Below are 72,089 nucleotides of genomic sequence, written 5' to 3'. Positions count from 1 at the left end.
GCAGTGTCTGTTTCTTCATGCCCAGCAGATTCTGGCAACCTCTGAAGTTAAAGAGTGAACTTTCCCGAGAAAATGTGGGACCCAAATGTCCTCTGGAGTAGCCTGCCTCTATCTCAGGGAACTGAGGCAGGAAATATGTAAATTGCTAAGCACCTGGACACTGTGGTTGGAGTCTAGACTCTAAGAACATTTCAGTTCCTACAAAGTTGCATCTAATAAATAATTGTGGAATAGGGAATCCTGTTTGCCCCAAACTGACATGTGATCTTTTCAACGATTCTGGTCTTTATTTGGAATGGCTGAGTTTGGCCGGGGCTCCCAACACTTTAGTAACCTGAGAACTCTCTGTCTCATGAACTGTCCAAAAACGAATGAATGAATGAATATGGAATACTCTGAAAAGTGTAACACTGCAGAGTATCCTTTGGAAATTCATATAATTGTCCCAAAATTAAATCTGGAGTAGAGAGCAGGGGGTTCATATTCTCCCCCTTTCCCCATTGACACGGTCACGCCTGTAGCAATGCATTGGCAACAAGGTGTTGGAGGATGGAACATTGGTTTATGCTCTCAGGGATCCTGAGCCCAAATTAGGGAGCCGGAACATACATAGATCCAAGAGAAAAAAGTCTCAAGTAGTCTAAGGGTAGAATAACATAGTGTGAGACATGCTTCTTAATCTGGTGGGACATGTCAGAGGGAATGATCGGACTTGAGCGCAGTTGCTTAAGGAAGGCTACTGGGAGGAAGGTGAATTTTGAGCAGCATTTCAGGTATGGAGAGGTGATATTCTAGGTGTGAAGAAGAGTCCCAGGTTGGCTGGGTGGGAGGTAAAAGGCAGGAAAACCAGCAAAGGGGAGCATCAAATCGAAGTAGGGGCTTGTAGGGCAGGGTCTTAATGTATAGGAACATGCAAGCTGGGTATGTGGGTGCTGTCAGCTAAGAATCAGGAAGGCTTCTTTTCCTCTGGGCCTCTTCATTCAATAAACACTTATTGAGCATCTACTTGATTCCAGACCCTAAGCTAGATGCAGAGGATACAAGGGCTATAAAACACCATCCTCACTTCAGTGGAGCTCATAGATGAGTGAGGGAGACACAGGAACAAAATATTACACTACAGTCGGCGCCCAGTGGCCACTCAGGGGAGCAGGGACTCAGAAACACTCCACAGAGGTGGTGAAGTGGCTGAAGGATGCATAGTCATCACAGGCAGAGAAAGACATCTCGGGCGAAAACTAAAGGTACCCCGGTGGCTTAGAATTCGCAATGAGCCTAATATGTTCAATGAAAACAGCAAGACATGCAGGGTGGCTGGTGACTTCAGGACAAAAGGGGAATTATTTGGGCATGAGGCTGGAGAAGTTTAAAGCCAGATGGAGACACTCAGCCTGTATTTTGCAGGCAGAGGGGCTGGCAGGAGATCTCAACAAGGAGGCCACAGGATCACATTTATTTCCAGGGTAAGAGCTCTGAAAATGCTGTGAAGGAGGGAGTAGAATCAGACCAAACCCAGGGCAGGGACTACAGTTATTATTTGGTAAGTGTTTTGTGACAATCCTGGTGACTGAGTGACCATGGGCTTGGAATGGGCCAGAGCAGCAGGAACGGAGAAAGGGTTATTTCCAAAGACCTGTTTGGGGTGGTTTCTACTTTTTCCAGAAGAAGCTCTTCAACGCCATTAATGTCCCAGTGAATGGAAATTCAGGTTCCTTTCCTTCAGCCTCCACCCCTCTTTCCCCTACAGAATTCGAAAGCAGCTTAATATAGCAATGCATGCAATGACTGCCACTCCGTCGGGGAGCAGAGCTGGTGTGGGCTCTTAGCCCTGCTGGCTCAAGAGACCAACATTGCATTTAGTGCACGTTCGACTTGCTAGGAGGGGCTCTCAGAGGCCGATCTTTTCTTGTTTCCCTGTTGACTCAGTGCAAGGTGAAGCTGGCCTCCGTTTCCTCTACTTGGACATCCATCCATGCACAGGGTCATTGTGCTCGGGTGTCGGACAATTGTTCTGCTTCCAGCCCATCAGGAAGCCCCTTCTGGAAAGGCCTGGAATATTCTGTGTCACCAGAGAAAGAGGAGACCCATCAGCCTTTGGCTGCCTGGACAAGGCCAGAGCTTTTCCTCCCTGGCGAAGATGGGTGGCTCAAGATGACAGGACTTAAGTGCTGTAGAAATGGGGTGGGAGAGAGAGAATTGACTCTCAAGGGCATCTGAAAAGCAACTTGCTTTAAGTTGGATCTTAAAGGGTGGCAGCAGGTTTTGCCTTTGATTTTGGGTTGGAGAGGGGAGTGTTTTCTAGAGAGGGTGGGGCTGGCTCCGACAGGACCTCGCCCTCTGTCCCTCCGCTTTGCAGGGTTTTCAGCTGGACCGGCTAATCCCAGGTGAAGCAAAGGATCCTGGAAACACTGTCCCCAAAGCACAATGGAATGAGGGCCAAAGTAGAATGGGTCTTGTTGTAGGGCATGGTCCAAAGCTGCACCCTTTGAGGAGCTTCCTTCTCACCCACCCCGATGTCCGCCTCCCAGCCTAGTGGTGATTAGGTATTGAAGGCAGCTGCTAAAATGCTACTTTTATCTGGAACTAAATGCATCTGTTATCTGGCAAGGAGACCCATTAGTCTATCAGCAGCCATCACTGCCTCTACATCAAGTAGATGATTAGTCTGGCAGAAGCCAGGGGCCTGAAGGAAGGCTTTAATTGGGCACCGAGTCAGGAAGGAGGACTTGCCTGGGAAGAAGGTGGCTCCAGGAGACACTCAGAGCTGGAGGGACAGGTGACCGTTACGTGCATGGAGAAGGTACAGGGAAGGAAAACAAACAGACAAACAGAAGTGAAACTTCATCTGCATCTGAATTTTGCCTAGACCCAAGAAGGTACAGGGGAGGAAAACGAACAGACAAACAGAAGTGAAACTTCATCTGCATCTGAATTTTGCCTAGACCCAGCCCAGGTGGCTGAAGGCATGGCTTCCTACTTGTGCTGCCTGCGCCAGGGCCCATCTGCTGTTTTCTCCTGCACAATGGCTGTCCGTTTGGGGTTGTGACCCAGGAGTCGCCGTGGTTATCAACTGGGAGAGCTCAGACTGACACATGAAAAGCAGCTTTGTATAGTGTCCTTGACATAACTAACCACATATTAACAACAGAGCCTGGTGCTAGGGAGGCTCTCTGTTTGTTCAGAATCTTAATAGGTGGGCTTTGTGCACAGAGATTTTTTAATACCGCTTACCCTGTATTTTAAGTCAAAGTGGGTCTTTGTGTGAAGGATTCTCCACCTCCTTTTCCCTTTCTACAAAGGAGATAAGTGTTTTCGCTCACCTTTCGTGACTTACAAGGATCTGAATAGCACTTGTGGCGCTTGAATGTCATATAATAGGCATTGTCACCGATAGAGAAATGTCCTTTTCCGTGTTTCTCAAGCGCTCCTGTGCTTGCTATCTCTCTTACATGCACACTCTCTCTTTCTCTTTATAAACTGGCTGTGAACAATTCTGTCCCATTTTTTTAAAAAGCATATATGTCCTTGGAATGCAGTGTGGGAACTGCTTTTTCCCTGGGAGACCACTTCGTGTCCAGCCCCTTCTGCAGACCCGAGCCAGGTCTCAGCTGGGTCTGTGAGGGTTAGGTAAAGGGCTGTTCTGAGCTGGCTGATGGAATGTAGGAGTAGAGCCACATTCTAGAAGAGTCAGGTGGTGAGGGCACTGATGGAGTTAGTGGTGATGGTGCTTGTGGTGATGTCAGGGTCTAAAAATGCAAGAGAAGACATCATTGTAGTCCTGGTCACACCCTGTGTATAATAGGAGAGCCTGGTTCCATAGAACATCTCACCTGCTTTTTCATAAAGGCTTGTATCTAAGTATCTTCAGCAATGAAATTAGTGGCAGTTTGCTCATAGATACAGGCATCTTCAATTGTGTGAGGTTTCTGACTTTGGATTCTTTATTAATGTTATGGAGTCAGAAATAGGGTAGATATAAAATTAAGAAGTCAGGGTCCTGGGCTTTTTATTTTGGTCAAGTTGTACAAAAAAGACTTTCGGTTCAAAATGGCGCCTCTGTTCAAAATGGTGAACTAAGAGTTCAAAATGGTGCCTGGTCAATGGGCTCTGATATTGCTCTCACTCAAAACCGACTGAAATATTTATGAACATTGAAAATAGAGTGGTAGACAACCAAGTGCCAAAATTTAAAATGAAGCTACACTAACCGTAAAAAGAACTGCACGGGGAAAGATGGACGCTATCTTGGCCACACGAAACAGAGATAACCTGGAGAATGGTAGGAAGGCAGTTCATGCTCTCCCCTTGCTCACGTCAACTGTATGTATGTACCAGCCTAAAATGTAGACACTGGTGAAGCCCTGCAGGGAAATGCAGCAAGTAAGTGTGTTCCAGAGAGAAGTGTGTGCTAGAAATCATTGTATTTTGTGTCATTTGGGTCACATTGTTTCAGAGGCTTAGGAAACCAGGCAGGGATAGATGAATGGTTTTCACTGTGTGGTCCTGGACCAGCAGAATCACCTTGGAACTGATCAGAAATGCAAAATCAGAAATCTGGGAGTAGGGGCCATCTATCTATGGTGGCCTTCCAGAGGTTTCTGTTGCATGCTAAAATTTGAGAACCACTGTAGTAGATCTCAGAGAGCAGAGGTGAACTAGTGGAGCTGAACTTAACGTATTTAGGAATTAAATAGGAAGATAGCCTATTAGCCTGCCCCCCCTCCCCCACTACAGAAATGGTTGGGACCAGATTGTCACACATGTGTAGAATGGGACTAATGCAATCAGTTCACTGTGTCTTTTGACAAACTGCAAGGGTGGAAATGGCTCACTTTGTTCAAGGATAAGTCAGTCCTATTAAACTGTAGTGAAAGAAAAACTCAACAAAATGCTCACTGCTAAGAATTAGCAATCTCAGGATCCAGATTTAAAATTAAGAAAATTCTTTGACATCTTCAATGGAGACCGATCAACATGGCTAAAAAGGAAAAGACTGCAAGATGAGGTGAAAAGAAAAATGTAGAGATGCGGAAGGATAGAAAAACTCTAAAATGTTAATAGCAGTGTTAAGATACAAAAGGAGGGAATGGACAACACTAAATGATGCCTTGGAAAATCATATAGTTTTGAGCAACAAATGTTAAAGTCTCTATAAGAATGCAGGTGGGCCGGGTGTGGTGGCTCACGCCCGTAATCCTAGCACTCTGGGAGGCCAAGGCGGGAGGATCAATCAAGGTCAGGAGTTCAAAACCAGCCTGAGCGAGACCCTGTCTCTACTAAAAATAGAAAGAAATCAATTGATCAACTAAAAATATATATATAAAAAATTATCCGGGCATGGTGATGCATGCCTGTAGTCCCAGCTACTTGGGAGGCTGAGGCAGCAGGATTGCTTGAGCCCTGGAGTTTGAGGTTTCTGTGAGCTAGGCTGATGCCATGGCACTCACTCTAGCCCAGGCAATGGAGTGAGACTCTGTTTCAAAAAAAAAGAATGCAGGTGGATAAAAGGATGAGAAAGGGGAGGTAATCAAAGTGGATAACAGAATGGAGAACAAGAACACTAATAATTGGTACCTATGAAGTAGGGGACAGAATAAATGAAAAGGAATAAAATCCAAATATATAAATATGTGATAAAAATTTTTTGGACTGAACTAAATATATATAAAGAGAGATTTGAATTATATAAAGAATTAGGATGATTTAATAAATATGTGTTGATGGAACAAATGTGTACTGTAGTATAGGTTAGCTCTTTCCCAGTATTCATGCAACCTCTGTCTCAACCAAAAATCTCAACACACTCCCCAAAGCATCCATGGTACAGGGTGTATTTTCTGACCATAAAGCAATAAAAATAGAAATTAATAGCAAAAGTTTAACTCAAGAAAAATATACCTAACTACTTAAAAATTTACCCCAAACAACAGATAACAACAATTAAATTTCAATCTAACCAAAATTTAAGAAAACAGCAATACAGTCTTTCCTGATAGCTTCTCAATAATATGAGGATATTAAAATTTTAATTACATATAATTTAGAAAATAACAAGAGCACCACATATCAAAACTTACTGGATGTAACCAAAGTAATAATAGAATTAAAGTTTATTGTCTTAAATGCTTTTAATATTAGAATTAGTGAAAATAAATAAATTGTATTTTAGCTCAAGAAATTAGAAGTAGAGTTAACAAAATTGTTCCAAAGAAAGCAGGTTGAGGGAATTAATAAAAATCAAAGCAGAAATTAATAAATTCTCTAACAGTATAATATAGTATAGTTAGTAAGTAGATCTAAGATCTGAGAAAGTGAAATAATTACTAAAAGTTGGAAAATATAGTAAAGAAAAAGACTCATAGGAGTTAGAATGGAATATAACTAAATATATGTAGGAAAATTTCAAAAAAATTTATGTTGATTATTTTCATTCTGTTAAAGAAGAGATCATTCCTATGCTTTTAAATTACTTTTAACTGGGCTGGGCGTGGTGGCTCACACCTGTAATCCTAGCACTCTGGGAGGCTGAGGCAGGAGGATCACTTGAGGTCAGGAGTTCAAGACAAACCTGAGTGAGAGTAAGGCCCTGCTTCTACTAAAAATAGAAAAAAATAGTGAGGATTAGTGGTGTGCATCTGTAATCCCAGCTCTTCGGGAGGCTGAGGCAGGAGGATCACTTGAGCCTGGGAGTTTGAGGTTGCTGTAAGCTAGGCTGATGCCATGGCACTCTAGCCTGGGCAACAGAGTGAGACTCTGCCTAAAAAAAAAAAAAAAAAAAAATTATTTGTAACCATGAAAACATTTGGAAAGTTTGTAATTTCATTTCCTAAGTGAGCATTACTCTATATCATAATCTGACAAACATAACAATCAAAATTAAAAGTCAGTTTCTTTAAAGATACATCCATTATGAACATATATGATGGCTATATCCTAAAAGAAACATAAGAAATATATTAGCAAATAAAATCCACCAGTAAGTTAAAAATTACATTATGATCAAGAGTTTTCATTGCAGTTATACAGGGTTTTTCCATATTAGGGAATCTCTTACTCTAATTAATCGAAATAGGTCAGAAAATAAAAAGGACCATCTTCATTGATACCAAGAAAGGCTTTATACAATTAAGCATGCAGCATCATAAGCAGTGTTGGGATATTTGAGGAAGGCCCATTAAAGATCATGATGCCTGTTCCAACCTCTATTTTGTAATTGTTTTCTAGTTGTAGAATAAGCATAACATTAGATAAAGCATAACATTAGATAAAGACCTAGAGGTATAGAACCGAAGTAAACTTGACAATCATCGTCATGCATCACTTAACGAGGGGGCTACGTTCTGAGAATGCATTGTTAGGTGATTTCGTCATTGTGTAAACATCACAGAGTGTATTTGCACAAGCCTAGATGGCGTAGCCTATTGCCACTAGGCTACAAACCTGTACGACATGTCACAGTACTGAATCCTGTAGGCAGTTGTAACACAATGGTAAATATTTGGGTATCGAGACAGAAAAGGTACAGTAAAAGTACTGTGTAAAAGATAAAAATGATACACCTGTTTAGGGCACTTACCACAAAGGGAGCTTGCAGGACTGGAAGTTGCTCTGGGTGAGTTAGTGAGTGAGTGATGAGTGAGTGTGAAGGCCTAGGACACAATGCTACACTACGGTAGACTTCATAAACACTATAGACTTAGGCTACACTAAATTTAGAACAAAGTATTTTTCTGTCTTCAACAAAAAATTAAGCTTAGCTCACTGGATAACCACCATTATATACATAGTTCCTTGTTGACGGAAACATTGTTATGTGGTACATGATTCCATTGTCAGGAGATATGATTGTACATCTAAAGATATAGATAATAAAATAAAAATATTTTAGAATCAATTGTGGGGTTCAGAAGGGTGCTACATAGAAAGTAAACAAAAATCGTTTGCTTGCAGACCTACCACAAAATCTATTAGGAAATAGAAAAAGTCCTATTAATGATAGCAACAAAATCTATAAAGTACCTAGGAATAAGCTTCTTGAAAGAAAACTATAAAGTGTTGCTGAAAGACATAAGAGAAAATCTGAGCGAATGGATGAAAAGAATCAATATTTTAAAGTATCAATAGTCTTATCTATGTAGATTTAATTCAATTTCAAGTAAAATTTCCAAGGGATTATATTTAGAATGTAACAAAATGATTCTAAAGTTAACTTGATGGTTAAATATAAAATAATTGTTTGGAATTTGGGGGAAAAAGAGTAACACTAGGTTTGTCCTACAAGGTATAAACATATTATAAAGCTTAAATAATTAAAATGGTAAGGTGACATCTTGTCATTTCGAGAAAAACAAAAGATTACCCAATAAATTGTGTTTTAAAAATTGCATTGCCATTTAGAGAAAAAATATAAGATTCTCCCAATTCACTCCATAAAACAAATTCCCAGATGGGTTGATGGTTTAAAAGTAAAACATATGCAAGTATTAGAAGCAAATACATATGAATGTTGACATAATTTTTGATGTGAGGAAAGTTTTTCTTCAAAAGTCAAAAGGCATAAACCATTCATTCATTTGTTTTTGTGGTACTTGTTTGGTAGTTAATAGTTTGTAAAGAAAAAAATTAGATTATAGTTACATTAAAAATTATGTTTGCAAAATTACCATAAATTTATTACTTAGGCATATCCATGGTTGGTAACAGCAGAAAACATTGATGTAAAACTGTCTTAAATAGGTAACGATTTATTAATATTTATCTCAAGCAGTAGGCACTCTGGAAGTTGGCAGTCCAGCTAATAGTATGGCTCAGGAAACCTGGGCAGTCTCCATTCTTCCATTTGTCCTCCTACAAGTTACTTCCTGGTTGCATGATTGTTGTAGGCTCATAATTCATTTTCCAGAAGGAAAGAAAGCAAATAGGCAAAATCCCTATGAGACATGTCAGCTGAGTCGATCCTTTCTTAAAAAAAAAAAATTCTGACCTAATGTGGTGGCTCACGCTTGTAATCCCAGCACTTTAGGAGGCTGAGGCAGGAGGATTGCTTTGAGTCCAGGAGTTCCAAACCAGCCCGGCAATAGTGAGACCTGGTCTCTACAAAAATTGAAAAAATTAGCTGGGTGTGGTAGCATGCACCTGTAGTCCCGGCCACTTAGGAGCCTGAGGCAGGAGGATCGCTTGAGGCCAGGAATTGGAGGCTGCAGTAGGCTATGATGATGCCACTGAACTCTAGCCCCAGCGACAGAGGGAGATGTGTCTCAAAAACAAAAACAAAAACACCCAGATTCTCACCCAGTAACTTCCATTAATATGTTATTGGTTGTAATGGGTCACATGGCCATGCCCATCCTCAAAGGAGTCTGGGAAAATATGCTTTCCAGCCCCTATCTTAAAGGGAGCCTGGGGAAACAGAGATTGCAGATGGCTTTTGGATATATCATCCACAATAAGCAAAATTGAAAGACAAATAAATTGGGGAAAATATTTGCACCCTGTAAGATGAGAGTTCATATCCTTAATAAATAAAGAGCTTCTAGAAAGCATTGAAAACAAATACAGTAAAACATGATATAAAGGGGACATTAACAAAAGAAGATAAAATATGGCCAATCAATATATTAAATGTTTAGCTTCTCCAGTAATCCACTTAATACAAATTAAAACAAGATACCACTTTTTATGTATCAAATTTATAAAGATTATAGAAAAAGATACAAGGTACAAGGATGTTTGTTCTCCTATGCAGTGACAATTAAACTACTTTAAATGTCCAAAGTGAGAGAATTGGTTAAACAAATTATAATTCATCTATAGATGAGATAATCATGTAGTCATTAAAAAAACATTTTCCATGACTACATGGAAAATGTGTATAATATATTGTTAATATTATTAATATTTCCAGGTTGCTAAATATTCTGAAAATTTTTTTTACAAAATAATATAAACCATAAGACCCCATTAAAAATTAATAGAAGAAAAGAATGAAGAATATTCAGTGGTTATCTTTTGGATGATAGAATTATGGATAGATCTTTAGGTTGATCTGTTCTACTTATTTTCATTTTTTAAGTATTCTAAAACAAATTTGAATTCCTTTTGTAATAAGAAGAAGCAGCCAATAAGATTGCTATAATAAAAAAATATGGATTGAAACTGGAACAGAAGCAGGGAACCAGGGAAGAGTTAGGAATTAAGGCTGATCAAGGAGGTGGCTGCTCTCTTTCTTTCCTCATGCTTGGGTAGCCAGACGCTTATGGTGGCTCTGCTTTCCTTTTTGCATACGCCCTAATTTCCTCTTCTAGCAAGTGCCTTATTTTTTCCTTTGTATTCTCTCTATGTTTTCTTATCTCACACCTTTTTCCTTTAGGGCTGCTCAATCTCTACTACTTTAGCATGGCAGCCCCCTTGTAATGTTGACTCGCCCTGATCCTTACTTAACTCTGCCTCTTGGCCAGAGAGTTTCATTGCCACCTCGATCCACATGATTCTTTTCACGTTTCCTCAATTTGGATTCCTGAGAGTGAAAATCTGGTTAGCCTCACCAGTCTTTTCACACCAAGCCCTGGTACAGGCAGTTGATAATTTGCGGGTCTGTTGTCCTTGGGTCAGGTTCCTTCACCGGTTTCATCAACTGAGACTGGGTGGGCAGAAGAGATCGTGTGATCAAGCAGGGTGACATGGCATTCCTTGTCCTCAGGGGCTCTGGATGCGGTGCCTGTAGCAGTCACCGCTGTCACTATGATTGACATATGTAGTACACTTCACCCCTTGCCTGCTCTCTTTCTCCCGTCATTGTTCTGAAAACGATGTTCTTGCCTATCAACAGTTACTTATCACACACAAAACCAAAAACATCCTTGTTCTGTGCTTGTATCTAGAGCTTGGGATATTTTAAAATCTTCTTGCGAAAATTAAATCAGATAATTTAATGTAACAGAATTAAATAGATTCTGTCTTCATGCAAGATTGACAAAACAAACAAATAAATACAAATTGATAACATTCAGAGCTAGTGAGGATTTATAAAATCTGTCATTCTTGTACAGTGGTAGTTGTAAGTGTGAGCTGCTAAAACCTTCTGGGAAAATTATCTTAAAGTGTCTGCTAAAATTATAAAAGCATACATTTTTATTCTAGTCACCCCACTATTCAAATCTATTCTGTAGAAATAAATGTATCAGTACATAAAAATATGTGCAAGGATATTTATATAGTATTGTTTGTAATAACAAAAAATCTGGAAACAATCCAAATATGTGTGGACTCTTACGAACTTATTAAACAGGATGAATTAGAACTATACTTATATCTAGAAAGTTTGTAAAATATTATGTAAAAAAAAGCCAGGTACATACATATATTTGGTGTGATAATTTCTTTAAATTTATGTTTTTGAACAAACACTGAAAATATAAAGGGATATAGGTGTGTTAGGATTCACTGCACATAACAGAAACAATTTATCATAGCCAAGTAGTTAACTGTGATTATATTTTCTTTCTTAAATAGATTTTTGTTTTTCTTTCAGTTTATAATTGCATTTTTTGGTATTGTCTCCTTTAAGCTTATCCTTAAAATTTTTCTAAATTCTTAAGCATGACATCAAATTTATGGAATCTCTTTTTTATTGATTCCTCCCTTTTGGCGTTCTGTGTCCTGCTCTTCCACCCAGACTGATTGCTCTCTAAATCTGTTGACATAGCTGTTATTTTGGGTTTTTTTTTTTTTTTAAACTTGTACCACCTTGAATATTTTGGGTTTTACTTCACTCCAATCCCAGAGCCAATGTTTTCTGAATTCCAGACCTTTCCCTTTCTTGTGTTACCCTTTTGTTTTGTCGGAGCACATCCTCAAGTAATTGCCTAATACAGGGTGTGGGATATAAACTTTCTCCTACGTTTTTGCATCTCTAAAAATGTCATACTTGAGAGTTTAACTGGACATTAAATCCAATTTCCTTCAGAATTTTAAAAAGTATTATCTTCATTATTTTCTATTATTCAATGTTCTTAGAAAATTTGATGCCCATTTTATTCTCTTTTCTTTGTGGGAAACTTAGATTTGTTTTTTCCTCTCTCAGAAAGCTTCTAGATTCTTCTAATGATTCTTGGAAATCTGAAATTTCACATTTATAGTTGTGCTTTTCATTCATGCGTCACTCACAATGGACTCATTTTATAAAAAAAATTGTGTTCTTTGGTGCAGGGACATTTATTCTATTATTTTGTCTTTCTATTTTCTTGGAGTCCTGTTAATTAGATGTTAAAGTTGTTGGATTGATTTTTATTTCTTCTCCCATCCAAGTACTAACCAGGCCTGACCCTGTTTAGCTTCTGAGATCAGACAAGATAGGCTCTGTTCAGGGTGGTATGGCCATAGATGATTCATATTTCTTCTCAATTTTTCTCTGCTGTTTTGTATCTTTTTCTTTTTAAATTACTTTTTGGTGATTTCATTGATTTTATCTTTCTAACCTATTGTGAATTTTCTATTTTATCAATCATATATTTAATTTCCATGTATTCTTTCTTATGCTCTTTTCCTGTCTTTTTAAATAGCATCTCATCCTTGTTTTATAGATAGCCTGAAATATTTTGAATATATCGATTAGTGTTTTTTTTGTTTTCTTTTGTCTTCATTTATCCCACAATTACCTATTGTCTCCATAGGTACTTTTTGGGGTTGTCTTGAATGTTCTCTTTCATATTGCTGTCTTTCTTCAAGTGTCCCGTAATCCTTGCTTGTCCATTTATTTGTAGAATGAGGCAGGGGAAATACTGATTAAGTACCTGAGTAGGGCGTGTTGCTTGTCAGGCTGCCTTTTAAGGTAGGCAGTTTGGAGCTGCCTCCATCCTGGGGGTCCCTAAATGCCAAAATGCCTCTCACCAGCTCTCCTAGTTCTCTGTTCATTTAGTTATTTTAGCAGTAAGTTCTTGATTTTTTTTTTTTTAAGCCTAGGATAAAAAACCTGGGTTGGTAAGGTGTAAATGGGAGTTGGCTAGTCAATATACAGAATTTCAAAGAATTCCTTCTTTCCCTGTCCCCTGTTTTTTTTCCCCAGCCCATTCCAGTCATCAGACCATCTGTGTCCTGGGCCTCAGGTTCCTCTATGTGTATTCTAAATTTTGGCTTCCTCAGGCCTGCCTCACTAGTCCTTGAGCCAAAATAGACTTTCTGACTTCCAGAAAAGGGTGAAGTTCACCTTCTGGCTCACAGAATACCCTCCTGCTTTCTTCCTTGCTTGGCATTTATAATATTTTATTATTTGCTTTTATTTCATATGGTTTATATAATCTATTTGTAAAGAATGCAGGGAGGAGGAGAAAATGAAACAAAGCAAACCCCTTTCCTTTATTGGGCTCTGGTTGTCAGTCTAGAATAGCTGTGCTTACAATTCTTCAACCTAAGCAAGCTAAGTGTAGTGAGCACACCTAGTTTAACAGTAAAGCCAAACGGAGTACCTGACGTACAATCTCTACCGTGTGAGTTGCCTAACGTGGTGCCCAGCATCCATCAGCTTTGTGGTCTTCACCTTATTCCTGATCCCATGGACAGAGTGAGGGCCAAGGCCACCAGGCTCCCCACACCCCACCCTCCAGGGGGCTGCGGGGTCCCCGGGTTCTGTCAGTGCAAACCCAGCATTCCAGCATTTCACTCTGTCACCCGCCAGGCCTGTGGGGCTTCCTGCTCCCCTTCAACTTGCCACTGTGCTTCCTCCGCATCTCCCTCTGCTTCTGTCTTCTGAGATCCTGTCTGTGTTCTAGGCATGCACCTCGCCCCTCCCAGTGCAGGCATAATTCCAGCTTTAATCAGGCTCTTTCAGGTTCAGGAGAAAGAGACCCACCCAGACTACCTTTGGTAGAGGAAAGTGGTGACAGACTTCATGGCCTTGGCCACTCCACACTCCTGGTGTTTTTGGTTTCTCTACTTCACGTTTCCTACTTCCATATGGCTGGGACTTTTTTTGATCCTTCAGGGTCCTGATTTTATTCCAGAGTCTCACATTTTCTGCCTCTCGCTTCACCACCAACTGCCTGATTTTTCTGTAATGAGAGAGATTGACTTGGTTCCTCTCTTCTGTCAGGCCACGCCACCAGGTGTTGGCTGGCATCTGTGTCTGTTGTCCTGGGGTCAGGTACCCTGCCTGTACTCAGCTGGAGCCAAGATGGTGGTAGAACGTTGGTCACTTCAACGTTGGTCATGGTGACCGGGGCAAATGCTCTTAGAAGAGGCTCTGAGGGCAGAAAGGCACCAGGCTTGGTGAGGGCCATCTCGTGCCACATTAAAGATTTTTGGCCCTGGCGTCTTTTCTTCTGAAAACGGATCTCCTAGTTTCACAGCTGGTTTTGAATAGGTAAGTGACAAGGTGAAACACATGGATTTTGTACTTGGAAAGATGCTGGTGATGTGTCTTTAGAATGTCAGATGTGGTTGTGATGGAAACTGAATTTCAATGAGCTGCTCATACTGGATGCGATGAGCTATTTGCAGAAGTAGCACCATCTCTTAATGGGTTGGAGATGCAAGGATGGTCCAAACTCACTCACCACGCACCGTGCTGTATTCTCAGAAAGACATCTCTGGCATTAAGGAACAATCATTTCAGGTTCGTTTATCCTTTCACTCAGTCGCCCATCCAACATCTACAGGGGACCCACTGGGTCTGATGGGGGAGTAGAAGACACCCCTGTGACTGCAGCAGGTGACTCACTAAAAAGGGAATCAGAAAATAAACACCTGTCTGTTTTTACTCCACCCATCCAGGAGAGAGAGAGGAAAAGAGAGGGAGACAGAGAGAGAGATCTGAGTATCAATGTTTGGTAATTATTCTTGGCCATCAATATGATGATTAGCAATGAGTTAGCAAGCAGTGTGGTTTCCATGCTATAACTCAATAACTGTGTGGCCTTAGATCAGTCCCTTATGTTTAAAAAGGGAATAATAATTGCTGGGGATTTTAAGAGAATTAGAGATAATAGATGCCTGGCTTGGTGCCTGAGTGCCGTTACTTTCAGGCAGCGTTTTCCCCTGGAGTGGAAAGTGGCAATTCATCCTGTTCCTTTTGCTCTTACTTTATGTTCATTAAGCAACTTTCTGACGCGTAATTTGTTCCTCTGAAGCAATCCTTCCAGGAGAGAGTTTGCTGAATGACCAATGTGAATGACTCTGTGAGATATATCTCCCCTAATAAACTGATACATCAATGAACACATCAGCATTCTGGTTGGTAAATGACGCTCTTGCTAATTTGGTGACGTGAGTAACTTCCCCGGGTATGACTTATTCCAAGTGAGCAGGTTCAGCCACGTTTTAGGATCCCCAGATCTGAAGACTTGAGTAGTAATTAACACTTGCCAGGAACTGCCAGCCCACGAGGGCCAACCAGAGCATGCGGCTTGCCTCACTCTGGTGATCCTGGAAAAGGACCCTTGTGTTGGCGACACACACCCACAGGGCTAATTGAAACAGGAAGGACCAACCAGGTAAGAGGTAAAATTGGCCTAAGGTGGGAGGAAGGGTGTGGCAAGAAGGGAAAAGGCACATGTGAAGAAACTGGGGAAGATTTCGATGGAGTTTAGAATCATAACTTCGTACAGTTTCACAGTCAGACACGATCCAGGTCAACCCTCTCATTTTTCACCTGTGAAGCACGAGACCTAGATGGCATGTTCTGATTCTGCATGGGGCACCTGTGGTCCAGGTTCCCATCGGGTACCTGTGGTGTCATCCACCACGCAGGGCCCTGGGGGACAGACGGCATCTCAGGCCTCCCGAATGGTTCCATTATAGCCTCGAGTATTTTGATCAAATCCTTCCTACAATAGCTGTCTCAAGTGTGCCCAGGCATGGCTTGAGCTATGGATACATACGCTGAGTGTATTAATCAAGTTTAATAGACCCCAATGTTTGAAACAATGCCTTACATATTTTTTTTTCAGAGACTGCACAGAAGTGTGGCATTGTACAGCAAATAAAAGTGTTGCTACAATGCCTGTAAATCAGAGCTTTAAACTATGTTTCAATTATCCTTCTATTATCCAGCTGGTATTTAAGCGTGTTTATTATTCAAATCAGCAGCGAATGTGCTGTTGTTGTGTAAACAACTGTCAATTGCTGAAACAATGATTAGGAGGCACCATCCCTTTCAGGTGTACTTAGCAGTACTTATACCCCAGCCACTTGTATTTAAATATCATGTAAACACAATGCTTGAGTGACTACTTTCACTCCTGTTCCCAATGCCTCATGCCAATTCTATTACATTAAGAGGGAAATCTATTAAATTTTTCATTTATACACATCCGTACACTGTTTTTACCCATTGTATCATTAAGGCTTGGATTAATAGAATGGATATGCTGAGAGATACAGTGTGCATTGAAAAAGCCTGTTCAGAATAAAAGCCAATTTCTCCGCATTATTTGGGGGTGTTAGAAAGCTTTTGTGAAAACAATGCGAAGAAAATTATTTTCTGAATAAAAAGCATGACACGGAGAAAAGAAAAATTTGGCCCCCAGAAAGAGCAGTCTTGAACCTTTATTAGCTCCATTACCAATTCTGCACAGGAAAGAAGTGGAGAGCCAGAAAATAGGACATTTGTAGAATGGATTTGTGTCTCTTTTGAAGGTTCTCTGCTGTCACTGGGAAGGTGTGTGTGTGTGTGTGTGTGTGTGTGTGTGTGTGTGTTGGTACAGGGGTTTGTGGGTGCTGGTTGCTGAGCAGAGCTTGGATTTGCATCTAAGTATGATCCCAGTGAGTTTTTCCTTTTTGCTTAAGCCTCAGTTTCCACATATAAACCAAGAGGACAAAATTTCAAGTACAAGGACATTGTAAATGGTGAGGAATCACTATCTGATCAAATGATTGATACTACCAGGAATTTAGCATTATCTGAGGTGCATTTTGGGGACTCAATAAATTCTTGTTGATCGATCTCCACTGCTAACCTGCAAATAATATATTCTGTGTTTAGGGAACCAGGGACTAAAGGTGCTAGAGAGACGGAGGTGATGGTAGGATTTTGATTGGAGATTGGAAATGCAAACTCAGCAAATGCGAGGATAGAGGCTGGAGTCCTTAGTAAAACCTCCCAAGTGGGATGTAAAAAGCTGTGACTTCATCTTTGGAGGTGATATACATAGTATTCAAACTACTGCCCTCTAATTGATTTTAAAATACAATTTAAAAGAACTACAGTTCCTAGTTCTTCAGAATCTGTAATATGCAGGGTAACCATATAATTTATCACACAACTTGGGACATTTTTGAAGTGAGATGTGCTTAATAATTATGTCAGGACATTAGGTGTCAACCAGCACTGTCCTGGACAAAATGGTACATATGATTGCCCTAAAATCACATGGTTAAAGACCATATCTGGCTAAGACTTAAGGCAAAGAAGGAAAATTAAAAAACTAATGATGTGGGAGAGTCTGCCTATAAACTCCATTTTCAGAAAACACAGTAAGTGAAAATCTATTTTTACACACTAGGTAAATTACTGAATGGTCTGTTCAGTTTGCAAAATAGTTACTCCCTAGTTAAAGGACTTACCAGATTCCTAGCCAGCAACCTATTTTTGTATGGGGTTTAATTTATTCAAGCCTTGCCTACAGGATATCTGTTGCCCAAATGTGAAGTCTTTACACTCCACATAACTTTAATTTCTTAGCAGGGACTTGGGCTCAGTCAACAGAGTCAAATAATGACCCTTGGAATCTATGCATATGGTACTGAACCAATAAATACCAATTGTTAGGTATCAGAGGGTAAGTGGTACCTTGATTAATGCATTTTATAATGTTCTCCTCTGCAGCGGACATCACCCAGACATTACAAATTTTAATGCTAGCATATGAAAATCATTTTCATGTTTTGGATAACCAAGTTTTATGCTGATGTCCCGTGATTCCTGCAACCATTTTTAGCTCTTTTATTATGTCCGTGGATGTATTTCTTTTATTGAAGAATATGCTCTGAAATTTTTTTCACTGATGAGAGACAAATGTCAGTAGGTTTGTTGTTTTATACATTCATCAAAGAGCAGAATATCTGCTCTCTTTCCCATCTGGGCAGACTGATCCTCACAACTCGTCTGTGTTATCTTGAGTTGCCTGTTTCCTAACGACTTCTTGGGTTCCTACTTACGACAGGGTGCTAATTCATTTACTGGAGAGTTAATTGCTGTAACCTGGAACAGCATTATTATGCTTCTTGATGTGATGTGTGGCAGACAAGGTAGGGCCTGCTTCAACTACGTGCTCTGTTGTCACCTAAGCCCGGTACATTGCCTGCACCTGTCCATAGACAAGTTTTCTTCCTTTATGCACTTGTGGTAATTCCTAGTGTCAATCACCAGGCCCTGAATACCCACAACAAGTCCTTTGGTGTCCCCAAATGCCTGACTGCTTTTATCCAAAAGTTAGACATGCTTTTTATCTTTGTCATTCATTTAAGCTCATTTGGTGGAGGTAAGTAATGTGTAGTTTGTTTTTGTTGTTGATAAAACATTGATAGACTTCCTGCTGAGGGATATCCCAGACTCCCTAACTTAATGTTGTGCAACTGCAGGCAGGGTTTACTGGCCAAATCATAGGCTTTAACAGGCTGGTTGGAAAAATAGCTCTTTGGCTTTGCAACGACTGAGCGACATAAATTGTGGCTACCAGTTAGTGTCTAGCTCCCTTTTAAATGGAGTGTTGTGGCTCTATGAGTCTGGTTTGACCTTGCTCATCTTTCAAGGTCTCCAGTTCAAGTCCTGTTTTCTCCAGAAAGCCATTCTAGTCTTTGACCCCACCCAGTGCCTCCCTGGATTCCTAGGAGCCATAGTTCATAAATGTCCAGTTCTTGAACTTAACCATATTCTACCATTATTTGATGCTGTTTTCCAGACTTTCCTTACCTTCCAAATGTGTCATAAACTTTGAGGTGTGTGTGTTGGGGGTAGGGTTAACTTTTACTTCTGTGACTGCTCTGGTGCCTCTCCCAGGGCTGAGGTCATAGGGAATTAATAAACACGAATTTAGCTATTATTGATTAAGTACATACTGTGTGCAAAGCGTGGTGCTCAGTATTGGGGGTGGAAAACATATTTCCCTTCCACCAGGATAAACCCAAAGGGGGGTTGAGAAAAGAAGCCAGGCTATAAAGCCATGCAGTTAGACGTTAAGGGAATAACATACTCATGAAAAATGGAGCTTCGAGCTGATATAACTCAAGAAAAATCTTGAATTATAGGATAAGCAAATTCATTAAGAATTTAAAAAAATATTGGGGAATGTCTCTTTTAGAGATAGGAATGGCTCACTAGCCTGACGCAAAGACCAAAAGCTGGGGGAGCTGTTCTGAAAGGCCACGAGTGTGTGCTGAAGCTGTGTGGTTCTGGGACCGGCCCTCTGAGGGTGGGGACGATCATGCCGGGGACGATCGGCTGGCTGCCCAGGTGCATCAGAGAGCAGCGGCCTGGCCAGGCACTGGCATTGTCCCAGTGGGCACTGGTAGTGGGGGTGGGGAGGGGCGTCTTGATGAGGATGGTACTGCGGGAGAACAAGCCAGCTTGCAGCGTCTCTTTGGAGTTCCCTGAAGCAACTGGGGAGCCTTCGATGTAGGGAAGGGATTCCTTCCTTCCTCTGCTCCGAACCCTCCAGCAGCTCTTCATTCCTCATGGAGGAAAGGCCAACGTCCCTACGAGGCCCCATGAGGCCCATAGAATCCAAGCCCCTGTCACCCCTTATAGTCTCATCCACTCTCCCTTCTCTAGCTGCAGGGACCTCCTCACTTTCCCTCCAGTGAGCTAGATCCCGTCCCGCTCAAGGCCTTTGCACTAGCTATCGCCCGTGCAGGGGTTTCCTCCTGGCTCTCACTCTCACTTTCCTCAAACCTTCGTTGTTTTTAACTTTATTTTATTTATTTTTTATTTTTTTATTTCGGCATATTATGGGGGTACAGATTTTTTTTTTATTTTTTTTTTATTTTGGCATATTATGGGGGTACAGATTTTAAGGTTTCAATAAATGCCCATTTCCCCCCCTCCCCCAAAAAGTCTGAGTCTCCATCATGACCATCCCCCAGACGGTGCACATGTCACTCGTTATGTATGTATATACCCGCCCCCCTCTCCCCTCCCCCTGTTTGTTTTATTTTTAATTTTTTTTATTACTTCATATTATGGGGGCACACATATTGTTAGGGTTACATATCTTGCCCCTGCTCCCCTCTCCCCCACCCTGCTATGTCACCCTGTCCAGGAAGTGTCCCTTCACTATTGCCCACGCCCCATGCACTTCTCACCTTCTCATATGTAATTTATTTGTTTGTGTTTATGTTCAGTCTCTCTTCTCACATAAGCTCCCATATGGGCATGGGGTTTTGCCCATTTATTTTCCGATGTACTCCCACGGCTAGAACACTGCCCACTAAGTGTGAAGTAAGTTTTTATTGAATGAGTGATTGAGCAGGTGGGGCCTTGATTAGTGATAGTAACAGCCAAAGCTGTTGATGTTACCCTGACTTCAAGTGTGCTCTTAGCTGGTTATGCCGGGGGACATTCATGTTACCATCGTCATGTTACAATTGTTGCAATCCTCGTTCCTGATTGATTTTTAAAGAGTTACATCTTAACGCACTGTTTAAAAACGTCTCTATTTGTTATCTCTTTGGAAGTGATTCATGGTTTGTAAAGCAACATTTAAATGCCCAGGAAGAACCTGGCAGGGAACTCCTGAGTGCATGTCTTTATGAAGACAGAAATCCTTTGGTAACTAGAGCAATGGCTGCCTCACATGGAGCCAAATAAATCAACCTTTAGGGAAAAATGTTCTTGCCCCAATTCAGTGTCTTTTATAAGACTGAGAAGACTCAGCTTATTCTCAGTGGCTGTGGCTAGAGTCACACAGCTCTCCCGGCCTGCTACTTAAGAAGCTGTTAATAGCCAGCTTATTAGCCCATTAGCAACTGCTTGGCCCATTAGCAGCCATTTAAGTGGTACATACTACTGGAGTTCCAGCAGGGTTAGGGCTGTGGACTCCAGTGCTGGGATTCCTTGCTTTGGCAAATTATCTACGTGGGTAAGGGCAGATTTCCTAATACCACATTTGCTTGTGATGAGGCACACCTGTACTTCATTTCCCATTGAGGGCGGAACTTTTATGACAATCCTTTGAAAAGGAGTAGTTTTGTCCTTGTAAACTACAGAAACCCAACTGCCAACGATGCAACCATTAACAATCTAGTTCCAGTTGCCACCCTTTCCAGCTACCCTCCCCAACCAGCTACCCCTTCCAGAACAAGGGGATTACAGTGTTTTCCCCGAAAAGAAGACCTACCTATAAAATAAGCCCTAGCAGGATTCCTAAGCGTTGCCCAATAGAAACCCTACCTGGAAAATAAGACCTAGTGATGGGCATGGCTACTCAGTGCATCTGTACAACCCATGCATTTCATCGCAGAGCAGTAAAGAATACGAGCAGCCCTTCTCACCTGCCCCATCCGTGACAGCTACTATCCCAGAGGTGACCAGAAAGGTCACCCCACCAACAAGGTTGGCTCCCCCTGCCAGGTCCCTGGCATCCTGTGCATGCTGCAAGCTGAGGCTTTGAGGGGAAAATAACACATCCCCTGAAAATAAGCCCTAGGATGTCTTCTTGGGGAAAAATAAATATAAGACCCTGTCTTATTTCTGGGGAAACACGGTAGTTCGAATCACTGGTGATTAGAGGAGATGTGCCCAAACCTGGAAGTCTGGCCTCTGTGTGGGCTGCAAGGAGTTAGCCCACCATGAGTCTTTGATCTATGTTGTACCTAGGGTAGGCAGAATACTGCCCCCGCCCCTTGCAAAGATGCACGGGGTCTAATCCCTGGAACCTGTAAATATGTTACCTTGCATGGCAAAAGATACCAAGAATGGATCCCAAAGGATCCCATCCTTTGTGGATGGGATTGGTTGAAAACCTTGAGATGGGGAGAGTAGCCTGAACTCTCCACGTGGGCCCAAAGTCACCACTGGGTCCTTCAACGTGGAGAGGGAGGCGGGGGAGGTCAGAGTGATGCAACGTGACGGGGCTTCCCTGCTGCCATTGGCTTTGGAGAAGAAAGAGGCAGGCCAAGAGCCAAGGAATGTGGCAGCCTCTAGGAGGGGAAAGAGCAGGGGACAGGGTTCTTCCCTTAGAGTCTCCACAAGGGACACAGCCCTGCCAATGCCTTGATGTTAGCCCAGTGAGATGCATTTCTGACTTCGGATCTCCAGGACTATAAGATAATAAATCTGCATTGTCTTAAGTTACCACATTTGTGGCAATTTGTTATCTAAGCAGCAAGAGGAAACTAATATCGTACCCCCCCAGTGGTCAGGGAACTTTGTGGTGGAACAATTGAAGAAACAGAGAACATAGTCCCTTCTCCTAAGGTATTAGCGTGGCAGTGAATAGGCCCCAAAATCAGAGATGCTACAACAATCTTTAGAAAGTACACAGACTTTAGTCTTCACCCCAATCTCATCCCATTCTCAACATGAATGGGAGTGAAAAAACAAAAACAAAGGCAAGCAAAAAACCCACAAAACCCAAACTTTCCACTGGGGAGTGCCTGGCATGCACAGCGTTTTAAAAGGGGGAGGCTAAATACATCTACACCTGAAACAGATTGAAGCGCACAGATACATGATCAAAAGCAACCATCGGAAGAGCAAGAGAATGTTGCACAAGTGTGGGGAGAAGTGGTGTCATGACACAGCCACACCGATGAGCAGCTTTCTCAGTGTCACATCCAGCATTCCAGCCATCCTAGTAGCCACTGATGGTGTAGATTCCATGATAGGATCTTGTACTGAGGCGCTCACACTTGTTACCAAGTGCTGTGTCCCCCGTGTTGCTTGTGGCTTGTTGATCAATCTCACCCAGCACATCCATGTGTTGAGTCCTGTGCTATTTCCGGGCTCTTCTCATTTCCAGCTATTCTTCTGTTTCTTTACTGTTCTCAGAGTGCCTTTCGTGTTTGGGGTTTTTTTGTGGTCTTAGAACTATTTTGATAAATCCTAAGTTATTTCATTATAATTTCTTTTATGACGTCTCATACTCACCAATTTAAAATCAAGCTTTTAACCTTTGATTAATAAATGCTGAGAAGTGCCTATTTTTCTAATTAGCCTTTGGTGTTGTATGACGTGCAAAATTAGTAATAAGCACCTAACATTACATATATAAAAATTCTACATTTTGTAAATTTAGAATTCTATTTTTATATTCTAAATTTTATAATTTTTTAAATTTTGTAATTCTAAATTTTATAAAACCATCAGAAAAGCTTATGTCATTTGTAAGGAGTTGAATGGTGGCCCCCTAAAATAGATGTCGGTGTCCCCCAGAACCTGTGAATATGACCTTATTTGGAAAAAAGAGTTTTCACACATGTAACTAAGTGAAGGTTGTCAAGATGAGCCATTCTGGATTCTCCAGTGGCTTCTAAATCTAATAACAAGTGTGTTCATAAGAGACAAAAGAGGAGAAGACACAGCCATAGAGCAGGAGACCACGTGGAGCAGGAGGCAGAGATTGGAGTTACGCAGTGACAAGCCAAGGAAAGCCCCAGGGCCACCAGAAGCTGGAAAAGGCAGGAAGGATTCTGCCCTAGAGCCTTGGGCGGGAGCCCTGCCCTGCCGACACCTTCATTTTAGACTTTTGGCTTCCAGACTGTGACAGAATGAATTTCTTTTGTTTAAAGTTGCTGATTTTGTGGTCATTTGTTATGTCAGCTAATATAGTCATAAAACATTCAGTACCTACCTGTTACCTCTTAATGTTAACATTTATACATTATCAGCCATGGTTTTCATGAGCTTATTGAATCACCAGACCCCACTCATTGGCTGGAATGATTATGTAAAAAAACTTCACACAGGTATACCTTTCAAAAACACCCTTACGTGTTCTGCCCACATAGATGGCTGATATCAGTAAAGGTAGTAGTGTATTTTCACATAGGTGTATCCATGCGTGGCCATAGAACAGGGATGAGGTTATTTAGAAAAAGGATGATTGTAGGTGAGTTCTGAGTAACACCTACACACCTCTATCCCAGAGGGAGAATAAAGGAGGAGATGTCCCAGGTGACCCATTCATTTTGCAAGAAAATTTAATTACTGGCTCCAGGAAGCATTTTCTCTGAATTTTATATAACAACCACATTCTCAGCAGATAGAGGGAGGCAGACCTAGGGGCAAGGAAATGGGGAAAATAACCTATAAAGTGCGTTCACAAAATATGAATGTTATTCCACCCTGGAACTTAATAGAAATCCTTTGACTGTTGTTCTGCAGTCAACAAGACTCATCTAATTGGTGACCATGGTAACAAAATCAGGTCATACGGAGGTTCATGCTGAGATCAAGCATATGTAGATCTCCTAGTTCAAATATACACAAAGATAAGAACCTGTTGGTAAGAGTCCGTAATGCTAGGTTGAAGATGGGCTCTCTTACACCGAGCTTAGAATACTGAGAAAATGGTCATTTGTTTGCAGTAGCCATACGTTTTGCAGAAAGGGAAGAGGTTTTTCAAATTCACTGGGGGGAAAAGATAATTCAGAAATGTGAGACCAGAATGAGTGCATAGATGTTGCTTCATAGATCTGTGTAATTTACTCCCTGGGGTTTGTAGTGTGTCTGACTTATATTTTAGACATAATTAAGTAATCAGCAGTGTACATTGTAAAATGAATGTTTAGGCTGCTTGAGGTTAAATTTTCACAGCCATAGCAGCTGCGTGGTACTGGCGACCACCCCTCCCCACAGCCCAATCTTCTGCTCTGCATACAGTCAGTTATTTAAAAATCTATGAATGGGACTAAAATTATTTCCACAGTCACCATTTTTCAGCAGCTCTAAAGAGCAACCACATGGCAACCACTGGATGTCGATGACTGCACTCCATGCTAGCGGGCGCCGTCTGCTCTGGCTCGGTGGCTGGAGGGACAATAATAATATCAATTAGAGTAGGAATCATCCTTTTGTTTAAGTAGGGTCTCATCTGAGCCTCACAAAACTCTGTGAGCTGGGGAATCTGCCCCATAATGCAGATGAGAAAACTGAGACATGAGAGGTTGCAGTTTTGAGGGGTCACATAGCTTCTGCCTTTTCAAGGCAGAATTAAGGGTTAAAATCCTCCTCGGGAGCTATATATGCAAAAGACCCAAACAGAGAGTCAGCACCCCATACTAGGAGTGGTTCTTCTTGTTGCGGTGCTCTTCTTCCTTGCTTAGGATGATGCAACCCTTGAAGGGACACATGGAGAAGAAAGGGACTTAAAAGGGCTTCTCTTTTCTCTTCTTCCTTCTTTCATTCTTCCCTTTACCCTTACTCCTTTCTTCCCTTGGTTCCTTCCTTCCTTCTTTTCTTTCTTTTTTTTTAAAATCACACTTGAGCCATGTTCGCTTTCCTTGCCCACCAAATCCAGGAGGGGACAAGGCAAGAGGGAGGACAGGTGGGTGGTGACAGATTATTTACAGTGGCTGCGCACTTGTCCAAGGAAGCACAAATCCAGGATTAATTTAGGTTTACTGAGGGATTTTCAAGGAGATGGGTAGGTGCCCTTCTAAAACAAAACAAAACAAAAGACAACATTTATTCATTGTTTAATTGCTAAGGAGTAGGTGTTGGTCACCAAAAACACTCAAACAATGCAGACACAGAGTAAGAAAAGCGTAAAAAGTCCTACCCCTCCACTCCTACTCCCTAGAGTTAACCATCATTAGCTGTTTGATGTGTATAGTTTTAGATTTGTTCCTTTACTTCATGCATTATATATAGTATACGCAGTGCAAGACAAAAGATGCATTTTAAAAAGTAAATTATCTTTATTCTATATATTCTATTTTGCAATTTAGTTTTATCACTTAATAATATTATCTTTCCATATTAGCACATGTAAATCTACCTCATTATCTTTTTTTTTTTTTTTTTTTAATTTTTTTTTTTTTTTTTGAGACAGAGTCTCGCTTTGTTGCCCAGGCTAGAGTGAGTGCCGTGGCGTCAGCCTAGCTCACAGCAACCTCAAACTCCTGGGCACGAGTGATCCTCCTGCCTCAGCCTCCCGAGTAGCTGGGACTACAGGCATGCACCACCATGCCCAGCTAATTTTTTATATATATATCAGTTGGCCAATTAATTTCTTTCTATTTATGGTAGAGACGGGGTCTCGCTCTTGCTCAGGCTGGTTTTGAACTCCTGACCTTGAGCAATCCACCCGCCTGGGCCTCCCAAGAGCTAGGATTACAGGCGTGAGCCACAGCGCCCGGCCTTCATTATCTTTTAACAGCTGAATAGTATGGGCGTATTTCAGAGATATTGTGGGTTTGGTTCCAGACCGCTGAGATAAAGCAAATGTCACGATAAAGAGAGTCACACAAATTTTTTGGTTTCCCAGTGCCTATAACTTTCTTGCTAAAAAATGGTAATGATCCTCTGAGCCTTACGTGAGCAGTAGCCTTTTTGCTGGTGGAGGGTTTTGCCTCGGTGTTGGTGGCTGCTGACTGATCAGAGTGGCGATTGTGGAAGGTTGGGGTGTATGTGGCAATTTCTTAAAATAAGACAACAATGAAGTTTTCTGCATCGACTGACTTTTTCTTTTGCAAAGGATTTCTCTGTAGCATGCGATGCTGTTTGATAGCATCTTACCTGTGCGCATCACCCAAATAGTGTTCTGTACCCATTGGGTAGGTTCTTGCCCCTCCCCTCCTACCCCTCCCTGCTGGTTGATTTCCACTGTTTTACTTCCATCTGTGCCATGAATGCTCATCACTTAGGTCCAATTTAATAGTACTGTGGTATTTGTTTTCCATTCTTGCAATACTTCGCTTAAGAGAATGGTCTCCAGTTTCATCCAGATTGTTGCAAAAGGTATTAATTCATTTTTTGATGGCTGAATAGTACTCCATGATATACATATACCATATTTTGAGATTTAACAATTCAGTCTCATCTTTAGGTTCCATTTCTAGTTTCCTTGCTATTTCTACCACATTTATGGTTACTTCTTCCACCGAAGACTTGAACCCCTCGAAGTCATCTATGGGGGTTAGAATTAACTTCTTCCAAAGTCCTGTTAGTGTGTGACATTTTGACTTCCTTCCATGAATCATGAATGTTCTTAATGGCATCTTAAGAATGATGAATCCTTTTCAGAAGGTTTTCAATTTACTTTGCCCAGATCCATCAGAGGAATCACTATCTATGGCAGTTATAGCCTTACAAAATGTATTTCTTAAATGACAAGACTTGCAAGTTGAAATTACTCCTTGATCTTTGGGCTGCAGAATGGATGTTGTGTTAGCAGGCATGAAAACTATATTAATCTCTTTGTACATCTCTATCAGAGTTCTTGGATGACCAGGTGCATTGTCAATGAGCAGTAACCTTTTGAAAGGAATCTTTTTCTTCTGAGTAATGGGTCTCAAGAGTAGGCCTAAAATATTCAGTAAACTATGCTGTAAACAGATACAATATCATCCAGGCATTGTTTTTCCAATGATAGAGCAGACGCATAGTAGATTTAGCCTAATTCTCAAGAGGTCTAGGATTTTTGGAATGGTCAATGAGCATTGGCTTTAACTTAAAGTCACAAGCAGCATTAGCCCCCAACAAGAAAGTCAGGCTGTCCTTTGAAGTTTTGAAGCTAGGCATTGACTTCTCCTCTCTAGCTATGAAAGTCCGAGATGGCATCTTCTTCCAATAGAAGGTTGTTTTCTCTACATGGAAAATCTATTGTTTAGTGTAGCCACCTTCATCAATAATCTTAGCTGGATCTTCTGGATAACTTGCTGCAGCTTCTACATCAACACTTGCTGCTTCACCTTGTATTTTTATGTTATGGAGACGGCTTCTTTCCTTAAACCTCACGAACCAATCTTTGCCAGCTTCCAACTTTTCTTCTGCAGCTTCCTCACCTCTCTCAGTCTTCATAGAATAGAAGAGAGTTAGGGCCTTGCTCCGGATTGGACTTTGGCTTAAGGAAATGTTGTGGCTGATTTGATCATCTATGCAGACCATTCAAACTTTCTCTCTATCAGCAATAAGGTCGGTTTATTTTCTTATCATCTGTGTATTCACTGGAGTAGCACTTTTCATTTCCTTCAAGAACTTTTCTTTTGCATTCACAACTTGGCTAACAGTTTTTGGCACAAGAGACCTAACTTTTGGTCCATCTTGGCTCTCAATACCTTCCTCACTAAGCTTAGTCATTTCTAGTTTTGATTTAAAGTGAGAAATGTGCGACTCTTTCTTTCACTTGAACACTTAGAGGCCATTGTAGAGTTATGAACTGGCCTCATTTCAATATCACTTTGTCTCGGGGAAGAGGGAGGGCTGAGAAGAGGGAGAGAGATGTGGAAATATCTTATCAGGGAGCAGTCAGAACACACGCAGCACTTTAAAATTTGCTGTTTTATATGGGCACGGTGTGTGACACCCTAAAACAATCACAATAGTAACGTCAAAGGTCACCGATCACAGATCACCACAACAGATATAATAATAATAATTAAAGAGTTTGAAATATTGTGAGACTTACCAAAACAGGACAGAGACAGGAAGTGAGCACGTTCTGTTGGAGCCGACAGGCTTGCCTGATGCAGGGTTGCCACAAACCTTCAATCTGTAAAACATGCACTATCTGCAAAATGCAATAAAGCAAAGTGCAATAAAATGAAGAGTGCTCGTGATACATACTTCACAGGCTTGTTGTAAGAATTAAATCAGATAATACCTGGGAAAGCTGAGCAGCATGCCCAGGACACAGCTGCCCGGATGTCAGCTGGTGTGGTGGTGATGGTGGTGGTCACCGTTATCCTTACCATGATCATTATTTTTCATGATTAGTTTCAAGGTTTAGTGGGGGAGACAGAAATGGACCAAATATAGGCACAGAAATTATAACTGAAGCTGCAATAAGTGAGATGTGGTAAGCGCTGTAAGGGAAGTCACTTACCGGGCTTGAGAGTGGGAACCTGCACCCTCACCTGCTCAGGGAATCAGAAGGGGCTTCAAGGAGGAGGTGGCCTTGGTTGGCGCTGAGAGCTGAGAGCTGCTCAGGCGTTGGCATGGCACAGGGGTGCCAGGAGGTGGGTGAGACAGGTGTTCCAGGCAGAGGACAACTGCTTGCCTAAAGTCCCTGAGACACGTCCAAGGTCACAGTGAGAAGCTGATCCCCAGAGGATACTCAGACTCACTGCTGGTGAGTCCCAAAGAGTGTAAGATTGAAACAGGAAGCTCCAGGAGGCAAAAAAGAAAAAAAGCCCACAAAAAGGCTGAACTATGGTCCTCATTATGAGGCTGAGAAAAGACTTGGGAGAACCAGCTTCTCTGCCCACAGCCGGCCGGAGACGCCCAGCATAGCGCCACTGTGATCTGGAACTCACAAGCCACCCAAGTGCCAGCAGAGCCCAGGCGTGCTGCCAGCGCCGGGGAAAAAATAGCTCTGTCCATTTCCTTCCCTGCTCCTCACCATCACCCAGGAACCAGAGTCCCTCTCCCGCCCCAGGCCAGGCCGCGCGGCGGTGCTCTCGCTTCTGTCTGACAAGGTCACAGGCTCTCAGCAGCCAGGTCTCCCATGTCCCCGCCAGGAGCAGCCAGCCCCTGCCCCTGCCCCAGCCCCAGCCCAGTGGCACAAGTCTCTGACTCGGCAGATCCACTGACCTCCCTTCTGAGAACTGTGGCTTGAGAAGCGACACTGGAGACCTTCTTTCCAAGCTTCATCTGAGCCCTTGGCCCGCCTACCTTTATCCTTGCGTGTCTGTCTCTCCGGGAGGAAGAGTATGGGTTTCGGAGTCTCAAAGACCAAAGCACAAATCTCATCTCTGCCACTCACTATGAAGCCTCGAAATGCTGAGACTCAGTCTCCTCATCTGCAAAATGGGGCTAATACCACCCACTCATAGGGCTACCCCAAGAGGATGTATGCAAAGCGCTTCATGCAGTGCCTAGCACATGCACTCGGTAAAGGGTCAATGGCATGGCTACTTCTATAAAGTTGTTTGATCTACATGGGGCAAGGAGACTCCATCACCTTGGGAAGATGAAGCTAACAACCCCCATTTTGAGCCTATCTCACAATTACCCCTCAGCAAATTATCTCCTAACTTGCTGTGTGGCCTTGGGTTAGTTACTTAACTACCTTCTGCCTTAGTTTCCTCATCTGCAAAATGTGGATAATAGTAAATCCTACCCTGTTGTGTGGTTAGGAAAATTAAATGGATTAATATACCTAAAGTGCCTGGTCCCCAGTAAATGTTTGCTATGATAATAATGATTATTTTACCTTGGGCTATTAAAAGGCCACTTGGGCTGCTATAGGGACAAAGTGGAAACAGAGAAATACCTACAAACAATGCTGCTCGAACTACAGAGGCTGGACTTGGAAACTCTCTGTCATCCACCATATTCACCAGACCTTGCACCAACTGACTACCACTTCTTCCAGGCTTTGGGTCACTTCTTGCAAAAATAAATATTCAATCCTCAACAAGCTGTGGATAATGCCTTTCGAGTTTTCATTGCCACTCGCTCTCCAGGCTTCTTTGCTGCTGTCATAAACAAGCTACCATTAAGATGGCAAAACTGTGTCGATAGTATAGGTGCATACTTTAATTGTACTGCTTCTTGTTTGAGATATAATAAACCACACTTTTGATTCAAAGTTGGACGTTTCATATTTATTGACCTAAATTTCTTGCAATGGTATATAGTACTTTTATTCCCATTTCACAGATGGGGAAACTAAGCTTACATAACTTCTTCAGGTTCACCCAGTTCTCTGTGGAGTTGCTAGGCTCTGAATGCAGGCGTCTTGACTCCAGTGCTTGCTCAAAGCTTCACAGAGTTGGGACTGTGTGTGTTTTAGCTTACCATTGACCCCTGGCAATTGACCAATTGATCCAATCTCTTACTATTGACCCAATTGACCAATCTCTTACCATTGACCCAATCTCTCCAATCTCATAGTAGGACTACATTAAATGTTTTGTGAATTGATTCATTTTTGGTAGGCCAATTCTTCTCTGGGTCTCCTATGGACATGAAAGCTAGATTGTGTTTGAGATTGGGAGAGCCATCCCATCTATTCTATTTTAGCACCCTTTGTACCCCTTGGAACTTTGGGGGCTTACACTATTGACTAAAGTCCTGAGCAGCCCCTACAAGAATTTTCCTCCACTTCCAAGACCTCCATTGTTATTCCTTGGCCCATCCCAAATCTCCTCTTTTCCCATCTCTTCCAGCTTAGGAAGCAGGCAGGATTTTGCCTGTGTGTGTCCTTCTAATATTCCACTGCTCCTTCTTTCCTTCCTCACCTACCTCATCCACTACAGAGGGCAGGTGCTTGGGGAAAATCCCTTGGGCATCTCTGGCATATCTGAATCGACTCTCATGCTTTCAGCCATAGACTCAAGATCCTATTTCTACGCATGACATTCCAGCTTCCAGGTCTGTCCCCAAGTATGTCACTCAACCTTCAAATCCAGTGAGCCACCACTAAAGCAGCTCCAGCAGGGTCAGAGAAACTACCCAAGTAAACTTCCCATGGGCTGCCATATTTCGAAAGTGAACAAGGCTCTTGGGGTCAGTGAGTGCATCCATACGCCCAGCCCCTTGCTGGAATGAATATGGGTCCCACCCTCACAGGGGCCATGTGGCAGGAGGCAGACCTGACTGATGAGGTTGGCACACGAGCACTGGCCACACAGGGAGGGCAGACAAATCAAAGTCATTTTTTCCTTAGAGCTGTTTGCTTAGGTCTTGGTTGAAGCCTCTGACCAAGGTCCAGCCCAGCCTGTTTATGGTTTATTTGAGCTCCTTTCTGCCTCGTGACCAAAGAACCTGAAGGGCAGGACAAGGCATGCCTTGTGTCCCCCTCCTTCTGCCTGTCACTGCCTTTGGTGCTTTGCAGACACTACAGAAGTAGCAAGAGAATGTCAGGCTTCGTGCATGGATGTCCTGTATACATACATTGGACACTTAGATGATGAGAATTCACTATATGCTCTGCTCACTAATTTTTATTATTCTAAGCAGCCGTTGTGGCGGAGTTGGAATGAAGGAGTAGAATGATATCGATACACTGGGGTGGGGATGGAGTTGAGGGCACGATCCACTATTGGAAAGAGGCATTGACAAGGCCATGCAGAGATTGAAGGCGGCCTTTCGGAAAGGGAGCCCTAGGTCTCTCCTCTCCTGTTTCCATCTCTTTCTCTTCCTTCCTCTTCCCCACCATCCTTACCTTGAAATTTCTTCTGTTGTTTAGGCCCCAGGCCCCATTCCTGGCCTGATGCCTGTAATGTATTATTTGGCCCCTGTAACACTTCTCCTATTTGGAATGGAGAATGAAGGCAGACAGGGCAGGAAAGGAAAGGAGATGTAATGTGATGAGCACCTACTATGCGTCAGGCAGCACCCTAGGCACTTCACTTGTGTTGTCTTATTTCATTCTTTTAACAGTCCAAGGAGACAGGTGTGTCTACCCCCATTTTAGAGAGGAGGAGACTGAGGCTCAGCTAAGGTCAGCAACTTGCTCAAGGTCACGGTCAGTAAGTGGAGCTGAGCTACACAGCCAGGCCTGCCTGACTCTGGAGCGGGACTCCTGTCCTAGCTAGAAGCCAGCAGTTCTCCAGGACAGGTGGACGAGCGCGGGAGTGGACGCCTCCAGGTGACGTGAGCATAGCGTATCAGGGTTTACAGCATTTTAGGCTATGGTGGAAAGAAGTTTCCCAAACTCAGCACGGCCTTCTCTTTGCCTGTCTTCTCTGGCGCGGAGACAAGGCGTGTGTCTGTGCTGAGCTGAGCCCAGGCTGCAGCCTCCCAGCTGGGGACCTTTTCCTGAATGAGCACAGACTGGCGTTAGAGGACACGGAGCCACAAGGCAATTCCAGTGTCGGACACAGGCATGGTTCTGGGTCTGACCCACTCTCTCCAGGTCTGTCGCCCCCACAAGGAAACCCAAAGAGAGGCTGACGCTCTGAAGAGCGTCCTCTCCCCTACCTTTGTCCCCAGCTCCAGTACGCTTTTCTTGGCACCGGAGAGTCAACAGGTGTGAACAAGTGTACAGAGACCTGGCTTGCCAGGGCTGGCGCCGCGTATGGCCTTCACTCACAAGAGATGGCAATTGCCACCTTCTGCAGGCTGCCCATCAAAACACATTGTTGCCTGGCACCTCCGTGGGCTCCAACCACCTTGGCGCAGGCACCGTGCCACCCCAGCAGATGGGCAGAAGGGGCAGGGAGCGGCCAAAGCAGTCCCATCCTGAAGGTGCGGAGTGTGGAGGTGGTAAGGGTTTGATCTCCAGCTGAGGCTGTGTTCGGATGACTCTCTCCACTGTGGATTTATGGGACGAGAGGTAAAGGGGGCGGGGGGGGGTATGGTTTAGACCACACCCAGCTGGCTAGGTTTGGTTTCTTTGGGAAAAAAGTCACTTGGAACCCATAAGAATATTATGGCTTTGACTTTAAGGCTTTAAAGGGAGTTGGGGAAATCAGGGAACAGCACTGAAGCTAGTAGGGAATAAAGGGCAAGAGAAGATTTATTCTAAAGGGGTTTTTCCCTGCTGTGACCCCTCTGGCTCCCCCAGCCTCACACCCCAGCTATCCTGATGGCAGATTAGCAGGCAGGGTAGGGGCTGGCTGGAGGAGCCCTCGCCGTGGTGTTTGGCTGTTGAGGGGGGTAAACAGCCACGCCAAGGCTCCAAGAGGGGAGGGCGTGACCCTGGAACAGCTTATAGGCCATTGGGGGAGAACAGAGGGGGAGCGGAAGGAAGTAGCAGAAAGTGACGCCCCAAAAGTAGGTGGAGCTGTGTATGACACAGGACCCCAAATGCCAGGCTGGGAAGCTGAGGAAGGGTTTGGAGGAGAGAAGTGCTTGGATCAGAGCTTTCCCTGAGAAATCGGGAAAAGGCGGCAACTCACAGGAAGAGCCAGAGCCAGGGAGTCAGGGCCCGGGGGCTGCCATGATGGTTCATGCTCAGTGAGGCCTTTGCAATGGGAATGCAAAGAAAAGGAAGGGGGGTGGCCTTCGTTAGGATGTATTGATGACGGGGCGAGGCCTCTGATGGAGAGAGGGCAGCAAAAGAAGACTTGTGAGTAACCGAGAGAACAGCCCAGCTTTAACAGAAAGGGAAGTCAGGAAGTTCCATCTTGATGGAAGGTCTTTCATTTGGGCGATGGCCATCAATATGGTGCATGGCATTTTGTCCTATTTCTGGATTCTCATGATATGGGCTCTTCCTTTCCCCCTGGAACATGGAAGACGACAACTTTCTCCAGCAGTTGATTATTCTCACAAGGAAACTGAAGTTCCTGGTGAATGAGAACGCACAGGCCTCTCCCGGCCCTGAGCTTCAGCTGCCCTGTTGTGTTTCTGTCCAGAGTACATGCCTCACTTTCAGCCAAGGTTTTGGAACTACCCTCACTTAAAAGCCGGCCTCTCATTTCCCTGCAACGTTCCCTCCACTTGCACACGTTGTGATAATCTTCGGGTTATCATGTTGAATAATTTACAGTCTCTGCCAGTCTGAAATTACATGTGGGGCTGCTCTGTTTGTGGCCTACCCAGCAATTAGCCACACACCATTTTATCACTGCAATTATGCTGCAAAGGGAGAAAACAGTCCAGCCATTGTCCCCGGGGGGGGAAGCGGAGGAATAACAACGTCTCAGTGCCGTGTGTCTGGAGGGGTCGTAGATCAGGGATGGGACCCGGAATGGTGCGCAAGGTCTCACACCGGTGGACCCCTGCCCTTTCCCACGACCTCCCCACCCTTTCTTACCTCTGTTCATTGACAACCACAGAACCTTTAAGATGATCTCTTCCAAGCATGGCAAATAAGGTTTCCTTTCTTGCATTAAGTCTGAAAAACTGGCAGTGGCCGCCTGGAGTATTGTCCTGGAGAAGACGTTGAGGTTATGACTGTACTCTGTGGGAGAGAGTGCTGTGATCAATTAGTGATGTCTGTCATGGGCGGAGAATGAGACAATCGTGATGAATACTGTGTGTCTGACATCTCTTACCCAGTTCAAACTTGACTCTTAAAAGATGCAAAATTTAAGGCTTAAGAAAACATAGTGACTTCTTAAGGATAACAAAAGCTACCATGAATGTTTAGTATGGGCCAGGGAATATTCTAAACACTTCATATATAGTAACTCATTTAATCCTTTCAACATCCCTTAGGTGTTTGACCTCCTTTTATAGAGGAGGAAATAGGCACAGAGAGGTTGAGAGACTGCCTGCAGACACACAGGTAGAAGAGGAGCCAGCGTTTAAATCCAAGTAGTCTGACTTAACCTATATCCTTCAAGTGCTGTTCTTCTGCCTGTGTACGAATCACGCAGCTCCTTAGTGGTGGGGTCCAGACCTTAGGTCTCCTGATTCCCAGCCCAAGAGGTCTTTCCTCCCATGGAAACATAAACTGATACACTCCCCAATGTTTATAGTTGTATGTCTTGACATTTGGGAGGAAAATAAAAAACAATGTTAAAAGAGAAATAATTCATTTAGGGTATGCCAAGCACTGTGCTAGGAGTTGAGGAATGGAAAATAAATAAGCAGTACTCACTGTCCTTAGGAAGCTCACACTTCAGAAGAGAAAAGTCTCACCTAAAGCGTCACTTCATTCATAATGTCCTTGTCTGCTACCCTGACGTCAGGCCTGCTGCTAACCTTGTCCTTTCCTATGCCCCCTCATCGCTGCCACCTCCTCCCCCCAGTGATGGTTAATCCTATGATTAAGCTGAGGACACACCGTGTCGACACTGCGTATGGTTCTAAGCGGGATCCTACATCCTACTGACCCTGAAAACTGTCTCGTGGTTTGACATCGTGGGGATTTGTGCACTGTGCTTTGAGAAAGCCGATCCACTTAGGTCAGCAGTCTCCATATGGAAGCCCATATTATTTATTCCTCCTTAGACACTGGTCCCATGGCTGTGTGTTGTCGGTTCATTTATCTATGCCTCATCTCTTTTCAGGAAGAATCTACAGTAGTCCTGTGCAATAAGATTAGTGGAATAGAACACAAATAGAAAACCTTGACTGAGACAAAGAAGAGGAAACAAATATTGCCATTTATATGGCTCGACACAGGTATAATGCAGCAACAAGTTTGGTGTTGTGCTTCCTAGTGGCCAGAGGAGAATGGAAAGCAGAGTAATACAGCTTTCATTCTCTGAAAGGAGAAAGCACAACAACTCCCCAGGGGCCCCCACCTCACCTAAGTCAAAAGAGATGCATTTATCACACTTGGCTGGGATCCCGGGAGACTGTCAGTCAGATTTATTTTGTGGCTTGTCCTTAGAGCAGCATCTTTGCAGATCACCTCCCTCTGATCCTTACCTCCACGGGAGTTTTTCTCTTAATAAAAACAGCTAATCTGCAGGGTATATATATATATATATATATATATATATGTGTATATATATATATATATATATATATATATAGGCTTCAGGGCTGTTGATGTATGAGTTCAGCTATGTCTTTGAGGAGCCAAGTTATTTCCATCTTTCTGCCTAGCCATTCTCAGAGCTGGCTTCATCCTGTCCTGCTCACCAAAGGGCTGCAGCAGTTCCAGGCGGCCACTCACAAAAATCCCAGGGAAACCAGAGAGACCATCTCTTCCTGTGGTTCTCTTTTAGGGGGGAGGAATCTTCCTCTTGTGTCATTGGCTAGAATTGGGCCACATGCTGATTCCTGAACCAATCACTGCAGAGTGGGCGTGCCCTTAGACCAATCCCACCTATCCAGGGAGCCGTGGGCGGGGTGATCAGAGTCTCCAGGCTGCCCAGGGCCAGCTAAGCAAGAGCAAAGCTCAAGTTCTGCTGACATGAAAGAGAAGGGGCAATAGATGCCGAGAAGGCAACCCAGAGCGTTCACTTCCCTTGTCAAATACTACGAACATTTTTGTTTTTATAATCTCTGTGCTTTAGGAGGCATCTGCTAGAGGAGTATGTAAGACGAAGCCAAAGAATCTGGCAGATAACTCAGAACCTTCCGGTCAAGTTCAAGGTTATCAAAAATGGTACAAAATGTTTCCACCCTTCAAGTCTGTTTCTACTCTATAAAACTGGGTGCAGGAACTGAAGGGGGCGGGGGATACCTTAAAGGGAAAAAGCCTAAAAAGGACAACTCGCCTCTTAAAGGCTACGTTAAGTAATACCTCCTGGGGCTCAGTGTTGTCCTGGGTACTGGGTGACGGTGGTGGCAAAGACAGTGTCCCTTCTGTTAAGGAACGTGTATACGGGGCAGGTGCGGGTGGGGTTGGGGGACAATCAGCAAACAAAATAAATGAGCAAACCAGTTTCAAATAATGATAATGAATATAAGCTGCACGAGGGTAGAGGGTAGAGATCTTCGTCCGGTCTGTGTTGCATGGTCTCCAGTGCCTAGGACGATGGCTGGGGATAGTGGACCTTCAGCAAATACGGAATCGATTAACGAATAAAAATACCGCAAGGAGATTAAGACAGGATAGGTGGGGCAGCCCCATCCTGCCTTGATAACAGGTATACTGTCCGAACGTGAGTGTGGACCTTGTGCCCGGGATGGCAGAGTGCTGTGCAAGAGCTGGTTGAAAATGTAGGAGAGCCTCCGCGGTGTGTAATTTGCTAGCCGCCATCTCTTATCCTCTTTGGCACATGCCACCTCTGCCCCCTCCACTGTCAGGAGGCTGGTTTGTCTAATTGGAAGGTGGTTAGACTTGGGGATTGGAACTATGGCTGCAACTTTAATCTTTGCATACCAACCGTGTGCCAAGCTTGGGTCAATTCTCTGAGCCTCAGTTTACTTTCTTGCAAATAGAACTGGGATGATAACACCCGAGTCACAGGTGTGCTATGAAGGTTCAATGAGACGCGTTATGTGACAGTGCCTGTTGCTTGACACAGACGTCCTTAAAGATGATCCTTTTTTTCTTTCATCAATCAGGAGTCTGAGCTAAAGCCCCAAGTCTGTTACTTTCCTCTTACTACTCTACAAACCAACACAGCCCAGTAGTGTTACACAGAATTCGAGGCTGGCAAGGCAAGGGGTGGGGTGGGGGTGTGAGTTTGTGTGCAAGCTGGCTTCTGTGTTCGGGGGGGAATTGGATATTTGCCTCTGGGAGCTTCCCACAGCTTTCATGCTTAAGATAGTTCTGACTACTTGAGATGTTCAGATTATTGATGACGACTTGCAAATAAAGTTCTAGTTGCTTCCTGTAAATGTATCAGCTTCCATATACTTGGTAACTTGTTGGTTTTGTTTTTTGTTAGGAGACATTAGATATGAAGAATGAGAAGGTTGGGACTTCTTTACACGAGAGAGGGTTGAGTCTTTGATTTCAGATAGATCCACCTGAAGCGGGGGGAGGGGATCCAACAGGGAGGAGGGGATGGCCGTAGGGTGGGGGGAGGAGGATTTTAACTCCTAGGAGTCTTTCCTCTCAGGACCTGGCCATCAAGAGGGAAGATCAGCTCCTTCCTAGGTTCTTAGCAGGAATGAATTAGTTCCTTTGGGAAAATCTTAGGCTCCTAGGTTTGGTGGGCTAATAAGCATCCATAGGGTGAGACAACCAAGTAGGAAGAAAATGTCAAACCCTTGGCAAGCTTGCAGAATAAGTCCTGGGCCCAGCAACTCCTTCAATCCTGAATGTTTTAGGAGTTTTGATTATGAGTCTTCCATTCTTGTTCCACTCTTGTTCTTTGCATGAAAGATCTCTCTCTTATTAGATAATACATGCAGAATCAGAGCTGGGCTGAGCACTATATTGGCTGGAGGCGGACAGAACAACAACAACAACAAAACCTAGCAAATGACCCCACCTGTGCCAAGTGAGCATATGGGTGAGAGCGTGACCGTGGCTGTGGGTGGTGTGCATGGCAGTGAAGAACTGCCCGGCAAGAGGAAGATTTTTAAGGAAGAGTGAGAAAATGATTTCAAAAAAGCAGTAGGGCTTGACGTGGCCCTTCCAGGAAGAATGGGGTTTAGATTGCTATAAAGATATGGGGAAGATGTCCCTGGAGCATAGGATCGGCTTGGGCAGAGTGTGTAGGTATTAACAGGAATGAGCTTGTCTTGAGAAGCGATAGTGGGAAGATGACGGTGCTCATAAGGTATGAGTTCGTTCTATGAGTCAGGTGCTGTTCCTGCTTTTGGAGAGCTTGTGTTCTCCTGGGGGAGAGGGACATTAAACAAGGCAGCAATAAAAATAAAATATTAGACTATGAGAAAGGCCATGCAGGAAACAAACAGTGTTCTGTAATAGAGAGCGATAGGGTTGGGGTTTGTAGCACGTTCTCTTATTGACTATTTTATCCACACCACTGGTCTTTGATGGAAACAGGGAAGATATTATTATCCCCATTTTACAGATGAGGTGACTGAAAACTGAGGTGACTACAAGCCTCAGTCCTTGGCTCGTTCCCATCCAACCCATGTTGAACCCATTGTAGTGTTGGGTCGTGGAAGATGCTCAGTGAATGCTGCCTGCCCCTCAGGCCCCCTCTTCCAGCATGCAGTCTGCATGAAGGCAGGCCCGTTTCTCTTTGTTCCCTCCTTGGGGGAACTGTCAGCTTTGGAACTCTCCTCTGAACCCTTGGTATCCATCCAGCTTCCTGGCGATCGGCCACCCATCAGACCAGAGAAAACTTCCATTTTGCAAATGCACAGTGACATTGTAATCAGTTGAATAAATTGGCCTCGTTTCCTTGCAGGAAAATAAGCATATTCTGAAATGATAGGAGCTCCCCGTCAATTAGAGGAATTAACATCCCTCTCTGTGGTTGGTGCTGTTACCGCACCTCATTTGCCTGACCCGAAGCACAGCAGTTTCTTTTTTGCAAGCCATTCCAGTTGGAGAGTAAATAGGATTTGGGGGGTCTTCTTTCCACGGGGCCTGCTCCAGCCTGGGCTCTCAATTTTGCCTGTGACGTCCCCACAAAGTGACACGGGAGGCAGAGGCACATCGGGGAAAACAGCACTTGTGCTATTTGGAGCAAGTGTTAACAGACATAGTAAAGCACAGATTAAGTATTGTTCTTGCACAACGCGCCCAGCTGTCCCTAGTGAGGGACAGCGTGGGGAGGAGCCGTGCTGCCATCACAAGAGATTGGAGCCACTGGACTAGATCCATTGGATCTATCAGTCCCATTGGACAAAATGACCAGGGGACAAATGATGAAGAAATCTGAATCTCAGTTTATTTACTCAATAAGAAAATATTCCCATACCTCAAAGATATTGCAGGTTTGGCCCCAGACCACAACAATAAAGCAAATATTGCAATACAGCGAGTCACATAAATTTTTTGGTGTCCTAGTGCATATGAAAGTTACGTTTACACCATATGCAAAATAATATGTAAAATTTAAATATGTAAAAGCATGATGTCTATAGAAAGATGTACATAACTGAATTAAAACATACTTTAGAGCTAAAAAATACTAATGATCATCTGAGACTTCAGTGCGCTGTAACGTTTTTGCTGGTGGACGGTCTTGCCTCAATGTTGAAGGCTGCTGACTGATGAGAATGGTAGTTGATGAGGGTTGGGGTCGGCGTGGCAATTCTTAAAATAAGACAACAATAAAGTTTGCCACACCAATCAATGCTTCCTTTTATAAAAGATTTCTCTGTAGCATGTGATGCTGTTTGATAGCGTTTTGCCCACAGTAGAACTTCTTTCAAAATTGGAGTCAATCCTCTCAAACCCTACCACTGCTTGATGTAATGTTCTAAATTCTTTGTTGTCATTTCAGCATGTTCACGGCATCTTCACTAGGAGTAGTTTCCATCTCAAAAAGCCACTTTCTTTGCTCATCCCAAAAAAGCAACTCCTCATCCATTCAAGTTTTATCATGAGATTTAGCAATTCAGTCCCACCTTCAGGATACACTTCTAATTCTAGTTCTCTTGCTATTTCCACCACATCTGTGGTTACTTCCGACACTGAAGTCTCGAACCTCTCAAAGTCATCCACAAAGGCTGGAATAAGTGTCTTCCAAGCTCCTGTTAATGTTGATATTTTGACCTCCTTCCGTGAATCATGAATGTTCTTAATGGCATCTGGAATGGTGAATATTTTTCAGAAGGTTTTTAATTTACTTTGCCCACATCTGTCAGAGGAATCACAATCTATGGCAGCTATAGTCTCACACATATATTTCTTCAATAGTAAGACTTGAGTTTCGGAATGACTCTTTGATTCACGGGTTACAAAATGGATGTTGTATTAGCAGGCAGGAAAATAATTCATCTCCTTGTACATCTCTGTCAGAGCTCTTGAGGAGACAGGTGAATTGTCAATGAGTGGTAATATTTTGACAGAAATCTTTTCCTTCTGAGCAGTGGGTCTCAAGAGTGAGCTTAAAATAGTTCATAAACCATGCTGTAAACAGATACGCTGTGGTTCAGTCTTTGTTGTTCCATTGATAGAGGACAGGCTGAGTAGACTTAGTATACTTCCTAAGGGCACTAGGATTTTTGGAATGGACAATGAGAATCGGCTTCCACTGAAAGTCAGTCATTGTATTAGCCTCTGATGAGAAAGTCAGGATGTCCTTGGAAGATTTGAAGCCAGGTGTTGACTTCTCTCTAGCTAGGAAAATCCTAGATGGCATCTTCTTCCAATAGAAGGCTGTTTTCTCTACATGGAAAATCATAGTCTCATTCTGTCACCTAGGCTAGAGTGCCACGGTGTCAGCCTAGCTCACAGCAACCTCAAACTCCTGGGCTCAAGTCATTCTCCTGCCTCGGCCTCCTAAGTAGATGGAATGACAGCTGCATGCCACCACACCTGGTTAATTTTTCTATTTTCTTTTTTTTTTTTTTGGTAGAGATAGGGTCTCACTCTTTCTCAGGCTGGTCTCAAACTCCTGGCCTAAAGTGATCCTCCTGCCTCAGCCTACCAGAGTGCTAGGATTATAGGCATGAGCCACTGCACCTGGCCTAGTGCAGCCATCTTTATCAATGATCTTAGCTAGATTTTCTGGATAATTTGCTGCAATTTCTACATTAGCACTTGCTGCTTCACCTTGCACTTCTATGTTATGGAGATGACTTCTTTCCTTAAACCTCATGAACCAACCTCTGCTACCTTCAGACTTTTCTTCTACAGCTTCCTCACTTCTCTAAACCTTCCTAGAATTGAAGAGAATTAGGGCCTTGCTCTAAGTTAGGTTTTGGCTTAAGTATTCATTGTGCCTGGTTTGCTCTTCTATCCAGACCACTCAAATTTTCTTGGGCAGTAATTTATTCAACAAAATCGGTTGATTGCTTACTCTATTCCAGGCACTGTGCTGTGGGCTAAGCATGTGGTGAGGAAGGAAGTGGACATTACCTCTGCCTCATGGAAATTCCTGTCCAGAAGCTGATCACCCAGAGGGTCTATTCCCACCCTGAGAAGGAGGACATCCAAGGTAGGAATGTCCTAACATCAGCAGGCAGAGAACGAGGATGGAGGCATCGCTGATTCACTTTAGCTAGAGCCATGTGTGTATTCCATGGCCATGTCTCAATGGATAAATAATTGATCCACAAGAAGAGGGAAAGCTTGAAAAAGGCCTCTTGTTGCATAGAGACCCAATGTATATGTAGATACATATACTGTCTGTACTCAATATATGGTATTACATTTTATATGCGTAAGTATTAATAATGAGTCATTGGGCAACACAAAAGTTTATCCTTACTTCTTTCAAGTGTATAAATTTCAGATTTTATATATTAGGATTAGTGTTCCCAGCTAAAGTTGTTCTATTTTTTTAAAAAAATTAATAAACAATTTTCTTAGAACAGTTTCAAATTTACAGAAGCATTGAGCAATAGCACAGAGTTCCCATGCCCCATCCCCGCCCTTACATACCATTTCCCCTGTTATTAACATCTGCATCTGTATGGTACATTTGTTATAATTAGTGAACAAGTACTGATACATTATTATTAACTAAACTCTACCATTTATTTCAATTTTCATTGGGTCAATTATTTAGACCTTTGCCACGGTCATGGATCTAGCTAATGTACTTTTACTGTCCAGGATCCCACCTAGGGTATTGCACTACATTTATTTATCCTTAGGCTCTTCTGGGCATTGACAATTTTTCAGACTTTCCCGTTTTTGATGACCTTGGCAGTTTTGAGAAATAGTGCTCAAGTATATTGTACTATGTCTCTCTATTGGAATTTGGCTATTTTTTAAAAATTAGACTGGGGTCACGGGGTTTTGGAGGAAGATCACAGAGGTGAAGTGCCATTTTCATCACATTGTATTAAGGGTACATACGATCAACATGATTTATGACTGTTGGTGTTGACCTAGCCATTCTATTTGAATAAATAAAATAACACATCCAGGGATATTTTTACATGCGAATCTGACTTTTAAGCCTTAAAGATTTATTTTCCTAGGTCTAGATGTTTCCCCCTTTATACTTAACACATCTAAATGCTTTTACCTAGAAACTTCTGCCACAGGTCCTCACCAGGTGTTGGTGAGGATGTGGACCAACAGAAACTTTTACACAATGCTCGAGAGGGTCTCAAATTCTGCTACTGTTTGGGAAACTCATTTGATATTATCTGGCAAAGTTGAAGATGTTCTATCTTAATAACCACAAAAATCACTCCTATAGTATCCACCCTAGAGAAACAGCAGTATTTGTGCACCAAGACATGTGCACAAGGATATTTATAGAAGTATTTTTGGAGTAGTAAGTGCCAAAACATTAGAATTAATCTGAATACCCACCAGAAGTAGAATGCACAAAAATATTGGTATGTATTCATTTGATACAAGTTACATAGCAGTAAAAATGAATGTATTACAAGCTACTTTCAACATGGTTCAATCTTATGGATATGTTGTTTTGGGCAAAATATTTTAAGAAGCAAGTTATAAGAGAAGACACCTGTATATCCCATTTATAGAAAAGTAGGAAAAAAAATAGGCCAACCCAAACAATATATTCTATAGTGATAGATATGTATGTAGTAAAACTACACAGAAAAGCAAAGGAATGATTAATATAAAACACGGAGAGTGGACAAGGAGGCAAGATTGGGATGAGGAGGGACACACAGGTATCCTTCTATGTTCTGTTACTTAACCTTAGATGGTGGGCTTATGGGAAATCATTTTATTATAATTCTTGGAACTGTACATATATGTTTTTATTGTGTATAATGATATATTTCATAATATTTTAAAAATACAAAGCCACATGGGAATTGTAAGTTACAGTTAAGTAGAGATAAAATATTGCCAGAAGACCAGGCACGGTGGCTCACGCCTGTAATCCTAGCACTCTGAGAAGCCAAGGCAGGAGGATCGCTTGAGTTCAGGAGTTGAGACTAGCCTGAACAAGTGTGAGACCCCAGCTCTACTAAAAACAGAAAAAAAAAAATTAGCTGGGCAACTAAAGATAGATAAAATTAGCTGGACATGGTGCCGCATGCCTGTAGTCCCAGCTACTCAGGAGGCTGAGGAAGGAGGATGGCTTTAGTTCAGGAGTTTAAGGTTGCTGTGAGCTAGCCTGACCCCATAGCACTCTAGGCTGGGTGACAGAGTAAGACTGTCTCCAAAACAAAAAAACAACACATGGTCAGAGCAAACTAATACAATCCTGTAATCCTGTTCATGAGGGTGGTAGGGTGGGACCCATGTTCTATAAGATCCTGTCTCGCTTGCTCTGTGGAGTGACTACTCCAGTTCGTACCACAAAGGGAGGCTGAAGACATGCTTCTAATGGCTCCATTTCCCACAGTGAGAGGGGATAGCCCCTGCCTCCTTAGAGTTTATGATCATTCCTCTTTGCTTTATTTTTATGCATGTGCTGTGGGGAAAGCAAAACCGACTGGGGCGAGACCTCTGGTGTTGGGATGGCAGGAGTGAGGCAGGGGCATTTGAAGAGGTCCCTCGAGCAGTGAATGACAGGGCCAGGAGGGTCTCAGGTGGTGAAAGCCCTCAGCCTAGACTGGACTAGCTGGGAAAGGCTTCCTGGAGGAGCAAGGGTTTTAGCTGGCTTGTGAGCAACTGCTTGTGTTGGATACACAGAGGACTGAAGGGTCAAAATCTATTTGATATTGTATAATTCTTTGTTTTTTCTTTTGGGTCATGTCCCTCGCTGAGGTCAGTAATTATCATCAGAAGGAGTACAACAAAATAGCAAATAGAAATGTTCTCTTCTACCTTTCAAGTCATCAAACAGGGCAGGAAAGGGGAAGGCATTTAATTTCTTATTTTTTTCTCAGTAGGCAGGGATGTTAGGGAAGGAAAAATGCTGCTAACAACGGCCCCTCTCCACCCTCTTTCTTGGTTTCAGCAGCGGCAATAGGAGTGTGACCCTGGGCCCTTATTTACTCTCCAAACCTAATTTTCTCATCTGAAGAAAGGATGGTAGCAATACCACTTCAGAGACTTGTTGTTAGCAAAAACCCAGCACCAGTGGCTGTTTTCATTGTTATCCAACAAAAATCCTTGAATATTCCCCAAGACGTTACCACTCCGCAGAAGCAGCCACCACGTCCAGGTTTGCTTCTGCTTAAGTTTCTGGGGGCATTCAGGCCAGAATAGAGAGGGTGGTGGGGAGAGTGACAATGGGGGACAGAGAAGAGAAGGGGCTGTACAGCAGGCACACAAGAGCCTGAAGGTCACGGCTCACGTTCCATTGAAATGATCACAATTGCGTGCTAAAGTGATCATTTAAACAAACAGGTCTCATTTATTGAAGTTCCACTTTAGGGCTTTTGACACCAAAGCCGTAGTGTTGTCCAGTTTAGGGTCTTGGTGATAAGCAACAGGGGGCACAGGTGTGGATGTTATGAAGCGAGATACACGAGTAACATTGCGATATCAGACTCAGTGGAAATAACAGTGTACACATGTATTTTTGTTTCTTAAGAAATCCACTCAGAAGAGATCCTCTTTCCTCAAGCAGGTAAACGCATTATCTTCCTAATAGGTTTTTTTTTTGTCCTGTTGGTAAGGAGTCAGCCATTCATTTTGGAGAGGTCCTCCTTTTTTGAAGACAACCATTAAAGGGCATTAATTGAGATAATTTCAATATGTTAATCCATCGATTCCCTTCCCCAGACGACAGACTGAAGCTTCCCTCGCCGCTCTGTATGCACCGGGTCTCCACACCCGAGGCTTATCACAAGCAATTATCTTACCCAAATAAAAAATGAAAATGGAAAAGTTAAATAAATAACAGGACATCTTGATGGAATCGCAGTAATGCTCATCTTGGTTAACATTAGCCCTGACTTTTGGACAGCTAGATTTGTTAATACGCGTGTCCTTTGTTTAGGCATCTATCTCTGTAAATCTCATGACTTTCCAAAATGATGGATGGTAACCATCTCTGCTCTCCCCTAAAAATACATTCCCCGGGGGACAGGCGGAAGCAAAACGGACACTGTAGCCCTGACCCGCGTGTTGCTTAGATTGGAGAAAACCCTCAAAACTGAATTTACCTGAAAATTAATATGGTTTTCTCCACCGATAGGTTCAGCATCCCACTTTCCCTGGTTTTCCTGCTAGGTGAGAGAACTCGACATAGCTGCACCACTCAGGCCTCCGTGCACTTGAACTGGACGTTGTAGCTCGGGGCAGCGGCCAGCACGGGCCAGACCAGGCTCTGGCTGCAAACGACCCTAAACCTCAGAGGTTTGACACAGCAGAAATGTATTTATTCCGTCTCCATGCAAAGCTCACTGCGGGCGCTGCTAGTTCCACAATCGCCCTCCAGGTCTGTAGCCCAGCACGCCAGACTGCTTTGACCTCTTGGCATCGCCAGCCCAGTGTGCGCATGCGCCCTGGCAGCATCAGGGAGGAAGCCCGGAGACCCACATACGGGCAATTAGATGCGCTGGCAAGGAAGTGACGTAGGCCATTCCATTCACATTTCATTGGCCAGAACCGGTCACGTGGTAGCCCTGCCCCAAGAGGGACGGAAGTGCACTTAGAAGTAAAGGTGACAGTTGTTTCTGTCAGCTCGCTGTGAATGTTGGTGACTTAACCCAGGTGTCAGCCATCTGGGAGTTCCTGTGTCCTACACTTCTGAAGTCACCCTTCACATATACAGTGTATGTATATGTACAAATGTATATGTATATTTAACTTTTTAGAGCGGTTTTAGATTCACAGCAAAACTGAGCAGAAAGCCCAGGGAATCCCTCGTAGGCGCAGTCTCCCCCACCGTCAGCATGCAGCGCCTGGGTGCATTTGTTACAATTGATGAGTCTACATGGACACATTATTATCACCCGAAGTCCATAGTTTACATTGGGGTTCACTCTTGGTGGTGTACATTCTAGGGGTTTGGTCAAATGTATAATGACATGTATTCAGTGTTATAGAATCATACAGAGTAGTTCATTGCCCCCCAAATCCTCTGTGCTCTGCCTTTTCATTCCTCCACTAATCCCAGGCAACCACTGATCTTTTCACTGTCTCCATAGCTTTGCCTTTTCCAGAATGGCATATAGTTGGAATCATATAGTATGCAGCCTTTTCACATTGGCTTCTTTCACTTAGTAATATGCAATTTTGGTTCTTTCATGTCTGCAACTTGATAGCTCATTTCTTTTTAGCACTGAATAGTACTCCATTGTCTGTCTGGATATACCACGGTTTATTTATTTATTCACCTACTGAAGGGCATCTTGGTTGCTTCCAGGTTTTAGCAATTACGAATAAAACTTCTAAACATTGGCGTGTAGGTTTTTGTGTGGACCTAAGTGTTCAACTCTTTTGGGTAAATACCAAATGGTGTGATTGCTTGAATCATGTGCTAAGAGTATGTTTAGTTTTGTAAAAAAAAAAAAAAAGGAAAAAAACCTGTTAAACCGTCTTCCAAAGTGTTTGTAACAGTTTGCATTCCCATCAGCAATGAAATATAGTTCCTATTGCTTCATATCCTTGCCAGCATTTGGTCTTGTCAGTGTTTTGGATTTTGGCCATTTTAATAGGTGTACAGTGATATCTCTTTGCTTTAATTTGCAATTTTCTAATGACATAGGATGTTGAGCATCTTTTCATAGCTTATTTGCCATCTGTATATCTTCTTTGGTAAAGTATCTATTCATTTTTTAATCAGATTGTTTGTTTTCCTAATTTTGAGTTTGAAGAGTTCTTTGTATATTTTCAGTAACTGTACCCTTTATCAGCTGTCTCTTGCAAATATTTTCTCCTAGGCTGTGGCTTGTTTTTAATATATATTTTTAAACTGACTCAAAGCCTCAGTCTCCATATGACACCCAATATTCCTATCAATGCTTCTGAAGATTCTTGAAAGTAGAGGGGTGTATATTTTTCTTAGTCACTTCTAGCTGGGATTTTCTGTGTCCGGTGAATATTTGATCTCTACTGAGAATAAAGCAGATGCAAACATGAAATGTAACCTTCTTTTGCTTGTAATTTCCTCCCCTCCTACCTCCAAACACCACTGATTTAGGTTTGGGGCATAGGAGGTTACAGTGTGCCTCTAAATGACAATTTAAAAATGTAATAATAGAAATCACCATTCTTTAAAGTTTCTCAGCCATACCCAGCAACTGGAATTCTCAATGGCCTTTTTTTCCTTCTCCCTACATGTTGCATTTTGCATTTTTCCTCCTGGTTTCCTCTCCCACTTAACTTCCTCACATCTTCTGAATGGTCTGCCATCTCTGAGCCTCTTGTCTAACCCCCTTTCTGATTGTAGGTACAAAAAAAATTCCTCTTATATCCCGATGTAGAGATATTCATTCCTTTGCTCTGGTCTCTTCTAGGACATATTCTAGATTCTATCTTTTTATACACAAATGGTCCATTAGTCATTCCATCAAAACATAATAAGTTTTAATAAGTTTTCTCCAATTCAGAATTTCTACTGATGACTTTTGAGATACACCTCCCCCACTTTTATAGGATAATCATGCCAGATATGCTATAAAGATAGGGTAAAAAAAAGTGTAAAGTGTAGAAATAACCTACTTAAGCAAGGTTAAGTGAGCCCTGTGTGTCCAGCGTTGGCAGTGGGAAGTGGTATTTTATCCATTCACAAGCACACCTGTTCGTGGAAGAAAGCTCTTATCATATTATCAGATGTTCAACTTGTTTTAAGGACATTTTACCCACAAAGTCTTGCTAAGATCCTCCAAAATGTTGCTACAAGGAAAAAAAATATTTGAAAATGTTGTAACTTGAAAGTTTCATTGGAGTGTCAGAACAAACTGGGGGCCCAGTCCCCCCTTGCCCACTGTCTTTCCTGGCAGCAAAACCCTTGTAAGGCCCAGTAAACTGTGCCAACAAGGGCAACACCTGATACAGCAACATAGCATTTAGGTAATGCTGCTGAGCTAGCCCCTGTTGATGCATCCATGCCGGTTTATATACTTTGGAACTCAGTGCAACTCTGAGGATTGCTTGAATATTTCATTATTGCTATTTGTTATTAATGTTTACCAATGGTAGGTTGATTACTATGAGTAGTAGTATTTCTTTGCCTTTTTCTAAGTTATATCTTTCCAACAATGGATAAGATAAGAGGATATTCTTTTGTGCAAAGCATAATTGCTTCGTGTTAGGTGGAAGCACAAAGCTTTGTTTTCTCTTTCAACAAGTCATAGTGCTGTGTTGGGTACTACGAAGTGTGCTTACCCCTAAGTGTATTTAGAAATGCAAGGAGACACTATTTTGGATCTTATATAAACTTATTTCACTTAACTCTCTCCAAGTAAAATCAACAGTTTCTTTCTGCTCTACAACAATTTGTTTCTACTGAATGTTTTTTTTCCCCCACTTCTAACCCTTTTCCTGGGTTCCTTTCCTTCACTCCATTATCTAAGAGTGCTGGGAAGGTTGGTTATGGGGTTCCTTCACTACTGTGGCTGGAATGGGGTGTGATATTCCATGTCTTCTCTCTTCACAGAACTTAACCTCCTTCTTCAAAAGGCAGAGCCACTGCCTGGAACATGAAGTCCTCATTGTTGGTGACATTTTTTAATATGCTGGGGAAGAAAAGTAGAATATTTGACAACTGGTAGTTGAAAGATCCAATAAGTAATTCAGAGAGTTTATTGAATGTTTTCACTTCTGGGATAAATATTTTGTCCTTACCCAGATCTCAGTTGGGCATTTTAAGAAAAGAGCATGTATGGTTTTCCTATTCGCCTTGCCCTGCCCCAGGGTATGCGGGAAGGAACAGGAAGAGGAAGCAGAGTGGGATGAAAAAAGGTAGAGAAATAGGTAAAGAATGGGGTGTATTTATTTATGTTTATGTTTTAAACCTCTTAATGAAAAGTGAAAAGAAATTAGCAATAATAACAGTAATAAATTATTAAATATCTAGTATGTAACGAGCACAGCCTTAGTCTCCTTGCATGAGTTATCACATAGAAATTGAGGAACAAATCTGTTGAGATTTTTGCAGAGGAGCAGGCTTATCTAGGCGGCTGCTCCAGGGAACAGAAGAATTGTATCAGAGGGTGGAACTTAAGGAAGGCAAATATTAATATAAACAAATTTTTAAGCAGTTAGCCTTGTGTGATAATGTCTGGGCTGCCCTGGAGGAAAGAGATCTTTTGGCTGCAGATTTATTGGTTTGTGCTAAGGACTACTAACAAAAGAAGCCCGATATCAGACATCACCATTGTAAAAAAAAATTATTTTCTATACATTTATGATCATAAAAATGAATAAATATTATTTGAAAGAACACCAATTAAGTGTCATTGTCCACGTCGAGCCATGGTAGGGAGTGTGCTATGGGAAAGCCCCAAGCACAAAGGCCTTTGCTCTCTGGGAGCTGTCAGGTCAGGAGACTCACCCCGAGATAGAGGACATCATTCATTATTGCTTTTAATACCTCCGTTTCAGATCTGGGGGGTCAGCAATGGAGCTCGTGTTTAATCCAGGAGGGATGGGGATGAATGAGGGTTATCCCTCTCCCAGAATTGGGACACTGTTCCTGAGCCTGAACAGTGGAAGAGAGGTGCACGCTAGAGGGTAGAAGTAAGGGTGAGGTCAGCACTGCCTTAGACCCAGGCGATGTTGTCCCGCCTCCTTAACATGATTGTTAAGGATTTTCCTTTAGGAATAACTGTTCATGGGGCAGAGGATGAAAGCAGTGGACACCTGGCTGCCTCTGCACACTGAGTCAATCAGACCCACTATGGTCAAAATGCAACAGGGATCCTATCAAGTAAGACAAACGGCACTGGATTCTTTTCTCTGTGCAATTTGTCACAAGGTGCCTATGATTATTTGTGCTGTGTGTGTGAGAGGTATGCTGCTCGTGTTCCCAAATTCCTCTGGGCCTCTCTGAAAGACAAGGAGAATTTTTTTTAAGGATAAATTGCAAGAGATCTGCCTGTCTGCATACTCCTGTGTTACACACACACACACACACACACACACGCACACACACACACACACACACACTTTGGAGAGCTTCCTTTGCTTCCCGTTCCATCTTTAAACTTGGGAGGCTTTACGGAGGCTTTTCTTCCACCTGTTTGCATCAGCTACATAAGGGGCTTACAAAGAGTGTTGCTATGGCACATCTTTGCAGATAACAGGAGTTGGCAGATGTTTTTTAATTAAAGAAATCCAGGTTATGAAAAAGATGTCATGGGTAGAGAGAGTGGAAACTTGCCAGCCACAAACCCCTGCTCATACTCACTCAGCCCCAGCTTGCAGCTTCTGCCTCTGGATTCTCCAAAATGCCGTTATCAGGAGGGGAAGGGAGTGAGGAGCAGATGTAGGTATCGGGATGCTGCCAGCTCCTGATTATCCACCATTTGGGGTACAGGGCCAAAAATGGAATGATCTACATCCATAGAGAACACAAAGCAACAGTGTAGCCAAATGTTTTATCTTCCTTCTTTGACAAGCTACCCAATGGAGCATTTTAGGACTTTGAGTCTTCTTCTTGACTCTCTTTCCCTTCCTTTCTGGCCAATTACAATGAGGGAAATAATGTACAAAGGACAGGGCAGCAAGTTTCTTCAAGTCCTACTCCTCCATGCAGCTCTCTCGGATTGATTTGGCCAGCAAAACCATCAGATTGAAATCCTCAGAGGGAACTTGGGAAATTGGAAGCCTTCTAGCTTCATACTTCACTTCGACATTGAGGAAACAGCCTACAGAAGTGACCGACTTGCCCAAGGTCTCCCACTCAATCAGTGGCAGAGCTTGGTCTAGAACCAGGTCTCCTGGCTCCTGGCCATCACACTGTCCATAGGGGACCCTTTGCCTCAAGTTTGAATAGCCCTTTAGAGGCATTTTGACTGAATGCTGTCCTTTGGTGGCCCTCCTGTGTTAGTATCTTATTATTTGCCTTACAAAAATACGAATGTGGCTGCAAGGGCCACAGAATTTAAATGCTTGCAGAAGTCAGTTAGGTACAATAAATGTGTAAATGAGCAAAGTGAAAAACAATGGGGGAATGGTGGGGCCTGTGGCATACTGCAACAAATGTGGACACTGTGATGGTCAAATAAAACAACTGCAGGGCACAGTTGGCACTTGTGCTGCTGGACTTCTACCCCTGCCCTGGGGCCTCATCAGACTTCAATATTAGCTGGGCATATGGACCGGCACTGTCTGCCAGAAATACACTGCAACCCTCTTCTATATGTAATTTTAATTTTCTCCAGTAACCACATAAAAATAAGCATAATGAAGTAAAACTACTTTTCATAATACATTGTATTTAACCCAATATTCCAAAACATCATTTCATCATGTAATCAATATAAAAATTATTAAAGAGATGGTTTATATACTAAGCCCTTTTTTTCATACTAAGTCTGTGAAATCCAATGTGTATTTTATGGCAGGTCTGGAATTTGACTTTACCCTTCTAATAAGCTACTTACACTGTTCCATGGATGCTGGCAGAAGAGATGAAACGCTTGGGCCAGAGATAAAGGGCTTCATCACTCAACATACAGCGAGCGACATGAGTATCAGCACGTTTGCGTCAGTTTCCCTGGTCCCCTGTAATAGGCAAATTTATTAATGGACCCAGCGATTCCCAGCCCCTGATATACACACATCTTCTCCCAGTTATTCAATCAAACACCACCGTGACAAGATTTTAAAGACATAATTAAGATCTTAAGTCAGTTGACCTTAAAGTAGGGAGTTTAAGCAGTTGGGCCTGATCTAATCACACACCCCCTTTAAATGTGGATCCAGAGGGCAGAAACAGAGAAGTCAGAGAGATTAAAAATGTGGCAGGGAGTTGATGGTAGGAAGTTCTCCGCTGTGGGCTTTGACATGGAGGGGATTGTGTGGCAAGGAATGCAGGTGGCCTCGATGAGCTGGCAGTGGACCCTGCTGGCAGCCAGCAAGAAAAATGGGGACCTCAGCTATACAGTCACAAAGAATGAAATTCTATCAACAACCTGAGGGAGCTCAAAAGTGGATTTTTCCCCCAGAGCCTCCAGGTGAGAACACAGCCTGGCGATACTTTAATTTCAGTCTTTGAGGCCCCAAGCAGAGAGCTCTGGCCTTGAGCAGACATGGGTCACAGACATGACCTAATAAATGGATATTATTTTAAGCTGACAATTTCGTGGTAATTTGTTATTTTGTGATGGAAAATGAATACACCCCCCAAATCTCCTGAGGGTGACATGGGGGGTCCCAATAGGTGCTGGACATGCGGTGGGTCTGTGTCACGGTGTGGGAATACCGAGCTTGGGGAGCTTATACTTTCATAGCAAGCAGCAGGTGAACCTGCTTTTTGTCCCAGAGGGAAGTGTTATTCGCTCCTTCCAACTCGCTGCCATGTTGCACAGCACAGATATAGAAAGTGCCAAATAAATATTTATTGAGAGGTTGACTAGAAAATTGAGAGTTGAGCTCTGTGGCCCTTTATCAATATGATTGATGCCTTTTCTTGAAATCTGAAAGCTGGTGATGAAGGGGAGATTAGTTAATTAGTCTGGCCAGTGCCTAGGTGTAGGAGTGCCTTAGAGCAGGCTCTGTTCGCAAGGCTCAGATGTGTCTGTCTGCACAGGGGAGCCTTGGAGACATTTTTTCCCTAAGTGTCTCCACTCTCCCATGCAATTTTATACCACAGATAGTCTGTAAACCTATTTGTGGTCTTTTGGAAAGCCACAAACCATTGTCATATCTGGTTTTTTTGTCCCCTTTGCCAAATCAAATTTTGCCCTCTTGGGGGCGATATTACCCCCATTGAGAATGTGTGCTCTACAGCTGTGGTCCCCTAACCCTGGTCCTCAGACTAGTACCTGGCCATGGCCTGCTAGAAACTGGGCGCAGAGCTCTGCCACCTCCCACCACCTGTCCCTGGGAAAGTTGTCTTCTATGAAACTTAGCAATGACCCCCCGACCCTGCGGGGGGCATGTAGCAGGAGGTGAGTGGCGGGCCAGCCAAGCTTCATCTTTATTCACAGCCGCTCCCCTCCCATCCCTTGCATCACTGCCTGAGCCCCGCCCACCACCGCCCTCCTCTCCATCCGTGGAAAAATTATCTTCCATGAAGCCAGTCCCTGGCTCCAGAAAGGTTGGCGACCACTCCTTATACTTACCAAACTCGCCAGAACAGACTGCTATTTTATTTAAGGTGGAATCCCTTGATCTTCCATTCGCGCAGGGAAGCCCTCCTGGCGTGTCAGTGCCCAGAGCAGGGGATGCTGGGTGCGCGCAGATCAGGAACTGGAGAGCTGGGCTCCCTCTCCATCGTTGCCCGGGGTCCTTGTTACGCATGAAGTGCCCACTCTCCTCTCTTTTCTGAGATCAGCGCCCTCTTCTCTGGGGACAGCTGTGGACAAACACAGAAGCATTTTTGTTCTCAGGGCGCCCCTCATCCGTCAGTTAACACACCCCCGTCCCAGTGGGCAGCCCCCCCCCCATTCTCAAGTATTCTGGGTGCCAATAGCCCAATGTAGCTTCGAGAGAGTTATTTAATGTTTTGTCCTTTGGAAGAGTGGGAGGGAAACTTTCTACCTGGAGACGTCTGCCTCAGGAAGAGTACGGTAAGCCAAACTTTGCAGGTTAAAGTCCTTTTGCATTCCTGTGTGTCAGTGGTTGGAGGTACAAGCCCACTGGAGTGCAGGTTGCACATTCCATATCCGCAGAGGCAAGGTTCCTTCCCCGTTCTGGAGCCACTGATCTCATCTCTGACCTTGAGCAGTATTTACGACGTGTTAGCTATTAGTAAAACTAAGAACTAGGCTTGGTGGTGTCAATGAGATAGATGAAACCTAGCGTTGTTACAAGCTCTCGTGCCCTGTTGGGGGATGTGATGAATGCTTTACTTAGAATGATGCTTTAAAAATCTCCAAAGACTTTTTGCAATTAACTTCTAACTTATTTGTATGATGTTCCGAACATTTGGTCTGTATAATGTCAATTTGCTATGCAGCCTGGCATATGACCAAGTTTTATTGGTGTTTTAGGTGTATTTAAAAAGAATATATTTTATAAAATTGCCCGAAAAGTTCTTATATGTCTTTAAAGTTTGTTAATTGTGTCATTAATTGTGTTGTTAATTGTTAATTGTGTTGTTGAATCTTTTCTGTCATGACTGATTTTTGTGCCTGCTTGATTTGCTATTTTGAAAGAAGTATATCATCATTTGTCACCATGGTGCTAGATTTGCCAATTTCTCTTTGAAAGTCTATCAATTTTTGTTTTCTGTATTTCAAAGTTATGTTATATGTGCATAGATATTTGTTAATTGTCTTATTTTCCTGATGAATTGTTCTTTTTATCATTATAAAATATCCTTCTTTAATAATTCTTGAAATCTATTTCATTGACTTCTGTTTCATATGAATATGAATATGGTGACACTAGCTTTCTATTAGTTGCTATTTACCTAGAATGTCTTTTTTACATTCTTTTACTTTTAATATTTCTATGCTCTTATATTTTAGTTGTGTCTTTTGTACAGATTGTGTAGCTGATTTTTTAAAAGGCAATAAGAAAATCTCTGTCTTTTTATCTAGAAGTTTAGTTCATTCATATTTGTTGGAATTACTGATAAATTTAGATTTATGTCACCTCAAAATTTTGTTTCCCACTTGTGATTTAAAATTGTTTTGCTTTTTCCTCTCCATTCTTATTTTATTTTGAGTTGATCAAGCGTTCTTTATTCTCTTTATTCTAATGATTTTAATGTTGTTTAGTTTATTTCTATTCTTTAGAGGTAAACTTAACATTATAGGATATGCACTTGACTTAGAAAATGTCATCCAGAGTTATGTTGTACACTTCCAGGGAGTACCAGTCATACTGTTTTCTAGATTGTTAAGTGATCTTGGTCTCTAACTATCTTTCAAAAATACAAGGAACTTAAAACAGTTCAACTCTGATCATTTCTTCCCATCTGCATGTGATTGTCCCATATTTTGATTACCCTTTACTTTTATATTCCAAATTAGTCATTATTTTTAATCATTATTGACTCATACTGTCATTTCTTATTTAAATTTACCTATAAGTTTACCAATTTCTTTGCTTACCATTTATTCATCCATAAGTTTACTAATTCCTTCGTATACCTTTTATTTTATTTATTTGCATTTTACCTTTTCTTTCTGGATTTAATTTTCTCCTTCTTAAAGGAAAGCACTTTAGTATTTCTTGCATTGACAGCCTTTTAGTTATAATATCTTAGTTTTTGATTGCCTGAAAAAAAATCTTAATTTACCTATATGTTACATATTCTCTTTTATATATGTTATATAAAGTATAACAAAAAACATTTTTAATCATTATTGTGTCTTCACTCTTGACTGATAGGTTAACTGGGTATAGAATTCTAGATTCACAGGTATATTTTTTCCTCAGCACCTTGAAGATATTTGTGTCTATCAGTAGTTTATTTCCTCTTATCTCTGGGGTCACCATTCTTCGCCCTACTTTGTGATATTGGGCCTGAGCTCTTGTAGATTGGGATTTCTCCCTTGACAAATGGTTCAGTGTTAGGCTCTGCCAATAGAGGGCACAAGAGGGACACGGGAAGGCTGGAAAAGGAAGAAGGAAAAAGGAACTTCTTTCCTTCTGGTGTCCTGGTTTTAGAGTTCAGCAGCCAGCGGATGGGAATGTAGGGGTCCTTGTTCACTTGTGGCCTCCTCCAGTCTGTTTCTTTGTTGCCACGTTGTGGGGGTGGCTCTCAGCTCTTGTGGCTCAGCCGTGGCCAGTTTCTTTGCCACCACATCAGCTGGCACCATGTTTCTATGGCAACCATGCCCCCCTCTCCTCAGAAGTCTGAATTTCAGCTTTGCATGACCCCTTCCTCTGAGATTTCAGTTTTCTTTCTTGTTTGCTTTTCTCTTGGCCCCAAGGGTAATGATTTATTTCTGTAGTTTCTACCTCTCTACATCTTTGAGTTTGCTTTGAGCATTTTGGTGGTTGACCACCTCTCGTTACTTAACAATTCATTATCATCAATTTGTCATGTTTAAATTACTTGTTTTGTTTTGATCTCCTGACTGGGCCCTAACTGATGAAATACAGTTCTGTTGTTTTCTGTTTTATTGTGCTGCTGTCCAAAAGTGTGTCGTCAGGGAAGAATCTGAATAGACACTTCATAAAAGAAGATATCCAACTGGCCAATAGGTCCTTGAAAAAGTATTGAACATCATCAGCATCAGAGAAATTCAAATTAAAACCACAATGAGATACCACTACACTTCCATCAGAGTGGCTAAAATTTAAAAAAAACCAAACATTAATGTTGGCAAAGATGTGTAACAACCAGAACTCTTATCTATTTTGGAGAATGTAAAATTGTACTACAAGCTTAGAGAAAAGGGCCAGTCTCTCATAAATGTGCACCTACTCTGTGACCCAGAAATTCTACTCTTAGGTATTTACCAAAAGAAGCAAAAAATATATTCACAAAAATACTTGTTCGAGAATGTTCATAGCAGCTTTATTCATAATGTCCCTAAAATGAAAAGAGGACAGATGTCTATAAATAAGAGGATGGATGAACAAACTGGTATATTCATATAATATGAAACTACTCAATAATACAAAGGAGGAAATTACTGATACATGCAACACCATGGATGAGTCTAAAAATCTGTTAGTTGGGGGAAGAAGCCTTATACAAAAGTGTAGGAGTCCACGTATGTGCAACTCTAGAACAGGTAAAACTAATTTATAGTGGAAAAATCAGAATAGTGGTTGACTTTCATGGGATACAGGTAGATATTGACTGGGAGAGAACACAAAGGAACTCTCTGGGGGTGATGGCACTATTCTATATTTGATAGATGTTTGAGTTAACAGCAAGGTACACATGATTTGTGTATTTCATTGTATGCAAATTTGACATCAAAACACCTGTAAACAAGTATTGAACTCAATTAATGATATCTTTGCTGAAGCATTTAGGGGAAAGTGTAAAAACATCTGTAATTTGCTTTGAAATGCATACACACTAACACCCAAAAGTAAACTAGCAACAAAAACCAAATGAGGAATTGGTGGATAAGTCAGAGATGGATGGATGGGTACGTAAGTGATAAAGCAAATATAATGAAATTAAATAAAATATTAACAGTAAATCTACATAGTGGTTATATAGATATTCACTATAAAGTTCTGTCAGCTCTTCTCTGTGCTTGAAAATTTTATAATAAAATGTTGGAAAAAAGAACTACTGTCAGTCTAATAATTATCCCTTAAAAAATAATCTGTATTTTCTCCATGGTTTTATTTAACATCTTTGTTTTTGTGTTCTGCACTTTCACTGCAATGTGTTTAGATATAAATTAACTTTTATTGCTCTCACAGATCATGAGCTTACATCTTTTTTTCAATTCTTAGCCCTCATTTTTTTGAATACTGCCTTTCTTCTCTTCTTCTGGAATTCCCATTAGATTTGTGTTGAAAATTTCTCATCCTATCATCCATCTTAGCCTGTCTTTCACATTTCTTTGTCTCTCTGTACTGCAATTTGAGTGCTCTTAATTTGGTGTTGCAATTTGAGTGCCTTCAGATCTTTCATTCACAGATTAATTTTTCAGTTTACTGACTCTCTCTTCAGCTCTGTCTAGTCTGCTAGTTAATGTTTCTCATTTCTAGAAATTCTGTTTAATTCCACTCCCAATATGATTATTTTATTGTGTCTTATCTTTTTGATTATTTTATGCTTAATTATTCTAAACATATTTATTGTTCAGCTTAATTCTAATAGTTTGTTTTAAATGGCTGTTATCAGGGTTGTTAAAATTCTGCTATTTGCTGTATCTGCTGACTCTTGCTCATTGTAGATTTCTTTCTTGTGTGCCTCTCTGTAAATCTGGATTGTGATTTTTGGTTGGTGGACATTTATCTGAGAGTCTCTTCCAGCCTAATGAAAATTGTATCCCTTTGGAGACATTTTTTTCATTTATTTCTGCCATGCACGTCAGGGTCATAGCCCTAGTCACTTTTTATATTAATTTGTTTTTATGTCATGCATCCAGAGTAAAGTTAATTTTTTGTACTCAGATGTCAAGTGTGGATAATGTTGAGTGGATAATGAGAGAAAAGCAAGCGAGTGCAAAGGGTTAAACCCAAGCCCATATGAAGGCAGACCTATGCTCGTGTATTATCAGAGGAGGTAATTTTTTTCTTTTTCCCTCATCCAGAGCCTCCTATAAGTCAGCTAAGCTTTTCCATCATCTTCCTAAGCCTGAGTATGAATTGCATTTATTTTATCCTATAACTAAGGTGGCACTTCCAGCCTTCCGGCATCATGTGGTGCAGGAGGGGGTATATTTCACCTGTTTGCATCATGCAGACTCAAGGCTTAATCTTCTGACCCCGTGTGGACATTTCCTCCCAAGCCCTTGCACTAACCCGAGCTGGCAGCCCTCCCACAGGCAGCTGCAGGATCAGCTCAGGGCTTTTGCTCTAGTTTTCTGATCTCCCTTTGGTTTGGGTCTCTGGGAATCTCCCTCACGTTCTTATAAACCCAGTTATTGCTTTGAAAAGAATGTTCATTACGACGTATTTAGCATTTTCTAGGTGTTTCATATTGGGAGGGTCTTCAAGTAATCTGATCTGCCATCATACTGGAATGAAAGCTGTGTTAGGCATTTCTCGTGGTTATTTTATTAATTCTTCACAACAGCCCCATCATATATGGATTATGATTGCAGGAAATCCGGGCATAGAGGGATTAGCAGCTTCTCCAGGTCTCCCAAGCTAGCAGTGTGGCAGAATTGGGATTTCCCCAGTGTTTAAATGATTCCAGTGTCTAGGCTTTTTGTTCTTTGTGTTGAAAGGGTGGAGAAACCTAGCTTTGGCCTGGGAAGCTTCCCCTGCATCAGCGAGGTCAGTAAGTGAGTCCTGTAACCACCTCCCTTCCAGGTGTGCATTTGAGGTGCATTTTGAATTTCTGGCGTTGCCTGTCGGGCCCAGCCCATGGACCGACTGGAAGAATGGCACTTGCGGTCTCACGTGGGATTTACTCCCAAATGACCCTTTGTTGCCTAACAAGGACAGTCAGCCACAGAATCCTGGGATTCCTGTGTCTCATTGCTGATTTGTGACTAAGTCTTATTTAAGTCACTTGCTCTTATTCATAAATACAAAAAATGATGAGCTTTATGTTTGTCTGTGAAGATGGCTAGAGTCACCAACTGCCCTGGTTAGCCTGAGATGAGGTATTTCCTGGGACGTGGGGCTTTCAGTGCTAGAATTGAGAGACTTCTGGGCAAGCTAGGATAAGACACTCTAAAGATCGTTGTAGGGTATTGCTAACCAGATCAGTGCCAGAGCTTTCCATGAGAGGCTGAACCATCCTCTGGTTTCCAGATTTCCCCAGAGATGAAAGGAAGGGGGTTTAATGGTGAGAAGAGGAGTGCAGAGGACAGAAGATTCATTTCAAGGACATATGGAATAAAGCAAAACTTCATCAGGTATTTCCCAGCTGTTCCTAGTTATACCCCAGCAGAAGATGGAGCCGCTTAGAAGGGACACAGAGTCAGAGCAAGAGGTAGGGGACTAAGGTTCAAAGAGCATGTTCTCCACTGCCAGGCCTTTAGTTAGATTCTCGGTCTATGTCACATCATTTAGTCCTGACTATAACCCTATGAGGTAGACAACATCATGCCCATTTGAAAGAGGAGAAAACTGAAGCTCTGCAAATTTAAGTCACTTGCCCAGTATCAAAGGTGTGCAAATGAGGATGTCTGGGTCCAAACCCAGGTGTACCTCATTCCAAAGCTGGGGCTGCTTCTACTTGACCATCGCAAGGGGATGGGGCCTAATGCTCTTTATTCATGAATCCGAGTTAAGGTGCTGTGAGTCAAAGAGGAAAGATGAAGAAGAGACAGGCTCTGAAAACTGTCCTGGAACTTGCAAACAACCACTCGTGGGAAGTAGCAGACAAGGCCAGAGGCTACACCAGGCCTGAGACATTCAGGGAAGTGGGTGGGAGAGCGAGGGGTGCTCTTTGCCAGCACCCAACTCCCTTTCCTGTTCCCCTTTCCAGGGTTCTTCCCACCCACCGTAGGGCTTGGGTGGAGTGGTCAGGGACTCGAGGCTTGGAGGTAAAGTTTTCCTTTCCTTTTGGCCATGCTGTTCCTAAGCAAACACGCAGCCAGTCCTAACCCTTTCATGACTGGGTCTTTTTGTTCCTTGTTCTTGGGTGCCTTGCTGCCTGCTGGGAGGTTTCGAGCTTGGTCCATCATGTTCTCACTTGTTCATCTTCAGAAAAACAGCCTTCCTATTGCCTGTCTGTTGCATTGTAAACGCTGTATCAATATTAAGCATTATTAGAGCATCCTTGCCTAACAATTACATCCTAAGGATCCAGCCATCACGGCTGCTTTTAAAGGCCTCTCCTAATATTTACCTACCCAGCTTCCTTCTATACTCTTAGCTGTGTTTTTCTGAAACAGCTGCATCCAGAACAGAAGGCCCTTTTGTGTAAACTCATAAGTCACCTGTACTTATTTTGTGTATCCAGGGCTGTTATGCTCAGCAGCAAGCTATTTTTTTTTTTTTTTCAAATCGGAGTGGGTATTTGATATAATAGATTATTACATGGTCAGCATATAAATTACTAGGTCTTAGGAGCAAGAAATGACTAATTTTGCCGCGAGGTAATATAACAGCTACTATGGAGTCACTAAAATCAATTAAATAGATCATCTGTGGTCAGGGCAGAAGCGTGGAATTACTACCTGAATAGCACTCAGCAGTCATTTCCTCATTTAATCATTCCACAAACAGGTATTGAGAACTCGGGGTGAGTTTGAGACATTGTCTAGGTGTTCGGCAGTGCTACAAAGAGATACAAAGCATTGTGCCTCAAGGAGATCAAAGACTTCACCCGAATCCTTTCTATAGGAAGTTAATTGAAGTCATTGTGCTCTTTGATCGGTAAATGTAAGTGCAAGGGAAGTGGGCTTTCTTAGAAAGGGATTGGACTTGGAACCCGAAGCACAGGGGGTAACCTGCACAGTTTTGTTTAGAAGTGGGGAAGAGGAGGTAACTCTACCCCAAGACTCAGGAGACTCTACCCCAAGAAGGTCTGTTATAATCCACCATGGATTCGAGACCAAGGGGACCTGCACATGAAGTTCGGCTCTGTCGTTTATTAGTTGAGTGATTTGGGGCAACTCACTTAACCTCATTGAGTTCCAGTTTTTTTTTTTTTTTAATTTGTTAAAAGGGATAATCATAGTCTTTACCCCAGCTTTACCATAAAGACTAAAGGCGATCCTATAAGCAAAATGCCTGGCACATAGTAGACACTCAAAAAAAAGTGTCCACGATGTTTATAGGACAGGCTGACAGGAAAGAGTTGGCTGCTGCTGGCACCACAGGGACCATGCCACCCTGCTCAGAAGACCGAAGCTCCAAGGGTCTACTTTGCCCTTGTCACTGACCTGTCCCCAAACTGAAAAGAGGCCCTAGTTTTTTCATAGTCCTCAAAGAGGAATCTACTTCTTTTGCACGAGAGTCGTGGAGATAGTAGTAATCTCAGCTCAGGATACAAGACCATGAACTATCAGGATTTTTTTCTCCCCTTAGGAAACACTTCATTCTTTGCCAGCGAGGAACTTTTCATTTGCTCTATAATTGAAATGGGACCTCTGGGTCATCGGGTGCGTGTCATCTGGCCTGTGAGTCACCCAGGGCTGTTGTCCACTTTTTATCAAGTGAGTCAAGGATGTGTTGACCCGTGTCAGATGGCATGGAGGGGTGAGAAATTATCTAATGCATCTGAGCAATCCAGCCCCACCCCTGGACTACTTGAGGGGGTACAACACCCTTCCACACTGATCCTACCCACTCTTCCTTGTCGCCGTGGAGCCAGCCTAATGAGAAGGTGCGGACCAAATTGGACTCCTTTTATTCAAGTGCCAATGAGGGAAAGATACTATGAAATAATTCTCCATGCCAGAAACCAAAGTTAAAATAATGTCATACCCTGATAATTAATACTATCAGGCTTGACAGCAGAATATGCTAAATAAATTAGTCTATAAATGCTTACGTGTCTTCCAATTACAGGTTTTTGGTCTAATAATTGCTTCACCGAATAGATGAATTGCCTCAATATTCTGCTTGCTTTTTGCTTGTAAAGATGTGGCCTTTATCGACTCATATTAAATAGAAATACCTTTCCTTCCCTGCCTCCACCTGTAAAATGGAGGGCTTTTTTGAATGACATTTAAAGGAATTTGTGAGTATGGCTTCAACTCAACTCAACCAATTTTTATTGGGTATCTTCTCTGCGTAGGGAACAGGGCCGGCCACTGACCACTGAAGAAGGGGACACAGAGACAGCGATGTCAGTAACTGCCCTCAGGGAACTTTCATCTGGGAAGGGAAGGGGTTTTACAGCTCAGGGTGCAGTAAAGGCAAGAGAGGGTCTTGGGCTGTCAAAACGCCTTCAGACAGCTGGGCCTTGGGAAGCAGAGAGGAGGGTAGCGCAATGTTTTTTGGATTGAGGACGTGGCACGGACAGGGAAGTCCTCAGAGATGGGTCCTCCCCAGGCTCTTTGAGGGGGCTCAGTACATACAGTCCCCTGAATGTCAACAATCTCTGTGTCCCTTTAGCAGTTATCAATGGCTTAGCCACTGGCTAAGTGATGAAGGCAGATTTGTAAGGTTGGTCTGTCTGGCTCCAGGGTCGATGCTTTTGGGGCATCACACCACTGGTTCTCAGGCTTGGGGCAGAGCAGAAGCACCTGGGGGTACTTTTGGACTCCAAGCTGTCACTTCAGGTCATCGCTAAACCCTCAGAGTTGCGGCTGACGATCGTGTTGAGATGCAGATTCCGATTCAATAGGTCGGGGCAGGGCCTGAGATTTTTGTATTTCCTACAAGCTTCCGCTGCTGGTCCCTGGACTGCTCTTAGACTAGCAAAACCCTGGGGTTTCCGAATCTCCCCAAAGGATGAGCATCACTGCACTGAGCTCTGTGGTCTCTTGCTTGGGCTTCCTTACATATGGATAACAGCATCTCAAGGGGACCCAGAGAAACAAGAGGAAATCAGGGTGGGGCTGTGGGCCCTGGAGTCCAAGCCGGGGCTGAATTGCAAAGGTGGAAGGACAAGCAGGCAAAGCTGCCTGCTTCAGAGATGTCCCACAGGCTGAGCCCCGTGGCAGGCTGGGCTGGAGTTGTGATTCCATTGCTGACAGATCTCACACACGAGACCCTCGGAAGGACCCACTGATTAAATAAATGTGTTCCCAGGGCAGGAGGAAAATCCCAGGTTTAGAACTCATTTCCTTCTGAGGGGCTCTTCCTCCCTTCCCCGGGATGGACGCGCATAGACGTTCTCAGAGGAAATAACCTGGTCCTTTGAAACCCACCCGCATGAGGGATGCACATACCGGCTTTGATAGCAAGATGGTCCTCCTGATTGTCTCTGCTTCCCAGACTGGGGAAATATTATCATGTTCCAGTTAGGTTGAAATGAAACACATTTTAAGGTTTTTTTTTTTTTTTTTTTTTTGTAATAATGGAAAAAGCAGGTAATCCAAAGCGAATATAATTCTTTTAAAGAATTTTAAAAATAAATGAATTTAGTTTTTTTTTTAAAAAAACAGGAAATAGCTTCATTGTTTGAGTTTAGATATAATTAAACCATTGATTTGGCCTCATTAGAAAGTGCATCTTTGTCAAAAAAGCAGGGACACTGTGACAGGGTACGGATGGTGGGGAGACGCAGGCTTTATCCGAGTACATACTGTTAATTTCTTTATAAAAAGACAAAAATTGGGATTAGCAAGTGGCCTTAATAGGTACTGTAGCGAATGTCGTCTCATTTTTCCTAAGAGCCCCCATCTTGGCAATATTGTGTTGCTTAGGAACTAACAAAAACATGTCTGTCTGTGTGTGTGTGTTTCTCTCTTTCTCTCTTTCTTTTTTTTTTTTTAATGGTCCCTTTGTGCCCTGATATTTTTCCAAGTTGGCAGCTGTGAGGAAAAACAATGTGATTTGGTGAGATGCAGCCTCCCTGCTCTCCAGTCTGGAGCAGAATAGATAAGAACTTGTGTGTCAGAATACAAAGTTTACTCAGCACCAGTCAAAAGCTTTTGAAGTTGCCTGCCCAATCTGGCCTCGCATCTTTGAAGTTCTATTACCCATGCGAGGGTTCCGTCAATAAGAAACAGACCTTTCTTTCCCCTGCTAGTTAAAACATCTGCCTCCTGGAAACGCCCCGCATTAAAACAGGCCACAATAGTTCCAGGGCTAATAGACACCTGGGGTTTGCCACATCAGTAACAAGATGAGAAATGTTTAAGGAATGGGATCTATTTAAGAAAACCCTCAAGGATATGGGGGTGATGATTTCTTTCCCCCATTCCGGGATCGTAGGAAAAAGACCCGGCTTGGTTGGAGCTCCCACAGGCAGAGAGACTGACCAGGGCCACCTCTTCCTGAGGTTTATGCAGTGCTGTGCATTCATGTCATAAGTCACATGGGATCTGCTCGCTTTATCCGGGGCATTAGCCATTTCTCAGTGCAAAGGAGCAGGGAAAACAGGCTCACCGGTTTGTAGTGTCACTCTTTGCAACGTCATTTAAACTGCTTGGCAAATGGCTTATTTGTCAAAGAATATTGCTTTTTCCTGGAACAAAAAAAAAACCCAGCTACTGACTGCTGAAATCTATGGCTCTCAGAAACGATATCAAGATGTGCTTCTGTGGCTACGCGGAGGTGCCCTTTGAAGGGACGGAGAGGTGGGGCTTAGGAGAGCTTTTGTTCCTGGAAATGAAAGCATCTGAACAGTAGGTTGTATGAAGGACCTGTGAGGCCAGGTTCCATGTCCCAAACTCCAGCTTGCAACGCAAGTCTTCATCTCAGAGAGTCCGGGTTCTGAAAATGGCAGAGGCGGATGGAGGTCTAAGGAATGATGGTGACGGGCAGGTGGCAGTCCTGCAGACAGATGCAGACCGAGGCTTGCTAGTCCCCGTCGGCTGGTGTCAGCCCTGACCCTGTGGCCCTAGGTTTTCTGCTGCATTGTCTTTCAGAAGGGTGGAGAGTGAAAGTCAGAAGGAAAAAGAACATGAACGCATGGCTCAGAAATTCTTTGCCAAAATCCTGAGCTCAATGTGTAGGAGGTACAAACAGGCGAGTTGCTGTGCCCTGGAGCAACAAAATGATTGGGCAGATAAGTTGTCCTGGGGCAGCACTGCCAACGCCCTTCTATGCATTTTTCCTCCCTCCATGACATCTTTTTCATTTTTCCCAATGCCTAAGCGTGGTGCCCTCAAACTCTTTTGTTCTCCTGCTTTCTCCCTCTCCTCTTAAACTCTGATATCAGGTTAGGGTCTGATCAGCTTACCCATTCGAAGAATAAATAACTGAAAATGCTCATTTGGTTATTCCTCCTAAGAGCATTTTCATTTTAAGAGAAGACAAAACGGAGTCAAAGAAATGAGTCCCTAATGGTAAAATTCTAGACATTGATGAGTTAGAACGTCACTGCCCTAAAATTACACCGTGGAGGGTCTCCACTAGTCTTGCTAAGGAAAGACACACAAGACCTTTCTTTCAGTAAGGTTGCAATCTGATATGGAAGAAAGCACAAAAAAATCTAAGAATTCTTACATGAAATATTTACAGAATAAACCAGGGCTTGGTCATATTGTGATACAAATAAGGAAAGGTAAATGATGAGGAGGGGACAGGCAGGCTTGATCATATCTCTCTGGCTCATGGTGTGAGCGGTTCTGACCCCAATTTCAGGAGCGTAGTAACAGGGCAGAAGTCTGAGGCCCCCAAAATGGCATGTGGGATGGCCTGGTGTCAGAGTCGGAACACCTACTCTGATGGTTGGGTGAGGGAAGGGAGATGAGAACCCTGATCCCTGTGCTCAGGTGTGGGCTGGCAGGACCAAGTCCCTGCGGGCTCCTGCCCAGAGAGGAGCATGGTGATGGCCTTGTCTGGTGAGAGCACTGGCTGGACTGGAAGAGGAAAGGTGGAGGGTGGAGGCAGGGAGACTGGCTGGGGAAGGTACTGGAAGGTGGTGAGGTGAGGCAGTTGGGAGCATAACTCTATAGCTGGATTGCCAGCTTAAACCCCAGCTCTGCCATGCCATAGCTGGGTGACCTTGGGCAGGTTATTTAACCTCTCCAAGTCACAAGACCTTCTTGTGTAAGATGGGGATGCTACTAGTGTCTATCTCTTGGGGTTCTTATGATGAGTATATCTATCTACATTTATAGCTTTCTTCCTTACTAGATTGCAAGTGTGTGTGTGCGTGTGTGTGTGTGTATGGATGTGTGTAATGAAAGTGTGAAGCACCTTGATCTGTGCCTGGCACATGGCACTAGCTATGTCAGCATTTATTGCTGTTATGCTAGCAGAAGAGAGGAAGTGCCTGCCCTCTGCGTCCACCAGCGGGAGGTGATACTGGTGCAACAGCCAATAAGAGCTGCGAAAGGGTCTTCCTTTGGCACCTGGGAAATGACATGGGGTCTGGCCGAGGAGGGCAGGCCCCCAGCAGCATGATGCAGCCTGAGCCCTTGTCAACAAACACCTTTAACTCTCTTCATTCTTCAGATAACATGCCGGGGAATTTCGCACCAGCTGGGTAGGAGGATGGCGACCTTCAGTTCTGTCCTCACATTTCCACTTGGGGAAGAAGAAGTGGGCTTGACCTGCGGTTAGCACAAAGAAATACAGGTTGCAGAAGGGGTTTCGCAAGAGTGAAATGAGGACTGTTTGATGATGCATTCTGAAGATCGAAATGGATTGCCAGCATCTTTGGGTTGGTTTATGTGGGACCCTGCTAAAGGGATGGGGGGTGCAGTTTGAGTTGGATCGTCTCATACATACAGTCGGCTCCTGGTACCCACAGGTTCCTCATCCATGGATTCAACCACCCAGATGGAAAATATTTGGAAAAAAAAAGAAATATAACTATACGATAATAAAAAATAATATAAATAAAACACAACATAGTATAACATTTCCATAGAATTTGCATGGTATAGCATTTGCTTTGCATATAGCATAGCAATAGCATTGCATATAGCATAGCATTTGCATGGTATTATATATTATAAGTGATCTAGAGATGATTTAAAGTACAGGCACACCTCATTGTATTGCACTGCACTTTCCTGTGCTTCCCAGGTATTGTGTTTTCTACAAATTGAAGGTTTGTGGCAACCCTGCAATGAGCAAGTCTATTGGCACAATTTTCCCAACAGTGTGTGCTCTCTTTGTGTCTCTGTGTTACATTTTGGTACTTGTTGCAATATTTAAAGCTTTTAAATTATTATTATGTCTGTTACGGTGATTCGTGATTAGTGATTTTTATTGTAATTGTTTTGGAGCACTGTGAATCATGCCCTTATAAGATGGTGAAAGATGATAAATGTGTCTGTCCTGACTGCTCCACTGACTGGCTGTTCCTCCATCTCTCTCCCTCTCCTTGGCCCTCCTTATTCCCTGAGACACAACAATACTAAATTAGGCCAATTATCAGCCATACAATGGCCTCCAAGCGTTCACATGTCTCTCACTTTAAATCAAAAGCTAGAAATGATTAAACTTAGTAAGGAAGGCATGTCAAAAGCTGAGATAGGCCAAAAGCTAAGCCTCATATACCAAATGGTTAGTCAAGTTGTGAATGCAAAGGAAAAGTTCTTGAAGGAAATGAAAAGTGCTACTCCAGTGAACACATGCATAATAAGAAAGCAAAACAGCCTTATTGCTGATGGGGAGAAAGTTTGAGAGATCTGGATAGAAGATCAAACCAGTCATAACATTCTTTTAAGCCAAAGCCTAATCCAGAGGAAGGTCCTAACTCTTTTCAGTTCTCTGAAGGCTGCAGAAGAAAAGGTGGAAGCTAGCAGAGCTTGGTTCATGAGGTTTAAGGAAAGAAGCCGTCTCTATAACATAAAAGTGCAAGGTGAAGCAGCCAATGTTGCTGTAGAAGCTGCCCCAGTTTTCCAGAAGATCCAGTTAAGATCATTAATGAAGGTGACTACATTGAACAATAGGTTTTCCATGTAGACAAGACACTCTTCTATTTGAAGAAGACACCATCTAGGATGTTCATAGCTAGAGAGGAGAAGTGGATGCTTGGCTTCAAAGCTTAAAATACAGGCTGACTCTTTTATTAGGGCCTAGTGTAGTTGGTGACTTTAAGTGGAAACCAATGCTCATTGACTATTCCAAAAATCCTAATGCCCTTAAGATGTTAATATTGTTAAATCTATTCTGTCTGTGCTCTATCAATGGAAGAACAAAGCATGGCTGACAACACATATGTTTACAGCATGGTTGTCTGAATTTTTAAGTCTACTGTTGAGACCTACTGCTTAGAAAAAAAGATTCCTTTAAAAATATCACTGCCCATTGACAATATACCTGGTCATCCCAGAGCTCTGATGGAGAAGTATTAGTACAAGGAGATGAATGTTGTTCTCCTGCCTGCTAACACAGCATCCATTCTGTATCCCATGGATCAAGAAGCAATTTCAACTTTCAAGTCTTACTGTTTAAGAAATACATTTTTGTAAGGCTATAGCTGCCACAGATAGTGAGTCCTCTGATAGATCTGAACAAAGTAAATTTAAAACCATCTTGAAAGGATTCACCATTCTGGATGTCATTAAGAACATACATGATTCATGGGAAGAGGTCAAAATATTAACAGTAAGAGGAATTTGGAAGATGTTGATTCTCACCCTCGTGGATGACTTTGAAGGGTTCAAGACTTCAGAGGAGGAACTACTGCAGGTGTGATGGGAACAGCAAGAGAACTAGAATTCAAAGTGGAGCCTGAAGTTAGGACTGCATTGCTGACTCTCCTGATAAAACTTTAATGAATGAAGATTTACGTCTTATGGATCAGCAAAGAAAGTGGTTTCTTGAGATAGAATCTACTCGTGGGGAACCAACGTGAAGGCCACTATAGAGCTGAAAGGACAGGAGGTGGCTAGGAGCTGAGGGACTAGGAAGCTCAGGAGAGGAACAAGGGAGAAGGAGATTTGTCCGTGCTTCAGCCCAGGGGGCTCATTTCAAAGAAATTCTTGTTTTCTCTCCGGGCTTGGGTTTGTAGAGGGCAAAGTGAGGGAATAATACAAGAAAACCACAAACACAGTAAATATAGGCAGCCCTGGGCTGCGGGGTGGTGTTTTAGGGGGACTATGTTGCCATGTGCTGTTTTGCCCAGAGAAGGAAGCTCTGGATTCCCAGCTTGGATTTCCCTGCACTAGCCCCTAAGATGGAGATTCTTACACAAGCGAGTTACTGAGGGCAGACTCTGGGGAGAGCCCGTGGAGGGGACGCAGGTGAGGGAACAGGACAGGGCAGAAGACACCAGACAACGTGATGTTTCAGGAGACCTGCAGTGCCCGTGCAATCCCAGGGGGCGCTCTGGAGCACGCACTGTGCTACTGAGGTTGTCCCGCCCCGAGGCAGGAGGGACCGGCCCTTCTGGGTTACCCATTGGCTGCAGGTCTCAGCCCTGCAGTGTAGGGGCACGAAGGCCAAGGTGGCTCTAGGTGAGGTGGCTCCCATCAGCCAAGGACAACCGCTAGAAGGAGTGCAAGTGGGAGCTCCTCAAAGCCACCACCTGCAGCAAGTGGTGGACGGAGCCCTGTAGCATAAGGGGTGTCTACGCCCTCCTAAGAGCTTTTTTGCCTACTGCTGCCTCCTTCAGTCTTAACTCCCACTGCCAAGTTCTCGAATTCCCTGGCATTACTATGCTTTTCCAGGCTTCTGTCCCTTCCCACTTGCTGTTCCTTGTGCTGGCAGCGATCTTTCCCCTTTTCACCTAATCATCATTTCAGATGCAGCTAAAATCTCATTTCCTCTGTGGAGCCTTCCTCACTTCTCCCGAGTAGAGTAAGAGCGGATCCACACCTCCTCGTACCTGCCTACATCAGAGCTTTACAAAAACGTTACTTTTGTTTTTGTTTCTCTCATGTACCTGTGTTGTGTTTAGCCTTCTAAAGATATGCTAAACGAGACTTTGTTGATGACATGAATGACGGTGCTGCAACTGAAAGGTAGAGGGGACCCCCATTTCTCAGGTAGGGTGCTGCCTGTCTGGGTGATTTTGGGGTAAAGTAGATTAATTCCTCTGTGTGATAACTCACTTTCTGTAAAATGTGTGAGCCCCTAGACACTCCCTGCTAAGCTCTGTTCTCCAGTGGCTGTGGGATCCTCCCGCCAAGCAAAAATGAACCCCAAGCAAAAAGATGAGCTCTACTGCTTGCCACATGCACCTAAAATCCTTACTGACTGTGTGTGATCCTACTGCTATCCTCTGTTGGCCAGGATCACGTTATCTATGGTGAACATGTCCTTAAAACACCAGGAACACTTAAAAATCGATATAAATATTTTTAACTCATTTACCTCTTTGTTTAAAAAGACAGCTTTATATAATCAACGAGCAATCTAGATTTTTAAAGTAGGAAGATTAGTTTTGGGGTGAGAGGCACAATGGGGTATCGGAAACTACTCTGGATTGGGACGAGAACAGAGAAGTTAAGCAATTTGGCCAAGGTCCCACAGCTAATAAATGATGGAGCTTTTTTGAACTTTAAAAGATATATAAAATCCATTTTATTGAATTAGAATTTATGTGCAAAAGATGCACTCATTTAAAACATACAGTTTGATGAGTTT

General features: G+C 42.8%; 2 long non-coding RNA genes across 4 annotated transcripts; one reads left to right on the top strand and one right to left on the bottom strand.

Annotated features, from left to right (window-relative positions):
• Positions 1-24,113: 24,113 nt before the first annotated feature.
• On the bottom strand, positions 24,114-54,673 carry LOC105880526 (uncharacterized). Of its 3 annotated transcripts, XR_012914507.1 has the most exons (6): positions 54,554-54,673; positions 52,871-52,991; positions 34,800-34,946; positions 28,560-28,661; positions 24,862-24,958; positions 24,114-24,207 (listed from the first exon to the last, which is right to left on the bottom strand). It is a non-coding gene; the product is annotated as an uncharacterized LOC105880526 (long non-coding RNA). The 3 variants fall into 3 exon arrangements; XR_012914506.1 differs by lacking the exon at positions 54,554-54,673 and having other exon boundaries at positions 52,871-53,548; XR_012914508.1 differs by lacking the exon at positions 54,554-54,673 and having other exon boundaries at positions 28,560-28,643; positions 52,871-53,548.
• Positions 46,956-52,912, top strand: LOC142863865 (uncharacterized). Its single transcript, XR_012914509.1, has 3 exons — positions 46,956-47,092; positions 49,921-50,051; positions 52,832-52,912. It is a non-coding gene; the product is annotated as an uncharacterized LOC142863865 (long non-coding RNA).
• Positions 54,674-72,089: the final 17,416 nt, after the last annotated feature.

This window comes from Microcebus murinus, chromosome 23 (genome assembly GCF_040939455.1).
Source record: "Microcebus murinus isolate Inina chromosome 23, M.murinus_Inina_mat1.0, whole genome shotgun sequence".
Taxonomy (NCBI): Eukaryota; Metazoa; Chordata; class Mammalia; order Primates; family Cheirogaleidae; genus Microcebus; species Microcebus murinus.
This window is presented reverse-complemented; position numbering and strand designations above follow the sequence as displayed.